Here is a 72089-nt window from a genome sequence, read left to right as displayed (position 1 = left end):
AAACTAAACGCCGTCTTGTCTGGGTTCATAACGTCATCCGGTGGCGCCGTATTCACTGAATCCAACAAGCCACCCATCGGCTGGTTTACTACAGCTGTATGGACCGAAAATAAACACTTTTACTGTGATTTAATTGCAATAAATGTACAAAAAGGACGCCGAAATAACAACACAATGATGGTTGTTTGTAAAAAGTCAGAATTCATGTTTTGTTAGTTCTCTCTGCAAGACGACAAGGACATCCCTTCATAAAAGCTTGTTTTCTGAACGGAGCTCGGATCGGTGACAGAGTGACAGGAAGAGAATCTCAACACTGATTGGCTGTCGCAACACAGGGTCACGCAAATTTTTCGCCGGAGTTGAAATATTTCAACTCTGGCGAATTAAGTGAATGAGGCCAATTTCGCCTCATTCGCGACGCAAGGCTCGCGTCTACTCGCGTATATTCGCGTCTGTGCAATTACTTTACATGTAAACTGAATGCGCAAAAAATTCGCTTCGCTTTTGGTGTGAACACGGCATAAGACTTATTTTTGCAACCTGAGGAGTCGCCCCGTGCTGGTCAGCATAGAGAATGCAATTTTTATGACACTTCTCCACTGAACTTAACTCAACAGAACCGGAGGTTGCCTCCTGCTTACAATACTTTCTTACCACAGCCTGCACCATGCTGGCTAGCAGTGGTGTACTAGCCATCTATAATACTGGGATTAAATGGCAGTGGACTGCCCCAAAAAAAAAAATCCATCCTCCAGCTCCCCCTACCGGTTCATCTGTGTTCCTCTCATTGTGGGTAAGTGCTGCATGCATGTGACAGTTAAACTTGTGTCAAAGTTTCCGCCATAGCTCACTCTGTCTCTACAGCTGTAAAATGGTGAATAAAACGCTTTTGAGCTTCACAACCCTAGAGAAATGACTCGTTCCACTTACAGAATTTTATCGTTTTGGTCGGATAATATTTGAAATGTCTCAAAGAGCTGAGCGAACCATTTCATCCCCATTCAAGTTAGCATAGAGCTACACTGAAAGTTAGCAGGCTAGCCCAGTGGAAGTCTCTGTTGCATATGCTCTATGGGGCAGAGAATTTTTTTTACTTTCTTATTCGGTTAATAACACGTTTCTGTGGAGTGATATCTTAAAACACATTTATTTTTGCTTTACCCAGACTTTAAACACAGGAGACCAATGTTCATTACCAGTTTCCCACCGTCAACGTTCTTTTTTTTCAACCCTTAACATGATCGTTACGTAACAATGTTTCTTATTAGTACCACCTCGGCGCCAAAGGTCCCCTATCCTTAACAAAGTGGTCATTTTAACCCAGTTAATCCTTGGGCATTAAGTTTCTCTCAAGACGCATTTGCTGTTGCAAATTTGTGGTATACAAACATCATTTTTAGGAGACAGGGTTGCATATGCAGCTCATCAGTGCCCTTAAGAACTCAAAGACTATTTTTTTTTTTTTTTTTTACTGCCTTTGATCGAGCTGACATTTTAAAGGGGTGTGGGAAGTGTGTATGGCTGGAGACGGAGGACTTGTGGTGGCTGGTGTTGTTGTTGTTTGGTTTGAGGTTGATGTTCGCTTCGACGCTCTGCACTCGACTAACTAGATGCAGACCTGCAGGCAGAGGAACAACCTCAGATATTCAGCTTCGAGCAGCTGTGGGCACCGAGCCACATACTGAGAATGTACCATACACACACACACACACACACACACACACACACACACACACACACACTGAAATATAAGTAAGGGTGCGCACAGTGAAACAGATGAAAATATGTGCACACACACACACACAGATTGAGAACACCCAACAAGTTCAGAGGCATCAGGCTGGAATGAGTTGCAACTGAGAATAGTGGCCAAACACATATTTCTGATATTATTCTTGCTTCTAAGAGTGTGTGACGTTATCAGAAAACAAACACGGCACCAAAGTTCATATGTCCGACGACCGCACATACATCACACACAAAGACCCAGACACACGCGTCAGTCTGACGTGGTGGGACTAAAAATACAAAAGACAAGGTATTCTTTTAATGTTCTTTTGAAGCTACATTCTTTATTTAATGGTGCCTTATTGCACATGTTGTCTCTGTTATGGCTTAACTTTTGGCAGACTGTGTGTTCTTATGAGTGTGTGTGTATGAATCTGGCCATTGTAACAGTTTAACAGCTGGCTCATTATCTGAGTTTATACACACACATATGAAATCCCCATCAGGCCTTGACCACATCAATTCATCCCGAAGTATTACCTCGATTCATTCAGTCCATTTCAAGGTTCACCCGCGAGAGTGCATGTTTCTGTCGCCGCCACCACCGTCTTCTCTTTTCCACGCGGCTTGTGAGTGTCTTCTCTCCCTGCAGGGTCACATCTAAAAATAAAGACAGGTTGTTCTAAAGTGGGCTATAAGAGGACAACTGACAGAGGGAGGACAGTTTATGTTGGAAGCATGAACACACTAATGATGCAGCTCATTATTTTCAGATTTTCACCAAAAAATACCACTATTTCATAAAAGGCAAAGAGAAGTTAAAAGTCATTTTCAGTCAAGTTTAGTCTGAAAACACACAACTATATCTGCAAAAAGAGAATAACGAGAATACGAAGTGTACCGAGTAGGAAGCGTTTATTCAGATAAATTCCAACATTAGTTGTTTAAATATAATGTGAAAGCAGTGGATTTGATCTAAGCAATGGCATTACAGTGCCATGAGGTGTTTAGCTTTTCTCCGACCGCTACAACATCTGGAAGACGAACAGAGACTGAGGTTCAAACCTGGCAGCGTGTTTAGAGGAGAGGATGTGAAGAAGCCCACTTTCCATCACCTCCATCTTGGCCTGTCCGAGAGCTGCAGCGAAGTGTGTGATGTAAAACAAATCTTGTCACTGGAACGTCTCCTGGGTTTCTGTTGCCAAATATTTGCCTGGCTTTAAAGCAATACTCGATTTATCACAGAATGTTTACAGGCTCCATGGTTCTGTGTTGCATGACTGTGATGCGAGATGAGTAGCACACAGGCTGACGTTAACACCCTGTGGATTTTTTTTCTCCACTATGCAGACAGTTCATGCAACCAGAGTGAATTAGGACGGAGACGTACTTAACAACACGTTTGCATGCGCATGACGCTGCCCCGTGAATACGATTGTAGTGTCTTCAGAAAGTGACGTGACATGGTCAAAAATAGGGATGCACCGATACAACTTCTTCAGACGAAGTTAAGTACTTACATGTGAGTACTTGCCGTTATCGAGTACCTTAACTAAGGTTCAGGATCAGGGCCACGCCTCAACCACTCTAATCACCTGATTTCTACTTATACCTGATCATCCCATCAAGCACTGTTCGTCTCCGTTTTCTCGAAGACAGACCGCGTTTCATGCGACAGCTCAGAACGTTAGATAGTAACAAAAAGTAACTCACCATGGATTCCGAACTGCAGATCAACCTGTCAGATTCAGGCGACGATCTATTCGGCAGCGATTCTCCATCAGTTACTCACCACATTTAAGAGTATGCTTTAGATCTTCCTTTTTGATGGCTCTTATAGTTAGGGCTGGTTCAGGTTCGCCTTGGTCCAGCCCCTAGATATGCTGCTATATGCCTAGACAGCCGGGGGACTACCTAGGATACACTGAGCTCCTCTCTCCTCTTATCTCCCTCCATCTTTATGTATTAATCTCCTATTTATGCACATTACTGATTTTGCTTCTTCCCCGGAGTCCTTGTGCTTTCTCGCCTCGCAGGTTCCCATGAATCAGGGTTATATCTGGACTGTCATCGTGCCACGTGCTGTGGCCCTGCTGACACCCACTGCTACTACCATTATTATTATTATTAGTCACATTACTATTACTATTCCCTGTACCATTACACATATTGGCTTTGCGTCCACCCTGAAGCCCTTTTTGCTTTCTCGCCTCGCAGATCTCCACGAATCGTTGTGGTACCTGGACTGTGGTCGTGCCTCCTACTGTGACCCGGCTGACACCCACTGCTACTTTGATTTCACATTACTAATGCTATTCCCTATATCATTATTTTAATTCTACTATAGTCATTGCTGCTTTTATAAGTAGTCTAAATTTTTTCCTTCGTTACTCTGCTTACTATTGTGATTATATGAATCATTTATGTCATATACATTGAATGTGTTGTAACGCTGTTATGTTCATTCTGTACACATGACATCTATTGCATTCTGTCCATCCTGGGAGAAGGATCCCTCCTCTGTCGCTCTCCCATAGGTTTCTTCCTTTTTTCTCCCTGTTAAAGGTTTTTTTTAGGGGAGTTTTTCCTGTGCCGATGTTGGGGTTCCGGGACAAAAGATCAGGTGACGCAACAGCAACTCCTCCTCCCGGGTCGCTTCCAGCATCGTCACATGGGCCACCCACCGTCATCGGTGACGCAACAAATGTTTATCCAACTTGTACTAACACTTATACCCTAGCCACAGCAGCGCCAGCCCCTAGGCCAGCTTCATCAATCAACCGCCCTTCCCCAGTTTCCCCAGCTTTATGTCAGCAAATCCTCTCCGGTAATTACATAGACCTAGCCCAGCTCCTTCAGCCATCCCTCATCAATAACGGCCAGCCTAGGGAAATACAGACTAGCCAAGGCGTAATTCATCTGTTCCATCCATCCAGATCGACTACCTCTCAATCATCCTCGACATGGCTTTACGTTTTGGGGGGACAGGCTTCTACAGCTACCATGTCCTCTTTGCTACCCAGGCAGCAGGGCGCTGACAACAGTTCAATCAGGGGACTTACTGGGGCACCCTCGACACAGAGCTTTACTGCCGCATTCTCGCAGCCCGTACATCTCTCTCCTGCGAGCTATGCAGGGCTCCCTCACAACCAGCCTCACCCTGCACTACCTTTGCTCCTCTCAGCTCACGCCCCTCCTCCTCATGCAGCAACCCTGCATTCAAGCGCTTATCTTTCGCAGCACCGCCTCCTTCCATCATCCCTAAGCCCATCGACATACGCCCCTCGGTCAACGTGCCCATCCCGAAGGGCGTTGGCAAACGAGGCCGGCCGATCCTGTATCAGGGAGGCCAGATGGTGTGCAATAACTTTAACCATCTCAGCTGCTCTCTCTCCAACTGCAGACTCCTGCACGTCTGCTCGTTCTGCAGCGGCACTCACACAAGAAACACCTGCCCCAATAATCCAACCACACCGGCAGACTGACTAGCACGGCATCTCGGCACACCAGTCAAGGTAAAGGCTCTAGCCTACGGGCTGCAAAACCATTCCGATAGGGAGTTTGTTGACTTTCTGCTAAACGGGTTCACCCACGGTTTCCACCCGGGCATAGAAATCATTCCAGACATCTGTCACAATCTTCAGTCTGCTCTTTGCGAACCCGACACCGTCGACACCTTAATAGCCAATGAGGTCAAAGATGGGTTCATGATAGGCCCATTCACCAACCCACCTTTCCCAGTAGTCCGCATCAGTCCAATCGGTATGGCCACTTGAAAATATTCCGGTAAAAAGAGATTGGTCATAGACCTGTCTTCCCCCCACGGCACAGACATCCCAAGCATCAATAGCATTATCCCAGCTCCAGACTTCTCCATGCAATACGCAACCATTGACCACGCCATCACCCTTATCCTTTCAGCAGGTCGCGGAGCATGGAGTTTCCTGGAAGGGAGCCTATTACTTCGCCGTACGCCTCACCTTCGCCTGCAGAAGCAGCCCTAAGATCTTCGACTCACTTTCAGAAGCCTTATGCTGGATCCTCATTAACAATCACAGGCTCCCTTACGTTCTCCATCTTCTCGACGACTTCCTTATCGTCCCCCCCCCCCCATTCTCACCTCCACCCTTATCACGACCTTTCCAGAACTTGGCATCCCACTTGCAAACCCTCAGGGCCCTGCACCTCCATAGAGTTCTTAGGTATCACCCTAGACGCTACCTCTTTCCAGGCATCTCTGCAACTCGAGAAGATACAGCGCATCACACTGCTCCTCTCAAACTATTTGCTAGCAGACAGATGCACAAAACAGCAACTGCTAGCCCTTCTCGTACACCATACGCATAATCCCCCAAGGAGAATCCTTCCTCTCCCACCTTCTCACGAAAGCAGCAGCCGTCCCTTCTTTCCACGACAGAGTCGCACTAGACAACCCCTGCAAAATGGAAATGCACCTCTGGCAACATTTCCTATCCTCCTGGAACGCTATTTCTCTTTTCTTTTTTACAACGATTTCATCACTAAACCCGAGGATATCCAGCTCTACACCGACGCAGCCCCTTCCATAGGCTTTGGCGGCTACTACAGCGGGAGATGGTTCGCTTCCAAATGGCCCCCAGTGTTCAATCATCTAGATGCACAGTCAGGTTCCCCTTCATCCGCACTTCACAAGCTGTATCCAATCATTATAGCAGCCATTCTTTGGGGGCACGAATGGTCAAGGAAGTCCATAATCATTCATTCAGACAACACTGCAGTAGTAGAAATTATAAACAAAGCCAGATCCCGCTCTCCAGCAATCATGCAATTGTAGCGTTGTTGCTGGTAGCAGATTTAATAAATAATAAGTAATTAATATCAGGTATTTAACTAGTTTAAATAACTCAATTAGAAATCCTTAAATTAGTATAAAAGAACGATGGTACTCGAACTTACCACCATTAGTTTACCTAATGGAATTTGACATAGCACTTAAGTTGGACGCCACCCTATTTTGGAAAAACTTCAAAATGTGATATTAATCAATTATATCTTAATCTCAGGGTTGCTACAGAGTTCTTCTCAAGGTGTACATTGACCTATTATTTCATATACACACAAATGAAATGATCAAGTTTTTTATAAATTAAATATTTATTAGACAAACTACATTACTAAACTACTAAACATAAAATAAACAGAATAAAGGAAAAGAATAACAAATAGAATGAAGAGTAAACAGAATTATGAACCACAACTAATGATAAGGATTGAATGTGACCAGGTAGAATCAGTGACTTATATCATTGACTGATTAATCAACTTCGTCGATTGACGTTTTACATTAACTTTAGTTCAAATGATTTAGGCACCGTTCAGCAGCTGAGTTCGAGACGCACCAGGGAAGATTGTGAGGCATCTTTATATTGGTTTTAGTTAAATCTAATTTAGATCTTTTGGTCTGAGATATTTATATATTAGATTATTTTATAACGTGACTTAAATAAATTTGGTCTAGTAACATCAAACTCGTTTATATCTTGGAATGGTATGGTTTGGAAGTAAAGCTGCATGGAATGGCGGCTGTTCTTCTGAAGGCCTCGGCATCTGGTTGGATGATTGTAGTTGGTTGAATCACACTCTTCATCTCCCGCTCAGTGGCAGTTGATTCGGCTTTCTCTGATGTCTTCGGAACCTGGTCGTCTTCTTCGTTGAGGTTCGGCTTGAACCGTTCTTCCTCGTCTTCATCTCTCTCAACGCGGGGTGCAGGATTCAAAGTCAATCAATCATATTTGTGGTATTTCAGAAACCAGGTGGAGGAAGGCTTCTTCAGGTAGTCGCTTCTTAGGCCGGCTGGAGGTCCTCTCAGCCTGTGGAGAGGTCTCTGCTCACAGGGCCTTCGAGCCTGCAGGTGGACAGAGCTGTGCTGAAGGGTTATCTCCTCCACCCTACCCCAACCTTTTGCCATCAGGCCCGAGAGAGGTAGGGTGGAGGAGACCACCCTTCAGCGTCAACGTCCAGAGTTGTGTTCTGTGGAAGAGCGGGCGAAGCGAGAGAAGTCCTCTGACATATCCTTGCTTTATCTTCTTGAGAAAGGGGGCAGTTCCATTGCACCCCTCCCAAACTATCTTGATTATTTCCTTTAAGCTCACTTTATCGAATTAACACTAGTTACTTAAAAAGTAATTTGAACTCTTTCATATTTGAACTCGGTGCCATCTCACCTGAATAATGATACCAAATAGTTTGATTTGAATCACTGAATAAAACCTGTACAATTAAAGACTGAATGAATTAAACAATTACACAACATAGATAGACATTGTTATCATGACACAGACAGAGCTATGTAGATATACATGTATGTGTACCTTTATGCATAATAAATGAATGAATAACATTAATCTCAACATTTCAGCTCATCAGTGTCCTGTGTGAGAGACAAGAAAGAGAAAGGGGGGGGAACATCTCTTCCCCCCTTTGTTGTCCTGTGCTGTGGTTGAGATAAGGTTATATGGCAGGAAACTAAGAGAATTGCAGGCAGAGTTAGCTACCATGAAGTTAACTATCTATAACTTTATAAACTCAGATGTTTTAATACAGATTATAAAATATAGGACTTTACTATGACTAGAACTAAAATATCAAGTAAAGGTTTCTTTAACTTGTTTATTACAATTGGATGCTGTTCTTTTTCCTCAGGAATGTGAATGCTCATAAAACCCAGAAAGTTGGAGTCATAAAACATGGGGTCACCCAAAGAGTTACCCCAAGTCTTATCTTCAGATAGTCCAGGCACAGGGGAGAAACCACTTAGTGCCCTTATAGGTCATGAGAGCAGTTGATGAAGGAAGTTGTTAGGTTTAGATCTTCTCATTGACACTTAGATTTATATTGTCTTGGTGGACCTCCGCTACACAATTCCTGCGCAGACTCACATTAATATCCGCCCAACACCAGTTTCTCCTCCGCGCAGCTCATGTCCCCGGGTGTCAAAACCTCATAGCCGACTCATTGTCTCGTTTCTCTTTCCAGAAATTCAGACTCTTGGCTCCAGACTCGGACATCCACCCAACTCCAATCCCACCGTTTCAGCCACCACCTTCAACTAGCTCCAGACCTGGCAAACCTTTCAAAAGCGTCACAAGAAGCCATCCTTAATAGCCTAGCCCCGCGCACACTCTCCACTTACTTAACCGGCTGGTACTGGTTCAAGGTGTACCTCAACACCTACAATCTGTCCTTCCCCTCATTTGACGTCTTGTCAATCTGTAACTTGATCACCCACGCCCACTCCACTCTAAAAATCCGCTCCTCCACCATCCAGAACCCATCCGCTAAACGCTTGCCACTAACATCCGACCTACTCAGCCTCTGCATCCTCTCACTTCGATCAGGCTACTCATCCCCCTCAGTCGACCTAACTTTGGAATCCATGTTCCTGCTTGCATTCTTCGGCTTCCTCCGGTGCTCAGAATTCGCTCCAACTTCATCCATCTACAAGCCATCCCTCCATCCAAGTCTGTCCGACATCACCATTCACACCCCAGACTCTCTCATATTCACACTCCGGAGAAGTAAAACCGATCAGCTAGGAATGTCATTTCCCATCTAAACTCTTTCCTCAGCCCATACGAGCCACTATCAAAATACATCCAGGCCAGGTACGCAGCACACGCCTCTCCTCAAGACCCACTCTTCTTCACCGAAAACGGGAAAATAGCCACCCGGTTCTGGTTCAACAAACATTTCTGTCGAATTCTTCACATCTCCGGCATATCTCCCGAACACTACTCAATACACTCCTTCCGCATAGGAGCAGCTTCCACGGCAGCCAGACTAGGCATCTCCGACCAGACAATTCGAGTCCTAGGGCGCTGGTCATCCCAGGCCTACCAATCCTACATCCGAAATAGCCTCAACGACCTTCGTCAACTCACGCTCACCTCAACTCTACCCAATCTTTTGGGGGTCCGTAGCTGGCTCGGCCTTACTTCAACCCGAGACGGAACCCCCATCCTGAGGCTCCCTCTCCCCCGCCGACTACATCAGATACCCGGACTCGCCTGATCACAGGACCTCTACCCTCATCTTCTTCTCCTCTACCATTACTCATTTACATTATTAAGTAATTCTTCTCATAATAAAATCACTTAACTATCATTATTGTGGCGTGGTCCTTGCTAGTGAACCAGTGGTTTGTGTACTGCAGTTACGTGCTTCAAGGTCGGTGATTTCGCAATTTCCATCTTGGAATACAATCGTCGCCATCTTGGCCTTTCTGCAACCGATGACTGTAAGTTACCCTATTTGCAATGAGTGACATAGAGACTAGATGATTGACATAGAGACGGCATATACGGCTCTGGTAGCAGCAGACAACTGTCAATCACAGTAAGCCCGCCCTAAAGCATCCTACGCTTCATGGTCTATTTTACTCTAAATGGGACCATAATTTAGTAAATGAACATCATCCGGTCTTGAAAAAGATTTGAAACTAGAGATTGAGACAATGAACTCATGTTTAGAATGTTTACTGAGGTAATAAATCAAGTGAGAAGTAGGGTCATTTTCTCATTGACTTCTTTACAATCAGACTTCTTTTTGCGACGGGAGGAGTCATCCCCTAATGTTCAGTAGAGAGAAGGCATGTTTAGAGACACTTCCGCATTGGCTTCACTGGGGGATGCCGCCTGGGACTAACCCCCTTCACTTGCATCATCAGCTGGTTGACACAGGAACATAGTGTATCCTCACGGGTCTTGAGGAGTTGAGGTATTTACTCACTGACAAATAAACTGTAGAGATGCTGCACTGCTACGTTCACAGCTGTATGTTACTGCTGACTTCATACTCACCGTCACACACCAGACACTTGCTAACTTACACTAGGCTTGCAATGCCGATATTGGTATCGGTGCAACCCAGTTAAAAAGTTAATATATTTCCGGTCCTGTTTAGTGACCAGGTATTGGTTTCTTAAAAAATGAAAAGAAAACACTAGGGGAGATGATGAGTGATGTCTTTTCTCATAATGTAGAAAAGGTCATGACTGCTTCATTAGCAAGAAAATCTGAACGTTAACACTGGCGTTAATGGCGAGTCTCATTATTCGCCGCCTGCACCGTCCGTTCTGGTCATGCAGTATCTCTTCTCTCTTTTTTTGTATTGCTGCTGCAGCTGCTAGAAATAGACACATGAAGCAAGCTTGTGGAAATGCCACGGGCAACAGCTTATGACAAAGCTCAGACTACGAGAGGCTATCAGCGAGCTTGCCAAAGAGTCATTAGAAAAACAGCAGAGTTCTCACTAAGCACGAGCAGACAGAAGCTGTAAAACTGTTTGTTTGTTTTTTTACCTTTCGACTGTCAAAACTGTTCCTGGAAAGCAAGTGAAAGCTAAAGTTCAGTTGATTTCTCTGGTGTCTGGTCAAATAAAAATGAACCTGAGGGAGAAATAATGTGTCCACAGGTAGTAGATGATGAGTGCATATGGGTTTGTGTGTGTTGTGAAAAGACTTATTGATGCCACATGTGTGAACAACGGCTGGCGGTTTTGTCACCCGGCGTGTGAAGCATCACATCGCAGCGACACATCTCTGTGACAGCTCCCAGCATAAACGCCGCAGCCGGACTTTGACAGTGATAGCTAGTGACAAGAAGAAGGAAGGGAAAAGGGAAGGACACTTGTAGATAGCGGCCGTATAGGTCTGACTTTGTGGCTTCACAAAGCGCTTTAGAGAGGCTCCGTCAGTGCAGTAAGAAGGGGAGCGCTCCATGAATCTTAAAAACGGCTCCCCTGCGTGGCGTGAAAATTCAATGTCGCTCTGCTTTTGAGCAAAGGCTGCAATTCAAAGGCAAAAGAAAAATAAATATGGATTGGTTTAACCTTTGCCCCGATTTTATATGCATGTGCTTCATTTTAGGTTGTGTTAATGGGCATGTGAGCACCTGCGACCCTTTCTTCTGATGTTGCAAACAGGAAAATCCATCCGTTTACAGTCCCGATAAAAGAGCTCACCTCTGAGGGCAAACTCCTATAAAACACACGCAGTTTGGTGGCAGTGAGAAACAAATCGCAGGCTCCAGGGAAGGTCTCTCTTTCCAGGTTATGGAGAAGGATAGTCGTTGTTCATCTTTACAGCTGTCAGTTAGCAGACGGAGCCAGATGCACGCGTCAGCCCTTTCTTTAATAGGGAACACAGCCATCGATTTACCTCCCACGCCCGTGCTCGCTATCTCCACTATCGCACTGAGGTTTGATCAGCAAAAGTTAGATAAGATTTGCCCCGGCTGTGCAAAAAAAAAGGAGGGGATGAACATTAAAAAAAAAAAATCAACAGAAACACTGTGTTTAGTGTGTGTGTGTGTGTGTGTGTGTGTGTGTGTGTGTGTGTGTGTGTGTGTGTGTGTGCTCGCTAACTTTCACCTCGTTGCTTTTCTGCTTTTGCAGCCGTTCGGAGTGCAGCAGCAAATTGAGCAGCTGTATTGTATCCTGTGAACAAAAGAGGCCCATTTGTATAAATTTGGCTTGTAGAGGCTTTTGGCTCTCAGATGCACCCGTAGCATAGCAGATTTGATTACACGGGTATCTGTTGCTCTGCCTCAGCGGATAAAACAGGCTTCCCGTCTACAGACGGAGTCAATGTGCCCTTCACTTCTCACACTTCAGACAAAACCTTTAGGTGTTAGCAATCAGGTCAATAGCAAAAAAGATATTTATGTTGCACAGGTTAATTATTCTTTTCTTTTAATACTTTCCTGTATTAAATTCCTGGCTAAAAACCTGCTAAACTAATCAATTTCAGCCTCAGCTGCACTTTGCGTTTAGTGCTAATTAGCTAACATTAGCATGCTAACATGCTAAACAAGGATGGCAAACCGGGTGAACGTCATACTTGCTAAACATGTTAGGGCTGCACTGTGAGCATTAGCAGCATTGTCATTGGGAGCATGTTAAGTTATGTACGTTAAGCTCAGGGCACCGCTGTGCAGCTTCTAGCATAGCAGTGTTTTTATTGATTGATTGCTTTAAATTCAATGGCAAAATAAAGTTAATTTGTTTGTTTACCAGGGTTGGCTGTCAAAACTATACGGAAGTTTCCCACCTGTCTCCCTCTTTGTTTTCTTAGTAAATAAAAAAACTCAGTGGATTGCACAGTATTATATGTAAAACATATGATCATAACCCTTCTCTAGTTGATATGAAAAATGTGTTTTTCATGGACTCATTTTTGTCTCCAACCATCCGTCAATATCCCTTTGTCTACAGCTCTCTCCTTCAGGTCCAGTTTTCAATCTGTGGTTGAAATGTAATGCCTGTCAGGAGAGAACTCTCACTGGCCAAGCACTGGGCCCCATCACACACACACACACACACACACACACACACACTGGCACATGTCCATCTACCAGCACAATCTACCACACAGGCGAGACTAAGCACACTCACACACCCAGGGTTAACATCCCACCTGCAACCTCTTCAATCTAAACCTCCCGTCGTTCTCCCATTTCTCTCCCAAACCATGAGGGTCCCCAAACCCCCCTTCCAAAACCAAAAAGCTCTTGTTGTTTGAGCTCCAACCACCATGTCCCACTTCATTTTCTCATTTTCACACACATATGCTTAAAGTGCATATTTTTGGATGCTGATAGCTGCAGACATATGGTGTTTGATGTAAAGGAAATGATTTGTAATGGTAATCTATACAACTGATGTCATTTATTTATGCATGTGTTCAGGTCAGAAGTTGTACGGAGGCTTCTGTGTGTGTGTGTGTGTGTGTGTGTGTGTGTGTGTGTGTGTGTGTGTGTGTGTGTGTGTGTGTGTGTGTGTGAGATTACCTTGGCTCGATGAGACTCAGCTCCATTATCTCCACCTGTTGATCGTCACCCTTATTGCACTGCAAAAACAAGAAATCCTCCCTCCCGTTTACACTGGCAGCTCTCATGAGTTCACAGCTACCACACACACTGAGCTCATTTTTATGTGTATGAGTGTACGTGTATGCGTGTGTATGTAGGTGTGTGTCTGTGTATGTGTGTAATAGAGAGTTGTAACAGGGGCTGCCCCTAAAAAGTCCATGATTCAAGTCATTGGTTAAGAGGACCCCAGGTCGACTCGCTTCTTTAGCTGTGTCACAGTGTGTACACAGAGTTGAACTGTCATCATTATTATTTTTCTCATTATTCGATATGTTTGTTTAAATATTATTATTTATACAGCTTGTAATAATATTGATTTTGGTTGCATTAACACTAAATAGGAACTATGTTAACGTACTATTTAGTCGTAGCAATCTCCTCCAAGAAGACGTGAGCAGCAGGAGTTTTCAGACTCCGCTTTAAGATATTAATTCAAGTTTAAAATGATATTCCGTTGTTCAAGTGGACTCATTCCTTCTCGGTGGTGTGCAGCCAGCAAGGTATTTTTATTTATGTTTTATGTTTTGTCATGCATGTTTGCGTGTCTACAGTTTGGCGATTTGGCACCATCTTGGATAACGTCCGTTGTCATGTTGGTTTTTTTCGCTACCAATGAACAGAAGTTACCATATTTGGAATGCGGTAGAAGGACCTGGAGACGCCGTATATGGCTGCCGCATCTCCAAGACCAATAAATCCATCAGTAACAGAAGAACCATGGTCTCGTCTATTTCCTGGAGGGAGTGATACAGAGCTAAGAGGAAGCAATTGCATCGCTGGTTGTAAACTTTACAAATGACTGAGTCTGGGGAGCACAGTAATGTCTAAGCTCCGATGCTGAGTGTCACAGAAGTCGGCCGTACTACATTTGAAGCAGACAATAGTACAACCTCCTCTATTGTCGCCCAGCGAGATTGACCCCAGCTGAAAACTCTGTGGTGCTGAACCATGACTAGAGTTGTCAGTTACCGATACCAGTATCAGAAATGCCTATACAGCCTTAAACGCTGGATCGGGTATCAGAGACTTTGCGAGTCTATGCATTTGTCCGATATCACGTTCTTCATTTATCAGCTAATTTATACATAGAACATAGGAACAACAACAACCAATCTGTACATCCGGCTCATTCAGTTAAAATTAGTGCTATACACTTTTGTCTTTAAATGCGAATAACAAATCTATGTTGAAATCGGCAAGAGGAGAGCTAGTTTAACGTTACCTGTCAGCAGCCGGAGGGGCAGTAAGTCCTGCTTGGCTAAATAACGGAGCTAACAGCTAATGTTAACAGAGGTTCCATTGACTTGAAGTATAATGCATTTAAGCTCCAATAAGGAACCATGAAAAGGTACGTGTTAGCATTATTATAATGTGTTCAAATGTAACGTAAAATTTTGGTTTTGGCGCAAAACTTGAATCAATAATGTAATTTCAAGGAGATGTTTCACTTCGTAACACTAGCTACAAGCAGCTTATTATACATCATTAAACCTACTAATGACACATTTTTTTAATCAAATCAGAAATTTAAATAATAATTTAATTCTATGCATACATACATGCATGCAAAACCAAATATAGAAGACAATAGCAAAGTAAAAAGATAACATTTCGAATTTTTGACGGTTTACTCTGGTTTCAGGCTTCGTGGTTGAATTTATTGTTTATCACACTGGTATCGGATGCGTACTCGGTATTGGCCTATGTGCAAGTTTGGGTATCAGAATCGCTCTGCAGGCAGCTGGACTGACACTAAATGGGCAATGTACTGAACAAAATCTAATAAATGTTGAATGTTTATAAAAACGAAAAATATAAATAGTTAATAAAACTTATAAAACACAAGAACATGACGAATAGACAAATTTGATGCTTCAAAAACGCAGTCCACAAACCAATAGGTGACTTCACGATGTCTACGTCCACTTCTTATATACAGTCACTGTTGGCAACGGAAGCATGTTCATGTTGGCTGCGATTGTTGTTCTTTAGGGGCACCACTCCAATATATGACAAACATAACTTTAGTGAGGGGATCCAAACCATTGAACACACATACAGTAAATCTGCAATATATCTTCAGTGTGTTTGTGTGTGTGCGCACTGGATTTGCTGTCCAAAGCTGGGGAAGAGCTTGTTGATGAGATGAGTTTTGGAGACAGTTTTCAAATTCCCGGTCTAAAATGACATCTTATTTATGGCCACTTAACTAGGCTGAAATGATTGGAAAGCATTAGGGTGGATGTGTGCGCTCGTGTATGCTTGTGTGTGTGTAACTGTGCACATGCACCGTATCCATGCGTGTGCTGTGTACGTGTGGCTGGCCCTGATTGCTTTTGGTAGCATTATTAACCTCTCCGGTCAGGAGCAGTAAATTAAATGTCAAACATCATATCAGTTAGGAGGAAGACTTTTTCCCTGTCTGTCTCTCTCACACACACACACACATTCAGTATCCACTTAACAGCCGATATAAACATTCTTCATGTGGAGGACATATAACCAGCGATACACTCACACGACACTCTGAATAGCAATGAAATGACAATTCGTGCATAATCCTGGCCTCCAGTTTGGTAGATTGATATGTAAATGAAGGCAAATGGATCTCATCCCAGAAACCTGACCTCACCAGTCTGGTCTGCGCTGGGCCGTCAATCAGCGGCCCCATCAGCAGCAGCATGGCGGCTATGGCAGCAACGCATTCCTTAATAGTCATATCAGTGCCATCACACCCCGCATATGCATCCCTTGCCGATTAGGCCTGAAACCTGCATCTATCATTATTGTGCTCTGATACTGCCATTATAGTGTCTTTTTCTCCTTTTGCGGCTTCCCCCTCAATCCTCTTGCCTGGGGAAAGAATGTAAAATTGCTTTCCATTCAAAAAGAGAAAGGAAACAGGATTTTTCTCACAGGGTGTGGAGCTGGAAGATGGTACCTTCAATAACCAGCACCAATTGCTGTGTTCTGGTAAATACTTTACACAAGTAAAAATTATTTCCATCAAGTATTTTACTGTTGGTTTCGCGTGTTTAAGCACATAAACAATACTGCAGACTATTTCTTGGAAGTCCTTAGATTTGTTTTCCACCTTCAAGCCAGTATCTATCTGGAGACTGAAACTTGCCAAAAAGAAAAATTACTTGTCTTTATCTGTCATGATAGCCTCGTCAGTCTGAACATGATTGTCTGTCATGATAGCCTGGCTATCATGACAGACAATCATGTTCAGACTGACGAGAATCAGTGGAAAATTACACTACCTATTGTCACTGATTTTGAGGAAATCTTTGATTTGTTCTTCTCACATTACATTTTTTTTATCATACATTCGACTGAAGATCTATGACAATTGTCTGGTAAAATGTCGGTCTGCTATCAGCATTACTGACAGGTAATCACAGAAAAGTGCAGCCTCCTCATTTATTTCAGTGAGTGCTCTTCATTGGCACAGTGGGATCACAATGCAGAGGCCTCAAGCAAAAAAATGCAGGGCCATCTGCCAAAAGTGTGAGAACAAGTCTCCTTACTGTATGTACCAAGTTTTCTGTAGCTAATTCCAATTTGCATATACATAAATGTACAGTGCTCATTGAGGTTCTGAAATTCTGAATACATCTAAAAGAAATAAGCAGATTTAAACATATTAAATGTCACTCGCTGGCAGTCAAAAACCCTCCACCAGCTTCTCTCTTGTGTTCCCTCTCTCTGTTTTTATAGCAAATAGAAAAACCCGCTGTCAGCATTACAGGAAGTCAAAGATCAGGAAGAAAGATAGAAAACTCTGTGCACTTTGTTGGCACAGCAGGTTCCCGACAGTGAGAGCTTCGGCAAAATAGACATGGTAATTTGGCTAAAATGCTGAAAATGGCTCAACTTTCAAGCGATGTCGCAACGCAAAGCAATGCATTTCCAGGACTGTGACATCTTTCCTCATAGAATTATAAAACACTTTTCTGTGTTTCTAATGAGCTTCAGAGGCCATGGTTTAATTATTTTAACTTAACTCTCTCCATTTTAAAGACCCTTTTACAACCCACATCATTATTCTGTCCCACAGCTGGCTGGAGGCAAAACAAAGAAAAGACTGGAGGAAAAAACAAGCTGCATAACTATGAGTGAGAGGGAAAGAAATATTGCTAATAGGCTGAACTATTAGAGTGATGAAGAGATTGCCCGCTGTTGTTGTCATCCTCTGCAACCAGTGCAGCACCCAAGCGTGGCGGAACCAGCAAGTCAGTCAGCGGACCACTGGCTACTTAGTCAGCCTGCTAATCCCGCAATGTTTCCAAGCATCACCGGTCACAGAAATTGATCCGAACAAAGTTGTCATGTATCTTGCAATAGCAAGGAGCTAACCCACCACTCATTTAGTGGTGGATTAGTTAGTTAGCTACATTGCTTATTCCACCATGCTTAAATGTTGCACTGGCCGCAGAGAACGAGCCCAACTGACTTACTCAGGCTCACTACTTGCCGCTAGGAGACTTGCCGGGAGGACAGCAAGAGGGACCTCAAGACACTAGCTAGCCAACTTGGCAACTCTGGAGACGGACAAGCTGGCTAGCTAACTAGCGAGCCATCCTCTCGGAAGCTACCGTCTACTCTCCCCATGGGCGAAGCAGTCTGCCAGTGGCGTAGCAGTTGGCTTATTAGTCCTGTTGGTTAATGGTTAACTTTCTCTGTCCCGGAGAGTAGGTGACTGTCAATGCATAAACAACCCAACAAAACTTGCCAGCAAGCTAACTAACGTGGTCGGAGAACTATTTTGCCGTCCACGATAATGAAACATCACGTTAACCTTTCGGGACATTTTTGCTCCTTTGATAGGTTGACAAAGTAGATAAAAGGAGAAGAAAAACAATTCAAAAGACAAGGATGACTGCCATGATGCACCTATAAGAACAAGCACCTCAGTCTGTCGGCCCACAAGTCTGCCCTTGCACTATGATCCTTGAGATACTTTTAGTGAACCGACGGCTTGGAATCAAGCCACGAAAAGCGTGAAATGGGCTTTTATCATAATCACGGTCTATGGTCTTTTGGTAGCCACTGCAGAAAATTCCCACCCTGCAGCCTGTGCGGTGATGCCGCTTGAACCTCCACACGGGTCCTTTTGAGTATCCAGTAACAGCGCAGTAGAAGTGCAGCAATCATGTAACAATCATGTGGAGCGACTCCTATTCACATACATAATCACATCCGAGCTGCCAGGCTCCTATCAGCGCACCGTGGAGTCGAGTGTGGACTCGCAGAGTTCACGCCGAGATGTAAAGAGGACTGTCACAGACTCTAAGAGGAACTATAAGAACAGGTTCTGTTTCATCTGGATTCATCTCAGCTGGTAGATTACTGGCAGGTGTTTACACAAGGCTTCAATGCAGAAACTCTACACGCCCTCCCATCCCTCCTCTGTGTATGTGTGTGTGGGTGTGTGTGGCTGTATTTCTCAATGTGAAATCAGATTAAATTCAGAGAGTGGAGTGGGGGGTGAACTGCAAGTCTTCTGCCACGCTCGCTTTACTCTGAGGTATGTGAGAGTGAAGGTGTGTATGAGTGGGTTTTACCTCTCTTGTGGGGATATAAAGCTGATTACACAGTCACATTGGGGGACTTGCATTTTTTGGGGACAAAATAGAGACAATAACGTTAATAATTACAATCAAGGGTGAAGACTTGGTTTAAGGTTTGAGTAACGTTTAGACGGGTAGCAGTTATGGTTAGGGTTAGGGTCCCAAAAATGTATGTAAGTCAATGTAATGTCCCATAAAAGTCAAAAAAGTGAAAACAAAACTGTGTGTGTGTGTGTGTGTGTGTGTGTGTGTGTGTGTGTGTGTGTGTGTGTGTGTGTGTGTTGGGGGTGGGGGCTGGAATTGCGGCTCTTTGCTCTCAGGTATTTAACCCGGAGCCTTTTGTGCACAAGTTTCGGTATATGTGTGCATTTGCGTCTATAAAGTAAAAGCCCACCTGCTGATGGCCCTGATAAGAAGCCTCCGGGGCGATGTCTCCTATTACATCCATAACATCCACAGGTTGGACACAAAGTTACCAGAACACGACCACAACATGATCAGAACACTGAACAACTCTAATTACATGTTTGTATCAAGTTGTCGGGTGATTTACGTGCAGAAATTCCTTCTATTCCGAGGGACTTTGAGGCTTGTTGGCTAATAGGAAAATCATTTTATGGGGCTGAAGTGTCTCAAATGAAACATTTTTGTGTTCCTATGTGGATTGAACGGAGCGAATACAGCCTTTGAATACCAATTTGAAATACAACAGTAGTGACAGCAAAGATAGCAATATCAGAGTAGAGGGTTTGGTTATTTGCCCAGTTCTCCACAGAGAGGATCAGCTCACCAGTCCAGGCAACACGTTTTTTTAAAATACATGGAAGAGTTGCGCAACAATTCGTAGCCTAATTAAATGGAAAAACACGCTCATGTCCTCTGGCCATTTTCTTGCTTTCCATCAACCGTTGCAAAGTGGAAACACAAAATGTAACTGTAAACACAAATTACCAGGAGAAAAAAAGACAAATAGGACAATACGATGTGATCTCATATTACAAGTATGTCTTTTCTTGTCTGGAATGTTTATGCAGACCACAAGCAACCAAATATGAAATGTTTCCAGTCGACTGCTTAAAGTGTCAGTTAACCCAAATCACAATGTGATTTACAGCTATGCTAATTGGGTTTTCCTTATTGGCAAAACAATTATTAAAACTTTTGAGTTCTGACATGACCAGACATCATGTTGTATAAACCATAGACTGTATATGTATCTGCTAACACGCATGGGCCTACATGTACATGTTCACAGTATTATTCAGTATATTTCCAAAGCAGGTGGGTAATGTTACCGCTTCACTGGTTCACAGTGATAGATGACTGTCCCGAGCATATGTGTATCACTTTACATACAACTTCTTTAAATATTGTATCAGTTGTAAACAGGACACTGAAAATGAATTAATCAAAGTGTCCTTTTTCCACAGGAAGCGATTTGAAATCTCTTATATCCTCTGATAATTTGCTCTTCTAGATTCTGCTTTCTAACATGCAGGGGGAAGATCAGCATAAACTCTGCACTGACCTTTGTGTGTGTGTGTGAGTCACCCAATCCCTCTCAGGTGAGTGTGTGTTCACAGGCTCTTTTGTCACAACTTTAACAGGACACGTCAATCAATAGAGAGGAAATTACCACTTGGAGAATGAGAGGAATCTGTGTTCTCTGGCCAAGCGAGAGGAGCAGAGAAAGAGGGTGAGGCGGACAGACGGACAAAGATAGACCTGACCTCTCATTCATATTTCCAGCTCTGTCATTGTGATCAGTTGACATTTTTATTTTCAGATGTTAAACCCGTCTTTGTAGAAAGCCGAAACTGTGATATTCTGAAAACATTTCCCAGACATCCAGCGTGTATTTCAGGATAATGTTACAGGAAATTTCCCCTCACACAGAAAGTGAGGTTATGACACACAGGAGAACATTGCCAGTGCAACACAACCGTTCTCTAGACACGCACAAATCCATTTTTCCAGCTGGCAAATGACAAGTGAATTATGTAATAAATTTAGTGGAAGTAGGGTAATAATTATCGTAGTTATAGAGTTATGTTGATTTAAGGAAACAGGAAACAAGATTAACTTAAAAAATGCTTGCACCTCTTCCCAAATGGTAATAATAAGTTTCATGGATATGATATTATGTGTGCAGATATGTTTTTATCTCCAAATGAAAGTAACAGTGTATAGCTTCAGGCAGGAACATTAAGTTACCCCATCAGTTGATCAACGGCTCACATTACTGTTAGCAGAACAGAGGATAGTTTGAAATTAAACGGGAAAAAAAGGGAAAAAAAGGATTTAACCTAGAAGCAACCTGGTGTCCTGGAAATGATGTTTCTATAAGCTACTGCTTTGCAACAGAAAAGCCTGTAAGTATATCCATAAAGACGACTGCAAAGCTTTGTGTGCGAATGATCTCTGTTAGGACCACTTAAGAGTTTTAAAACTTGAAGGTGACAACGTTTTTGCAGACTGGTCCCCACTTCTTCAAATAGTCCCTTTGTGCTGTTTTTGGGGTGAACGCTGCATTTATTAATATTAATATGTGAACAAAGAGTAATCACCTCACACTGCAGTACCCCTTAGCTCTACTGAGCACTTTAGAATCTTTCAGCTCACTTTTTTCGTTGTATGGCCTGCAACTCTTTTTTGTTTGGTCTCGCTCCTCTCTCTTCATAGTAGCATCAGGCAGTGAGTACTAGACTTATATTCATCAGGTGGATGATTACATCTGCTGGATGAGGCTGGATAGACGACTTTTTGCTAAGGCTCTGTCAGTATTCTGTTTGCAGTTTGTTCTTCTGCCCCCTAGTGACCCAAAAAAAACCATAATAATGCTGCTTTAAGGTTAGAATCCGGTGATGATAGAGCTAAAAAATGCATTTTGTAAATGATCATCCTCACAAGTAAAGAAATACAAATATATATATATATGAATGTGTGTGTGATTGCATGTGTGTGTGTGCGTGTGTGTGTAAAGGGTTGTCCTCCCTTTGGGCTGATCTACCCACTTAGATCAAAGGGAACTTCCAAGACAAACTCTGGAGTGTCCACTGTTCCGGACACCGCCTGGAAAATCCCACTCACTGGAAAACAGTCACCATGGGAACCATCAGCCATTGTGTGTGTGTGTGTGTGTGTGTGTGTGTGTGTGTGTGTGTGTGTGTGTGTGTGTGTGTGTGTGTGTGTGTGTGTGTGTGTGTGCTTGTAAGCCATGTAAGTTGGGTGTCCTGAGGCTCATTGAGACCTTTTATGTGGGTCACACTTAGAAAGCTACTCTGTTACAGTCATACACTTTGAACAAGCACACACACACACACACACACACACACACACACACACACACACACACACACACACACACACACACACACACACACACACACACACACACACACATCCTGCTTGTTGGGCAGTGGTTAACCAGGCAAACCCCGTGGTCGAGATGACAGGCCTGCTATGTTGCTGTGGTGACTCTTGAACCTGGCCGGAGGTCATCATTCAAAAGGAGGTCAGCATTCAAAAGGAGGTCAGCATTCAAAAGGTCACTCGGCGCCGCGCTGTGTAGGTGGGGACACTACTGGTCCCTGAGCTGAGCGGAGGGACACAAAGAGCTTTAGAGGATGGATAAGCCAAAGCTCTCCTTCGATTCTGCCCATTTTGGCATTTAGTGACCACATTTGCAAGAGAGTGACCAAAGCAGAGAAACGAAAAGAAAGAAGAGCTCCTTTTCTCACATGGAATCTGATTAGTAATGTGCTGCGTACATATACAAGAAATTTGGCTTGGTGAATGGTGAATAACAATAAACGCAGTGCAATAGTATAAGACATCATTTTAAAATATGAAAATTTACAATAAAATATGGTAAGCAAACAAACGAGTCTGCTAAAAGAGTCTGTTAAAAAAAGATTGTTATTAAAGTGTCAAGTTTAAATTAACAGAAAAAGTTGTGAAAGGGTGTGTAACTGTAAAAGAATGTCTTGGGGATGTAAGTGTCTGAGTCATTGGGGTTCCCCAGCTTATTGATTAGCCCAACTGCAGATGGGAGTAAACTGTTTTTGTGGCATGAGGTCTTGGTCCTGATGGACTGCAGCCTCCTGCCAGAGGGAAGGGACTCATAATTAGCATATTCATTCTTGAGTTAAAGCCAAAAAGGCATAAAAACATTCACAGATGAGTCAATTATGTGTAAAAACAACACTCTTTCCATTCTACCCCACGACATAAAACTAAAAGATGGTGTTGTGATACGTTTGAATCACTCGCAACGCCGAATTTAGAATTAATTAATAAAGTTGCAGTTTGCTTCCATGTCCATCCAAAATGTCAGGACCTCATCATTTTATCCCATTATATGTGTGTGAATTTGTCATAATTATCAATATCAATTCTTGAGTTATCGCCAAAATATTTTTTGTTAGGTTACAATGACCTTGACCTTCCAAAATCTATTCGGATCATCCTTGAGTCCTAAAGGACTAAACTAAATGCCATATACTAAGATTTTTACTAAGAGCACAACTTAAAACTCAGTGGATGTTTTTGTGATACATTTAATCACTTAAGTCCAAAAAAGCATGACTAAAATAAATTAAGATTAAAATACTATCTAATACAATATTCCAGACATGTCTCTTCTCTTCTTTAGTGCAGCAGCAGAAACAAAAAAAGGGAAGCGCTACACTTTCTACATCTGTATGGCATTTAATATGCTGCATTGTGCATTTCCTCCCCCAAAGGTGAGATCGCAGACTTGCTTCAGCAGCCACTTCCATGCCAGATGATGGCGTTTGATAGTTGTGCGAGAGTGAAACTAATGAATTAGTGAACAGAGGGTGTGTAGACTGCATGCAGATCTACAGGGAGCTTCCTCAGCCAAGGGGAACGGACGAGACGGAGAGCCCACCTTGAATTTCAACACGCATTCACCCTTGGCAAATCAATAACCCCTCTGCCAGCACTTTGAATACTGCATATACTGTGTGCATGCGTGGCATATAGACTGCCACGCATGCACACACGCACACATAAACAGTGGGCGGTTCCAATGAGGAATCCTCGTTGAAAGCGCTCACGGTTGCACATGTGATTTTCGACCGTATGGCAATGGGGAATGTCAACACAAAAAATGGAATTACCTTTTTTCACCTTTCACATTTTCAGTCTCAGAACCTCTCCTGCTTTCTATTTTAAGTCCAAAGCATGCAGATAATATTCAGATGATCTCCAGATGGGGCTTTAGTAGAACCATGTGTTTGAATCAGCCACTCAAAGCTCTATCGATTCCACCATCAGAACATATTGAGGTTCTCCAGTTATCGCTTCCCTTTTGGGGGTGGGGGGGGGGGGCCTCTGGAGGGCATTTGATCTCTGTGTTGTGAGGAACAGAAGGGATGTTGAGCGATAGGAAAGAATGGAAATAATCTTCTGGGTCCCTTATAGCTTTACATCTTATTCTTCAGTTTTGGCTCCTATTTTGCAGAATAATTTTGTCAAGTAATGGATGAAAGACACAGTTAACTGTCCAACAACTCAAAATACCATGAAAATGGGGTAAACGCTGCATTAGCTGATTTTGTTAGGGGGCAGTGGAAACAAGAATACACAACAATGACATATCATGACGTTTAATGTCCATATGTTGAACATTATCAGTCATTTGACTCATGTTTCTGAACACCTGTTGAGTGTGAATCAGTTATTCCCTCTCCTTTTAGCTGTATTTCTGATCTCCAACAACTCCAAAGGGAAACATCTGGTTATTTAGCTGCTAAATAGAACGATGTTCACCAGTTAGCTTTGTCTGTCTGCTGTTTGGTGATGGACAAAAGCAAATGCTCAGCTTAGAGCTTTAATCACTATAAAAGGTGCCTTATAGCCAAAAAGCAAGTGAACCGAATCAGTAAAGGTGGCTGGAAAATCCCCCCAAAAATGAGGAGAGAGACCCCTTTCACATACAAGTAGTGCAGGTAAATCATCGTAACATAAATATATCGAAAAAAGGAAAGAAAGTAGAGCAAATTCACAGCAAAGTAATGAAGATGGAAATGATGAATACTTAAAAGTCTGTCCTTGTGTAATGTATTCAGTGGGTAACATTCAGGGGATCAACTGCAGCTTAGGCCCAAATGACCACAGAATACCACATCACCTCCCTGGGGGAGTCGGCCAATCGTAGCCCTCGATTGCCTCTGACTCACTGTCAGTCTGTCAGTCGGTTCATCCGTCCATCCGACTGACAGGCCGCAGACACATCCGACTGACAGGCCGCAGACACTTCTGTGTCTCTCCCTCCGTTGTCGGCCTGATGTTGCATTCATGTCATGGCTGCATGAGCAGACAGAGAAGGAGACGGGAAAGTCACTCTGATCGGTAAAGCCTGCACACACACAAGTTCACGGGCAAACACACACACAACCGAGTCACTCTGACGTTTGTAGGTTATGCTGGTGGGGAGTTGGTGGAAAGTAAAGGCTCTCTACAAGATAAAGCCTTTGACCAACATTGTCATACTTATTGGGTTCAATAAGTATGAATTTTACCTGATCCTGATATCTCTTGCAAGACAAAAGATTGCTAGAGTACCATATATTGTAGTAACTATGGCAAATTTGGACTCATATTGCAATCATTTGGCTTCAAGACCTGGGTTATGCTGCACGAGTTGTTTAGTAGTCATTTATGCCTTTTTTTACTGTAAACAACAAGAGCTGTGTACCTTAGTCATGTGTGGACTACCGAACGGGCCTGCTGGGTCACGGCCCAGGGCCCTAAGGGCTCAGGGGGCCCCTAAGCCAGAGCTTCCGCATCAAGTCGCTGTCATTAACTTTGCATTTCTTGCCGCATAGTCGAAGGGCTTAGTCATTCCTGTCAACAACAAATCCCTGAATGCCTAGTGAAAAAAACGAAGGAACAGCCCAGACATTCACCTTGAAGAAACCACCGTGATCCATTTTAAGTGAGTGTTTATCCCCTCAGTTTATCTATATATAGGACTGCAAGAGCGGTGTATTTTGTTAATGTGCTGCCGTCCGTGCCCAGGGGCCCATTATCTGCTAATCCGCCTAGGACCTCAGTTGTTTGGTGGATGGAGTGGGTTGTTCGCCTGTTACACAATTCATGGAGCTTTGGCTGGCGACGAGAACAGAGTTGTGCTCTTCCTCCTATCTTGAAAAATGATTAATTATCGTTAGTCAACTGAGGTGTCCGAGGTTAAGAATGAACTGCACGCATCTTTTTGCTGAGACACGCTGTGTGATATTATTAAAAGCTCCAGAACGGCCACTTATGAATCCTGGTGTGATGCCGTGTTCACGTCATGTCGTTCGGACCATAATTCTGGTTGGGCTGAAATATTCACGTCAGACTCTGGGCAATAATGCAATTGGGTTATATATAACCTAATCCCATTTACTAATAGATATTCCAAGTGTATGCCATGTGAACAGGAGGATTATTCCTTCCAGGCAATATGACACAATGGATTTTGATATCTCACCTCACTGGTATGAGGCGAAATACGCGTCATGTGGTGCTGAACGGGAACGTAAGACTACACTTTTTAGTTGGTCGTCCGTCTCTTTTCGGGATCCCAGCCGGTTGGGGAGTTACGAGGCGATGACAGGATGGACTGAGGAATAGTAAATCTTGTCAGCGCACACACACACACGCATTCACACGCAGGGGAGTCAAAAGGTTACGCCGCCATCCCGCTGGGCTGCCGAGCCCCACAGGATGTCTCGCCAACTGTGGTACGAACACATGCAGCAGTTGTCACACACACACACACACACACATACACATACTGTGCACACACAGATACTTGGATGAAGTGCCAGAATAATCTCATCAGAGGTCCCCTCCTTTTTCCTCACTTCCTCCAGTCAGACTTATATAAAAAAAAATGCTCGCTCTTTAAATTCACACTTTCACACGGAGACATCCCGTCCTAGCTTCCTGCAGGCCTTTCCTTTGGATGTCACGGTGGCAAAGCGGGTATGTGTGAGACGACATGCCCAACGTCAGCCGCTCTAACACACACTCCATCAGTCACCACACTCACTGACAGACATTCCCAGCATTATACCGCCGCATGTGTTCTCTGGTGCACTTTAAGCACACACAGCACCACACACACACACACACACTCACATGTCTCCATAGTCCTATTGCAGTGTGCATGCACGCATTAACACACACACACACTGGAGAAAAATATTTTTTCATATGACCATATAAAGCAGTGCGCCACGGTTGCGTTAGATCCATTTCTTGATTCAATTATGTCTGTGTGGGAGGGTAAGGAGGGAAGCACTGCTGTGTGGTCTATTAGTGTCAACCAAAAACACACCGCACACTTAGAGCCAATCCCAAGCAGCATGATTTGTGCGCCCGCACCCTCACAATCAATTAGTCGGAACATCTGTGAGTGGATGAGCTTGTATTCATGTGTGGATATGTGTGTGTGTGTAAATCAGAACTGATTTAAAGTGAGAAACTCTACTTTCCTCGGTTTCCCTCCCTGTGGCATCTCATTGTTGGCCCATTCTGAAGTGGATTTTCTTTTGCCAGGTCTGGTGTTCCCACACACACACATATATAAGCGTAGATTTCAGAGTCTGTGTGAGCTTCATTAGAGCAGGAGAGAGAATGGGCAAAGCGCTACTGGCATGTGGGTTAGATTAGCCAGGCCTGCCGAGCCTTATAAACCTTGTTCTAATACTGAGACGGAGAGACGGGGGGGGGGGGTAGGGTCCTTTCTAATATATTTAGCAGAAAGGAACATAATTGAGAGACAGGAGCAAGGGTAAGTTTACTCTAAAGACACCGGAGACAGTGGAAGTACAGCAGTGGAAAATCACCTCTTTATTTTAAAAAGAGAATGACACCTCAGAGACAGAGAATGAACACGTATAATGTATAGACACACATGCGTTATATAGATAAGAGTCAGCTCACTCTCACAAATGCACAGATTAGCACATAATTACACATGCAAAATAAGGTATTCAGCTATGGCCTCTCTGCGGTATCACCTTTTTTTGTTCGTATGTGCGAGGGCAGAGGTGAGCCAGGCGGTTTAGCATAGCACTGTGGGCATCTTGACAGTACCATCTGGGTCTCGGGTGATACTGAAGGCTACAACCATTCACTCACCTTTCTGATCAACAGCTAAGATGGTGAACATCAACAATGTTAAGCCCTTGAAACATCAGCATTCATTGTCCAAGTATGTCAACATTAGCATTCAGCTCAAACCCCTGCTGTACCTATAAGTACAGCCTCACAGAGCTGCTGTAGTCGTGTTGCAATACATTTGATCTAACCCTTGTTTCCCACCTATTTATGATTTGTAATCACTATTATTGAATGTGTTGTGTTTTATCCAATACTGCTTTCACAGTTTCAAAATTCATCTTCTAGTAAAGACCTCAAAAGCCTTTATCAACTATTATTGGAAGTGTTTAGCTCACTTCATAGCTTTGCACCTACATGCATAATGAGTGGAGAAGGAATATGTTTTTTTACAGGTGGTTGAAGGTTCAAGGAAGGTGCTGTTTTTGTGTCTCCATCTTTCTCCAGAATGAAACATGATCTTATTTTTTCTCAGAGATAATCTGGGTCCTTTCGAAGTACAGTCTCTTTGATTCTGCCAGTGACAGAGGAGAATTCAGTACCCGCCCGAGACAGTGATTTATTTACACTGGTTGTGAATAACATCACCAGCTGAAGCACCTGAAAACACATAAAATCATAAAAACAAATATTGGTGTGAATGCTGGAAGCATATTATTATGGCTGCATTTTTGGGCACTGAATTCCTTCCACAATGTAAAAACTTCATTCAAACATTTTCAGCTCAAACTTTTCTCATTCATAACATTCATGTACTCCACAAAAAAAATCTCCCAATTCAAAATGAATGGATGAACTGATCAGGATCGAAACATTTTCCTGCATTTTGAACTCTTATCTACTCATTCAGCTAGAAAACTATTCAAATGTTAAATGCTTCACATCTTCCATACCATATATTCCAGGTGGAACTCAACTTTTAAATCTCATTGAAACTTTTCAAAATATAAAACATTCTCTATAGCTTGGTAAAAATGCCCTTCTCAGATTTTTACATAAGTGTGTATTGAACAGAATGTTCAGAGCTAGAGTGGATAACTTCATAGCTAGAGTGGAGAGGAGCTTGAACATTTTGTGAAAAAATCTTGACTGTCTGTGTTCATTTAAGTTTCAATGATAGCTAATCTAGGTTTAATTTATTAAGTATTCATTGTGTTCTTTCATGGGGATTTTCCAAGGAAGTCGGGCTTTAACACGACCAAGATATTAAAAATAGATATCCAATAACATGATGTCACAGTGTTGAGTCAGTGTGATAATTTACCAATGTCAGCAAACATTCATTAGAGTGACAATACGGTTGCTTTTATACTGTGTAAATCCCAAGGCCCTTCTCATTTCCCAGTGTGTACACTTTTGATTCCCTTTTCCTCGCCTCCTCTCCTTGCATCTTAGTCCCGCCCACGTGATGATACGAGCTGAAGATGCGATTAAGAGACGCGAGGAGAGTGGAGACGAGGCAACAGGCATTTAACAAAATTAGAAATATGTAATCACTACAAATATTCATATGAAAAGTACTATACAAATACAGAGTGACATGTATTATATTTATGATTTGGTGATATATATATTATACACACACAAGCACACTCCTGCCTCTCAATATTGTTTTAGTTCATGTTGTCAGCACTAAACTACTAAATGCAAGGGAGTTTGATGTAACTTTAATGTAGCATGTACTTTGTCCGTCCCTGTGGACAAAAGCAGTATTGTTTTCCGAACACCAGATTCCCTTTAGAGAACCTCTAATTTTAGTGCTGCAGATTCTGACAGTCTTCCCCGCTCAGACCTGGTTCTGCTTCTCCCGTGCCTCCTTTCCCTCCAGCAGGCCCAACAATCCGGCCTGGGTCTCCAGCAGCGTGGTCTCGGTGTTGGCTCCTAGAGCGGACCAGAGGAACAGAGAGGAGAAGCTCTGCTCCTGGCCGAAGGAGCTGCTGCTGCTGCTGCTGCCATGCGCTGAGCTCTCCTCTTCCCACCAGAGCTCTGACTGCAGGTTGAAGACTGCAGCGAAACCGGATCTGGGGTCTGTCTGTGGGGGGCTAGTCTCTACCGGAGGCCCTGCTGGAGTCTCAACTGAAGGTTTTTTTTGTCGAACCAGCATGATTTTGTCTGATTTTGCACGGAATCTGACCAGATGGCACAGATGACAAGCATTAAGAATAACTATTTAGATATAACCAATCTTCTCACTGATGGCGTCGTTAACTTATCTAGGTCATATAGAGGCATCAGTATTAATTTGAGACTGTTTCAAAACCAGTTAAACGTTCCTCTTAGTAACTTTAAATGACAAATAAAACCACTTGTAACAGCACTTGAACTGCTTATTTTGACTTCTATGTATACTCAGAACTATATGGCTGTATTCACTGTTATGTTTTGTCACCATACTAGTATGACACCAAACACTCTCTGCTTGATTTTCTACTCATGAAAGGTCTTTCTTATTTTAGATATGGCCTTCAAATATTACGGCTCCAACGTGGCTGTTCTGTGTTTGTCGCGATTCACTGTTCTTTATCCTTTAAGTGCAGTACGTCAAAGAAAGTCATAAAAAGTAATAGTATAATATATTGGAAATAAGTCACAGTATACAATACAAATGAAGTCATAAAAGTCACAATATAAATGTAAAAAAAAAGTAATAATAAAGTCAAAGTATAGTATATTGAAAAAAGTCACAAAAGCTATATATTATACTGGATCGAAAAAAGTAATGCTCCTTATAACGTATGAGGTCAACTGAGAATCCCCATTGACAGTCTCTTATTACCCATGTAGTGTAGAATGCGGTCCTAACACTACTGTTATAGTAGAAAGAAATAGTTTCTCACTTCAATGCATTTAAGTTTTGTGGGAAATGTAATTTTTAGGACACAGGGTTTCTTTAAAGTCAAGTGCTTTATTGCGTGCACAATTAATGCTAAACCTCCGTACTGCTGATGTGCTGCTTGAGCCCCTAGAGCCTTGTTTTACCCTTTAGCTCCCCTAAAAACAACCCGTCTCCCGTCTCCCTGTCAATTACCTAAAGACTTGCCCAGACGCACCAAAGACAGACAGCTCAGACGGACAGGAAGAGTGAGAGGGGGTCAGTTAGAACCAGCTGGCCGGAGCAGAAGCAATGAAAGACTTCTTTAAATCGACGGCCGCTCGGCGTCTCCCTGCACAGCAGTGCAGATCTCCACGTCTCTACGTGCGCGTCCACACACACCCTCCTGCTCAGATTAAACTCCACTTTTCTCAAATCACTAGCATTCCCATCCTAGTTTATTTTTACCTTCTCCATCTATTCTTCCTCGCTTATCGCTCCAATGCGGAGCAAAGCTTCTAAAATGTAAGATAAATCTGTTATATGAAGGTATTTGCAGAGTTTTATAAAGGAATGTAAAGTATGTATCGATCACAAATCAATATTACCCTGACACACGGCGACCACCATCTCTCATTTAAAGCCAAGGAATTCTAAACAGATGTCTTTATGCATTTGCTTGCACAACAGCAAGCGGAGCCGTGTGTTTGGACACGGGAAAGCTGAAGTGAGGGTTCACGCTGGATTCTGTAGGGACGAGAATGCTGCACCTCTGTGGTAATCACACTGGCCACGGTCCATCCATAACACTGATCTCTAACCATACACACACACACACACACACACACACACACACACACACACACACACACACACACACACACACACACACACACACACACACACACACACACACACACACACACAGATGCATAATATAGGCCTTCTGCACATGCGTAGACACTCGAGCACACACGCTCTAAAAAAAACGCCCAGGTAATCATTTCCATATTTATTTTCTTTGCATTCATATTCCTCTCCCCCTGATATGTTTTCATAAAAACAATGCCAAGCATTTTCAAAAGCGGGTTAAATAAGTGATTCTTTGGAAATCCCATTTTAAAGGGCCCCGCTCAAAGTGTGGCACAGTCTGCGGCGTGCCAGGGATTACACAGGAGGTCGCCGCCAGGAAACTCAACGAGACGCCGGACTTTCCCGATTCGTAGGGACCGCGGTTTCACCTCCAGCAAACGGGCTGATAATGATTCATTCGATGTACAAATGCATAACCATATTGGATCCAAGTACAAATAGCATGTACTCAATCCATCAACTGTCACAAATCACCACCTTAAAAAAGAGCCAGGCCCCGGCTGTTGGCCTATAGCTTTTAGACATTAAGCCTTAGTGGAGTCTTTTTCTAATTTATCAAGCCCCATCTAATTAAACGTAATCCCCACTGGCTTGTGTGCACCACAGGGCAGTTAAGTCAAATCTACCTGAGACTTTGGGGGTCTCATACATAAGTGTGCCTGGTTTCTACCCCTTCACTTACAACACAGTAAACTCAGCAAGATGTCTTGAATTTAGGTTGACATGAATCCAGGAACAAAAAAACTATGGGAACTATGCGTCACAGACGGTCCGAGGGCAGACCGCGCCGGCGCGCCGAGCCATTTTAATTGTTAGTGAGAACAATAAAAACCCCACTAATACCAGCTAAATCCTGTTTATATTAAATAAGTGAGGTGTTTTTTTAAAGGCATGAGCTGGTTCTAATCTTATTTCAGAAACAAACTTTGGTCTATGGAATGCACCTGTAAATGTAATAGACAGAGCGCCATTTTTCACGGAAAACAGGGAAACTGAAGAGACGATGGGGTGGATGTGAGTTAATTGTGATGAGTGTAATGAGCTCTCTTGATTTTCTTCTTCCCATGGCTACATCTAATACCTGGTTGTTGGTCAACGTGGTCTATATCTGGCTGTTGTGTTTGGACTTTGTAGCGACGGCGAACCTGAGGTGAATCAAAATGTGTAGCTACTGTTTCCCCCCCTCTTCTGCACTACATAACGAGATCCAGGTGTCCAGGCTCTCTCAGACACACACACACACACACGCACGCACACACACACACACACACACACGCACACACACACACACACACACACACACACACACACACACACACACACACACACACACACACACACCTCAGAAACAACCTTACTGCAGTTAGAACTGCATGGTGTGTGCAGTAATGAGATATGTTGGTAGCTGAGGTGTTAAAAGTTCCTGTGGGCCGCTGCACGGGCAGCAGCGGGACCACCGCCTCGGTGCTAAGCCGCCGCTCATTTTCTGATCACTCAAAGCGCACGCAGTCACACTGGGGAAGGACTGCATTGCTATACTCCATACTTAAACACACAGCATTGTAGTGACCCTGCACGTAATCATCTCTCTCCCCCGGGGCACGCTGGGCTGTGTGCTGTTGGTCACGCTCTGGCCCAGAAGCGGAGTCCACCAGGGCGCCGCTCCTGCCTTTCATCGCCATCTCCACGGCAACCACGCTGTAAGTCACCGTGACAATGAATTCCACCTGGGCTTGTGACACTTGCCTCCTCCAAACTCAGCATTCAATCACTACTTCACATCTGCTTCTACAGCCCTCCATAGCTCTTTATAGCTCTACGTCATATGTAGTCCGGTTGGCCTTGGCCAGTCACACTCTCTCCATGAACCTTTGTTCTGTTAATTGATCTCATACCTTTGAGGGATGCATAGCCGGATTGACCTGTCAGGAGGCCCTGGGGCAGAAATTATTAGTATTATTAATTTATTTGGTAATATGTGCCATTTAAAATTCCCTCAACTGAAAGAATACACATGTTAAAAATATGTTTCTTCTTCAAGAAAAGACCCCCAGATAATGCAAGACCAACATTAGAGTCCATTATTCAAGAGGATAATGTGATTTTGTTGGTGCATAATCCCACTTAATCTGCTATTAATTACATTTTTTACAGACAAATTGGTCTGGACCTAAGGGTCCAGGAAATGGCTGCCCTGACGACGTGCAAATAGAAAAACTATATTTGTAATGTTTAGGAGAATAGGATGAATGATAGTGAAGACCGTATCATCCATTTGCTTCTCGTTTGACCCTGGGTTTATCCCATAGACTGTATGGTGTATGCCAACATTCTAACGAACCAATTGATGCATTCTGAAAAATGTGAAGTTCACTGCTGCCCTCAAGTGGTGATACTGAGGAGGAGCAGGCAGTGCATTCAGACTGTCAGCATCTGTTTAGAGATTACATAGATTTAGGTATACACATGCGATAACAGTCAAGTTTGGCTTGATTCATATTTTATTCGTGTTGGTTTTACCAGTGTACCAGATGGTTTAGCAAAACTACTTATCATTGGCTGTCTAAATCTATATATCAAACCTTTGTTCAGTACTGCCCAGGGATATATATGAGGTCTGGTAAACCTGATGAATTATTTGTAGTCTAATCTGTATTTTACCATTGTGACACTTTACAAGTATGCAATTAACGGAGCATCCGCAAAGCTTGTCTTTTTTTTAATCCACCTAACTTTGGTTTGGGTTTATAGAATGACAGTCTGCACCCATCAGATAGACAAAACAGACATGCGTTCATCAGTTCTCAGATTGACTATTGTAACTCTCTGCTCGCAGGTCTACCAGCCAAAACCATCCAGAGGTTACAATATGTACAAAACAGTGCCGCCCGGGGTTCTCACCATGACACGGAAAACACAACATATCACCCCAGTCCTCCACTCCCTCCACTGGCTTCCAATAAAACAACGCATCATTTTCAAAGTACCGGTCCAACCTACCTCCTGGACCTCCTCACCCCTCAATCCACATCCAAGAAACTTAGGTCAGGCAACTCCAACATCCTTGCGGTTCCCCGGACAAAGCTGGCAACCATGGGAGATCGTGCCTTCTCTTCGCTGGGGCCACGCCTATGGAATAAGCTCCCGGAGAAGATCAGGGCCTTAGACTCCCAAATCTTAAAACTCACCTGTTCCTCTCTGCCTTGGCTTTGGTCTTGGCTTTGTGTAGTTTAGATTGTGTTACTTGGGTAGTTGTTCAGTTTTAATATACAGTACCAGTCAAAAGTTTGGACACACCTTCTCATTCAACTAGTTTGAAGAATATAAAATATAAAACATATTCTGGTTTGTTGAGCATTTGTTTGTTTACTACATAATTCCATATGTGTTCCTTCATAGTTTGGATGTCTTCAATATTAATCTACAATGTAGAAGAAAATAAAATACAAATAAATAAATAAAAACCATTGAATGAGAAGGTGTGTCCAAACTTTTGACTGGCACTGTATATTCATTTATTTTATTTTTTTAGCGTTGTATTATTATATTTGTTTGTTGTGATTGTTTTACCCTGTACAGCACCTTGAGATTTCATTGTATTTTAAAGTGTGCTATATAAATAAAATCCATTATTATTATTATTATTATTATTATTATTATTTATGTTGAGGCAGTTCACTGAACAATAACAAGTCAATGAAAAATCACATTTAAACAGCAAAAGAAAGTGGGGGTCTGTTTTATGGACACAACGCCCTCTAGCGGTGAGCAGCGGGAACGACAGCCGGGCGCTGCAGCTGTAACCCGTCCACTGCCGCTTCCTGCCGCTCAGACTGAGAGAGAGAGAGAGAGAGAGAGAGAGAGAGAGAGAGCGAGAGAGAGGGGGAAGGACGCAGCAGAATGGCGACCGTGCAGTGCTGCAAATGCACGGCCGAAAGGAAGGGTTTTCGGCGGGAACTTGATTCTTGGCGACACAAATTGATACATTGCGTCGGTATGACCTGTTTGCAATTTCGTCTTTTGTTGAAGGGAAAAACAAACGTAGGAGCTCCAGAGAGATCCGGCCCGGCGGCGGAGGGATCGCTACCCCCGCCTGCTTTAGGTAGCTAGCTGCGGCTAGCTAGCAGCTAGCTAGCAGCAGGCTGGCTCCGTAGGTGTCCGCCGCTAGCCGCCGCGTTAAGCTGGCAGGCTAGCGGCTACCAGCTGGCTAGCCTCCTTCTCTTTGTCCCTCTGAGCTAGCTTCACACCCGCCGGTGCTAAGCTCTGTCCGGGTGTGTGTGCCGGGACCGGGAGGCTGTCGTCCACGCAGCAGCACGCCGTGTCCTGCAGTGTGCAGATAAGCAGCAGCTACGACGTGTGCTAAATGTGTTTATTGACATTTATGTGGGCTATGCTAATGCGCGGCTAGCATGCTATGCTAACGCCGCTGCTGTTCTGGGGGAGGGGAGGCTGCGGCGGTAATGCGTTGATGTGTCCGTGTGGGCTCCGGTACCGGGGTCTGCGGACCGGTTCAGATGTTGGACGCTGTGTTTTTTTTTAGGTGGCAGACGCCGGTAGCCAGGCTAGCTCGGCTAGGCTAAGACATCTGCTGCTTTGTGACGTTCAAGCACAGTGACAGTGAACTGGGAATGCGCAAAACCAAATGTTAATGCCGTCCAGCAGCCACAGGACTGGTTGGTTGTGTTGCTGAATGAGTGTGTGCCTCTGTGTGGACGTCCAGGCTGCTGCTCGTCTGTGGGAGCCTGTGTTGTTGTTGGTCCAGTGTGACACACGGTTCTGATGGATGCTTTCTCTCTGTTTTGTCTTGCAGGCTTTGAAAGCATCCTCGAGGGAATCTATGGCCCACTGCTGCTGAGGGACCTCAATTTATTTGATGGTGGGTTTCGTGTGTGCATTAAAAAAAACAACAACTATTCATCACTTTGTGTAATCATACTTGAAATGACAAAAACCAACAATGCGTTAGTCTGTCTCTCAATACCGTCTGACTCAACCAAGCAAGCACTCAGCAATTATCCTTTTACGTTTTCAAAAAACGCTTTTAGTTCCATAGTTTAGTTTAGTATGTATGGCAGTAGGACCGTGTCTGGTGGTCGAGCCAGTGTAAACATGAATTTAGCATTACATGTATATAATGTTACTATGTTTGTCTTTAAAGTTGGACTCACAACTACACAATGGTAATATATTCCTGTATGCAGCGATTATTTTATCTTTAGAATTATGGATAGATACCCCCACAATCGCACCTCTGCCCCCACTTAGATTATTATATTATAAAACAGCCATTTTTACATAAATGTTGCCCTCCCTTAAAGTCCATCTGGTAATAACACAAAGGGTTTACCTCCGAAATAGGCCCCTGTGCTTGTGCCTCTGTGTGACCACTCCTCACCGGCTAAATCCCATAATCACATACTAACTTCACTTAACCCACTTCCTGAAAAGGCCACCCCATTGTAAAAATGATCACGCTCAACCCTGTACAGTGCCCTGATAGCCAGTTAAACAACAACAAAGGACATTTTTATAAATCTGTTGCAGTATTTAAAAAAAACCGTACAAGAGGTGCCACTAACCTTGTTACTCATTTCAGAACGCAGGATGGTCTCAAACTCTAACCCAAAGCAAGAAAAAACAACAACACTAGTGGTACATGGCACACTGGTCCTTAGGTCCTCCCACTTAAAGATAATAAATGAAGCCCAAAATGTAGCCCTGGGCATCATTGCCCATTGTTTGTCACAGTAATACCTTTTATATCTATAACAAAATAAGATTTTTGTCAACTCTTTTTTTTTTTTTTAAGACACTCAGTTAAAATGTCTTAATTTAGGTTCACATAATGTATATTAATTGTAACTGATATGAAATGTTAAATAAATTGCAAAGCCCATCAAGTCCGCTTTAAATTGCGGTATATCGGATCACTGCAACTTTATCCGTTGCATCCGACGGGGACCTTCACCACTCGTCACTTGCAGAAGCTCTACTATCCCATGAGCCTGCAGCTCGCCATCATAGGCTACGCTAGTGCTTGTAACCGGAAGCCAAAAGTTGTATGATGTCTCGATACCTGGCAGCCATGATGTATTGCCTGAGGGAATCTCTGAACGTTTGATCGGCATTTATGCATATTTTCCGATTGCTGTATTTTAGTCATTTTAAATAAATATCACGCAGAGCTTCCCAGTGTTCCTGTCACTTAATTAGTTGATTGCAGCGAGGTATGGGCACTATAAATAATATCATATGTTTGCATTTTCTAGAAGTTCAATTGAGAAACCGTTCACAGATAAAATAACCCCTCCAACCAACCCAATAGTGTAAAGAAGCCATCCTGCTCTTTGAATTGCAACATTGCTGCACACAATCGTCAGCTACAGCCGGCTATATTAAGAATAGTATAATTCATATAGTGAAGGAACCAATAAATCCTACACACTTTGGTTCTCTCAGTCATGCATTTATAATCCGCACACCTGCTTATAGGATTTTCTCAAGTGCGAGAGCAACCGTGGTAAGTGACCTGCTGTAAACCGTTCAGCAAAATCTTGGCTGAAGAATATTTATTGTCTTATTAGGGTTGGACAATATGAGCATTTAAATTGTTCTCTTCGCACAAAATTGATGTGACGAAGCAGTTTGGGAACCAATACAGCCCTGGTCAAATCCTCTGTTGTGACCACAGTACGGAGCAGTTTGATCCTTTATGTACCCTAATATATTGATGTTATTGTGTCTTTTAGACTGTGAACCTGAAGAGGTGGACGACTGGTCCCCGGAAACAAGTTGCTCTCAATGTTCATTCTGCAACCTTCCCCTGGAAAAACTCAGCAGTGTAAGGATTGTTCGGGTCAAGATAATCCACAAATGGTGTTGACAGTTGTAATAATTGTATTGTTTGATATAAAATATAGAGTGTCATAGGATATGTCAGTGATGTGACTTTTCCCCTTTTTTCCTTGTAGGATCAAGTACCTGCAGCCACTTCGCCCCTCTCCTCCCCCTCTGATTACTCTCCCTGTCAGGCTCCAACCATCTCTGAGAGCAGCCAATCAGCGCACAGGTTCCTCCAAGCTGTGTTTCACAAAAAAGGTGAGTCAGGCGTCTGTTCGCCTTGTGGAGCATTGAACAAATGGTCAAATCCCATTATCGCTATACAAATAGTATTGGTTTTATGAGCTGAGATATCCTTCTCTGACCTTGCTGCTGCCACACTTCACATTCACATACCATGGGGGTGAATTCAATTCCATTAATTTAACATTACGTTACATTTATCTTTTTACACAGTGTCTTTGTTCCTCTGAATAATCCAGACTTTGGTCAACAGTTTATCAACAGACTATTTCCTCCTGGGAACTGATAATATTCTAGCACAACAGTTTCCCTTAAATATAGCCGTGGGTTTAGTGTAAAAAAAAGAGAAAAAGAACTGCTGTCAATGAGCCGCAGCCTGCAAAGGATCGCTGCAGACAACGTGCTCGACTCAGTCTGCTGAGCCCTCAACCCCTGTTAGCTTGTTTATTCAAAGTTCATTAATATTGAACGTGTTGCGTGTCCAAATGGCAGGAACTTCAACACTGCACGTCCTTGGGTCCCAAGCAATACACCCGCTAAGTGTGAAGGAAATTGGATGAACGATTCTCGAGATATGCGAAGGATACGCCCACATACAGACAGATCTTTGAGCTTTTTTTGATTATAGGGTATTGTGATAAATAATGGAAAACCCAGACTTGACAGAATGTGGAAAATTCAGCAAAGCTCCCTCCTAACAAATGAAGAGTAAACCATCACAGTATCTCAAAAAATATACAAAATCTAGTATTGCCATAAACAGCCTGGACCATTAAATACATAATTCCCCATAGTATCCTTATACATTGTGCAGGTTCAAATGATACATTTTTTTATGAAAACAATATTTGGCATCAGTAGTTAATAATAATTATTATAATATTTTATCATTGACTGCAGTTCACTCTGGATGCTGGATATAGTCTGCCAAAGTTACATTAATACTGGATAACGTTACAGCCGAATCTTTCATCACTTCCCTGGAGACGGCGAGCCTTGAGCGGTAGCCAACAGGAGCAGAGCCTTCCTGCCATTGCAATTCAAAGTGTGTATGTTTTTAATATACAGACGTTTAACTTTATCCCGGGCACCTACCACCGATTAAATCCATGCTCTACTTTGCAACCGGGGTGGTTTTGTCAAAGAAAGCAACTCATTTTCCTGTGTTGAAATGAATACCTCAGCTAAGAGTATTTACTGATGCTGCACCCAAGTTGTGCTACTTGCACAACTTGGGTGTGTTTTTCTCACGTAAGTAAATTTCCCCGCTGTAAGACCTGCTACTAATTTATAACAATAATAACATTATAGCCAGCAAAATACCTCCGCTAATTAAATCCATGCTCCACTTTATAACAGTAAGGGTCAAAGTAAGCAACTAATACCCATGTTTGGAATTTGTCTTGGGCGAGTGTATTTCAGCACTGTTTCTGACCGTGAGTAACCCCAGTCTGGGTATGTTTCTCGGGGTGGATTTAGTGATTTGAGGGCCCAAGATCTTCACCTTTCTCTAACTGTGTATTGGCAGTGGTAGACAAAGTTCCCAAAATGATTTTTAAGTAAAACTAGTACTAGTATAACTATTATAGCCGCACAGAAAAAGTCCTTTATTCAAATGTAGTACAAAAATTTTGCCTCTGAAGTATACCAACATAACAGAGTTCCAACACATTCAATGCATATGACATAAATGATTCATATAATCACAGTAGTAAGCAGAGTAACAAAGGAGAAAATTAAGACTACTTATAATAAAAGCAGCAATGACATTGGTAGAATTAAAATAATAGTAAAGTAAATGTAAAAGAAAAACAGGCACTGCACTAGTTTTTACTGAATAGAGCACTTCAATTCGATGCAATGGGATAGACGCCATGCTGTAGAAAATACGAGTGTGATTGGCTGGTCACCGATTGATCGGTGCATCCTTCTTCTTTTTAAAAATTTTTTTAAATGAAATGATTCATGTAATCACAGTAGTAAGCAGAATAACGAAGGAAAAAAAGTTAAGACTACCTATAAAAGCAGCAATGACTATAGTGGATTTAAAATAATGATATAGGGAATATTGGTTCGGTTCCTTATCGGTGAGAATGTGTGCAGGCCGGGTCATGGCTTCAAAATCGTGTGTGTGTTGTGTATGTTGTGTGTGTGTCAAAGTACGACTCCGCCCCTCGTGCAAAGATGAGGACAAAGGAAAGGGGTTTACAGCGCAGTTCTTTTCTGCGGAGATCTCACTCCGTAAATTCTAAAGTACCGATAGCAGAACCGTAAACTTCGAACCTTATCGATACCTCGCCTATTTAGTTCTTTCTTATCAGTTTCGGTTTAGAACTGGGTATCGGGTGGCATCCCTAGTAACGTTCTAGCTGTGGAAGTAGCAGTGCAGTGTGTGTGCAGTTTATATGTAGGTGAATAAATGCTTCAACTCCTAAAGATCCAAGCCAAGTTCTCATGTCGTGCTCGTCAGCCAGTTGATGATTAAAGTGAAGCCCCAAAGTTAGCAACAACTCGAGCTCAGGCTCTCTTAAAAAACTCCCTTTTCTTGTCTTATAAGAATAACAGAAATCACGCTTGTTCATTCAGTCTTTTCCTTATTTCTATTGCCTCTCTGTCTTCTTCATTAGATGTGTCCCTGGGCTGTGATACCAACATCCCTCCGGTTGTTCAGGAGCTAATGAAAAAGATGATACATCAGTTTGCCTTGGAGTACGCATCCAAGTGCCTACTCCACACCAGTACAAATGGTGTTACAACAAGGACCTCATCACCTTTGCCACAACCATCAGACTCCCCTCTGGACCTCACAGTGAGCCGCACTGGGGAGGATAAAGAGAGTGAAAGTGACCCGGGTAGGGATAGCATCTAACCCATTTTGAATTTAAAGCCAAACTGGGAATGTTAACATCTTAAGTTTTTAGGTCTTGACACGCTGAAGGTGCCAAACCCTAACCTTTTAAAATGAATTCTTATTGTAACAGATGGTGTGCTCGACCTCTCCAACAGAACCTCAGCCTGCTCAGCAACTTCATCATCTATTCACAAAGCCTCAGGGTAAGATTTTTATTTTATTGTTGGGTTTCCTCTGGCTATGAATTTTAGTGGTTTATGACCTTGTGGCAAAATGCATGAGGAAGCTTCAGGTTAAAACTGGGGGTTCTACTTAAATACAATAATACTTTTACACGACCTAGGCATTTTTGTCCAAACCCATTATCACTAAGCCTACATCCTCACAAAAACGAGCTCTGTACAAACCAGCATTTTAATACAATTTTTTTTAAATGTCACCGTCTATACTAACTTTATACTAAAATGTGATGCATATCACATTTTAGTATAAAGTTAATTTGCGTACACTGGGCATGCCCGTGCCCGTGTTAACAGGAAGTAGATTGTCTACCCTGTGGTTGGTTGCTTAGTTAAAGAAAATACAACGTGGAATGATTGTACATAATATAATATAAGGTATTGTTTTATACTTCCTCCTCTATATTTCCCACACATGCACTTAAACAGACAACTTGACTATGTTATGGGTCAAGAAATTTTGTCAACACACATTTCACTCATTTCACACTAGTAGCTCTGCCGGGTGACTGGAAGTTCCCGTCAGAGCAGCAATTATGCTTTTGTTCGTTTACAGATTCTTTGTGAACTTCACAATAGTTGTACAGGACAAAATAAGCAAAGATAAGAAAAGGTCCATCGCCCTCCTCAAATCCGCAAACTCCGCCTTCGAACTTGCGCTCTGTAGGGCTGATAACGCAGCTGGGCGCCCTGCTAGCAAATCCCCCAAACAGCTTTATATCCTGCGCATGTAGGCAGTATTGGCATTTTAAAATGTAGAATTGAACTACACAAAAGCTTCTAGCATAGACAACGTCAGCTGTGATATGTTATCCATGTTGAAAGTTACCACTGGTAGTCGCTCGGTAATCAAGGCTGATGTCGTTTTTCTTCTGGGAGAGGGTCACGTGATAGGTGCATGACGAATCAGGGAAGGACACGCTGTGACCCAATCAAGAAGTGATGTGGGTGTCTGCGTCATCGTTTTTAAAGGACTCCATTTTCGCCCGTCCAGAATTAAACGCAATTGCGCTGTTTTTCTAACTTAAATGACTCCAGTTGCGTTTTAAAACATCTCTGTTTAAGGGGTTCCAAAATGCTGGAATAGTGTGGACGCTAGGCTTAAATTTAACCAGAGTTATCGATTTAAAACGAAAACATAATGTTGTGGATGTAGCCTAAAACATTACTTTACATGTGAGGAAATCCCCATTTTTAACTGGGTCCAGCACTATTGTTTACTGCATTTATCTTTTCAGTGTATAGCATGACTTGGATTGGAGGGTTAGAATCAACAATGTGTTGTGTTTCTGTGGTTTGTTTGGCAGTGCATTGGATCAGTTCCTCTCTAGTCATTATGAAGAGCTAGCTTGTGTTCTGTGTTTTGGTTCTATGGGGTTGACTCTTTTATCTCTTGAGCGGTAACGTCACAGCAATGGCACCGTGTTATAACATTTGCCAACAGCTCAGCATTGTACAATGAGGAGAAAATTGCATTACCTCATAATGATTTCGCCTCGTTTTTTACTGATTTTTTTATGATGAGTTTGATAATTCAACCTTCAAGCATGTAGGACTCTCACTGAAGGATATCACAAAACTACAAGGGTTGCGCGCGTGTGGGTGTGAGCGCCAAAGCAACCCCAGCCATTCACAGACTGTCCCACCTGGACGTGAAGAGGCTTTGCCACACACAAAGAATGTGTGCGAGAACAGACAGGCATGAAACATAACAGTCGCAGTGATGTTACCAACACAAGGCATAAAGGAGTGGACCCCTCGCTCTGCACCCCCCCTGTCCCCTATGCCAAAATCAAACTCCCTCCATCACCTCCATCCTGACCCTGCTGTTTGGTCCTCCCATCCCTAGGAGGCAGTGCAGGCAGTACATTGAGAGGAGCTTGGAGCTGTCTGAGGGGTTGCTGTCCAAGGCCTTGAAGGATATTCGTTCAGGGAAGCTTCAGGATCAGCGGGCTGCATTGCTTTATGGGATACCCCTTCATACCCTGAGGCAAGGTCTGGATGGCTGGGCTGAGGGAAGGCTGGAGATACTACATCAACTTGCACCAGGAAGCAGAGATTTCAGGGATGAAGTGACATCATACAATGTGATGTCGTCAATGTTGGGCGGCGAAGCCCGTCTTGTTCTGCAGAAGGTGGCTGCGTGGGCGGAGCGGGCAGAAATCGGGGGAGCTGGGGAAGACAACGGAGACTTGAGTTTCCCTTCGTCCTCTCTTACCTTTTACCAGCCGAGCGGTCTGCAGAAAACCCTCCCCCACTCGTTTCCCCAGCTCAGGGATTCTCTCCAGCCCCCAGAAAGCCCCACTCCCAGTCTGGAGTCACCCACATCCCTGCGTATTCCTCAGGTCCGCTCCTTGTCTGACCATAACAGGTCCATCCTGGCTGAGAATGGCAGCGTGGCTGAAAACCTAAATCAACGTACCTCCTCAATGGAGGGTTTCGCCAGTTCATCGACAGCTACGGCGAGACCTTCGTCCCTCTTTAAACTCAGACCTCCTGTCTTACCACACGGCTGTCCGGGCAAAGCCAACCAGTCACCTCATCGCCTGGGACTGCGCGGGTCCTCACTGGATGATTCAGAAGATGGTGTCAGGGATAAAGACAAGCAACCGAGAAAGAAACGTGGGAGATATCGCCAGTACGATCACGACCTGTTGGAGGAGGCTATCACCATGGTGATGGGAGGTCGCATGAGCGTATCCAAGGCCCAGGGGGTTTATGGGGTGCCCCATAGCACACTGGAATACAAAGTCAAAGAGCGTACTGGAACACTGAAGAACCCGCCCAAGAAGAAATCTGCCAACTTTTGCTCGTCCAATTCCAACTTGTCTGCTTCTGGTACCGTGACCGGTTCCACTAACTCAGGGACTCTTGCCTCAGCTGTTGACGCAAAAATGTTCTAGACCACAAAACGCCTCTAGAACTCCTCAACACTTGAACTCATCACCTTTGACAAGATACATGTTTTCTGGAGACACTTGTTAAACACAACACATGCCTTTACAAAATATATATGGATATTGATATTCAGGTTTTTTAACTATGTGTCTGTAACATGATAGTCATACTTTCAGCCATGTTTCTCGAGCTTAGTCCTGGGCTTTGATCAAAGCAGCTACGAGGTTCAGCATTTGTCATGAGGCAGCGGTGCTCATTGCAGGATTTGTTCACACGGGCTACCTCGTAGCTTCAGTTTTTATCATAAAAGCTATAAGATATTAAAGGATATGGCTTGCGTTATATTATCTGCTTACAGTTAGCAACAAATCCCACTGAAAGGTTAAAACTAGAATTGAATCTTTTATCCTAGAAACCTGTGTTGTCTGTGTAGCCAAAGCATGATATCTTTTAATTCTCAGTGCTGATGTGTTTTTTGATGAAAAAGTGGCTGATGTGCACATTATTGGCACAAAAAGCGGAAAAAAACACACGTGTACACTGTATCAGTCTGTGGCTACAATGACTGTTATATTACGGATAAATCAGTTATTGGTTTTGGTCTTGTTAGGGGATTTTATCAGGATAACATAACACGAGCATTATCCTTAAATACCTTCAGGAAGTTCTCTGCTTTGTTTTCATGTCTATGATTTTTTTTTTTCTTCAAGGAGAAAAACTGACATTGATTGTTGCCCACCAGACTGCCCAGGATCAAGTATGAGAAACACAATTGTGGACCCTGTTGAGCTAAGAAACAAAGTGTGACTCTCATGTTTGCTAGCTGTTAGATTATTAGGTTATTCAGGTTTCAATTCTTAAAGCTCCCTCTTAATGGAGCGTTGATGATTGTCATTTGCAGCTTTCTATCTCTCTCTGGGTATTTTACCTAGGCCATTGAAGTGACTTAGAGCCATTATAACAGATTACAAACTCGTTGCTATTGTTAGACACCTCTACAAACAGGAAGATTGTACAGTATAAACCGCTGTGGTGGCTACATCCTCGTTTTGAGTTTTTCTATTGAAGAGATTAGCTTGATAAAGCCATTTTTGTGTCTGCGTAGTTCTCCTCTCTGTTTGTGCTAAGCTAGTCTGAACATTGTATCGAGTGTAGTTGGAATGCAACTGTGCAGCATGTTTTTTCTAATGTGCACTGATAAGCTTGGGAAAATGTGTTGTTGTTGTATACCGTTTGTAAAAAGATGTTCTTTTATTATCACAGATATTTACTGATTCTGCTACGGTAGCTGTATTACTCTAAACCTCATACATGACTGCTGCTTAAAACTTTACTTTACCCAAGCGTTTCCCCTGGCATAGTAAGCCGAAGGTTAAATGTAATTGATGGTTGTATGTGTAGGCTACCGGAGGTTACAGTAGCTTTTGTTGGGACAACGACTTGATTCGGCGCAAGACTTGCAGGCGTCTTTGTATGCATCTGGGGAAATGCTAAATGTTGCGTCTACACTCATATCTGCTACTGAGAGAGGTCTATTTCCATTAACAGTGCTACTACCAAAGCAGCAGTTCAGGGTTACCCACAGAAAGCTGCTTCAATTTGTTTTGCTGTGACGTCAGTCTGCCGGTGTGTGTTTCTCTCACTCTCTTTCTCTCTCTAACCTCGTTGCCACATATATACCTCTGAACTTTATCTGCCTATAGCCGCGTGTCAGGTTTCACATTAAGGCCAATGTGTTATATTACTGAATGTGCTGGGGTTTAGCTTAGGAAATCTTGTAAGCCGTTTGTCTCTCATAGAAAAACACACGGGTGTAAATGTATTGCCGTCAACAACACTTACATTTCCGTCAAGTAAATTATTATACGGTCAGACAGCCGTTTTGTTGTGGAAGATTATTTTTTGGTTGAAATCCTGCCCTGTGGCATTTACAGGTGATCTGCCATGGTTTGAACTTGCACCAGATTATTGGTGCAAGTATTTGTCCTTGTTGGTTATCTTTATATGTGTTATTTGTAATTTTTTAAGGCTAATTGTAACCGTGTTTTTTGGTCAGGTTTTTTTGGCATTTCAACCTTTGTAATTTTGGCAACTATACAAATACTGATGTCTCCGCTCCTGAATGTCTCTGCTCTTAACAGTACACAGTGCCTGTGTCTGGGGCTACAGCATAGTGCAGCATGATGTGTCTACTCTGGGAATGATCTGCTATTTATATCAAAGAGCCAGTTTGTGAACAAGCCTAAACACCTCTTGAGAAATAGAAAAAGTATTTCATTGTATAAGTTTTATTGCAGTATATTCTGGGAACACACTGGGGTTTGTTTTCAGACTTCAAGCTTAAGGTATTTTTTGTTTAGTTTTTTGGACTGAAGTGCTGGCAAATCTTTGAAACTTCTTAACAGAAATCTGCTATTTATGCATCAATCAATTATTGCACTATGATTTATAATAAGCATTTTTATTGGAGAAATGTTTTGTGTTGTTGCTGCCATACTTATTTATTGACTGTGCTTCAGAACTGTGATTTTACTTAATTGTTGTAGCTATTGATTTGTAATGGGGCACTTTGATGCAATGTGAAGTGTGTATTGCTGCATGAACGCTTTTAAATGTTAGCCCTTATAATTTATTTAGTCCTTAAATGACACCCTTGACTATTGTGGTTGTTTAGTGCTTATGTTGCGATTAAGTTATTTAAGTGATTTAAAAAAAATTATGAAAACATTTGGTAACAGTAACACTACAGAATGTATCACTCTTATACTGCATCCAGTCCAGTTGAGCCCTGACCAGGGCTGGACTTATGAAGCACTTAAATTGTTGGTTGTACTATCCATATTACATTTAAGTCAATTACTTGTTTTTCTGGTGAAACTAATCACTCACAGAACCTGATTTTACTGTAAGTTGATTTGACCATTAGAGGATTTTTTTTGAGTTGTTAAATTTGTTGGTGAAAGTGCTTTTGAAAATGTTGGTTAAAGCGTTCTACAATCGTTCCTTCTGCTTTCAGCAGAATGTTATCGTTTGCCTTCAGCAACTCATCAATAAAACTGTTCTCTAATCAGTTGCCAGCTGTCACAATTTTACTAGCATAATGGTTTGTTACAGGGTCTTTCAGGTTAATATATAAAAAGTGTCTTTTTAGTTCTGCCGCTAAAGTCCGAAAATGTTTGTCTCATTAAACAGGCCAGAGGATTACAGAATATTCACATACGGATGAAGTGCAAATCATGTACCAGACCATGATGGAAATAACACATTATAAAGTGTCTTATAGTGTTGCTTAAAACATAATTAGACCTGGTAGTTGGTCTGTGTGAGTATGTGTTTGTTGTTTGTCATTTTAAACTGGGCTCTGCTATGAGTAAAACCCCATTCTTTTTATTTTTGCCTCTAGCTCCGTGCTGCCATCATTTATGGAAGAATTGGTTGATCTGGGACAGCGAGGGACTAAGGGTCATCAGAGCTCTGCATTGGGTGCTGTTCTCAGCTCGCTCTGCTCAGAGCACCGTTCCTTACTCTACCAGATCCTGAAGCTGGCGCGCCAGGAAAAAATGCTGTTGCTCCTTAATCACAGAGCTGTAGGTCAAACTGTATCTCACTGCTGTCACTGGGGCGTAAACCCACAGGATATTGTTAGCCCTAATACAGTCCCATTTAGTGAATGTAAAGCCCGTAACAGCAGCCCGTACTACCCTTTAATTGATTGTGATAATCAAGGTCACGGCAGCACAATGTGTCATCCAGGAGACTCCAAGTCCAACTGTAGCATCCATGACTACCCTTTAACAGACTGTAAAAGTGACACTCCTCTGTGCTCAAGCTACTGCTGTGTGCAGAGGTGCAGTTTGGAAACCTACACTGTTATGTGCCCCAAGAGGCTGCATTGCATTGCCTGCAAAAGCCTTGCTGTAGGTCGTATAAAGAACATAACGTGTTCATTTGCATCCTCTCCTTCATTATCCAAATCCCCTTCACTGCGCACTCCCTCCTCCAGTTTATTCCCCTCCACATCGATCTGCTGTAACCAACACAACCCCCACTGTTGTCACTGTCAGTCAAACTGCCTGACGCAGTTCAGGAACACAATAGAAAGAGGGGTTGGAGATGGGGATCCTCCTTGTCCTGTCCTGAAGAGAGAGCAGAGCCCTTCTCCTCCTCCTCTGTCCCCTATCCCCTTGGACATCAATAAGAAAACTGATGAAAAGCCACCCTCCCTCCTTCACCATAGACAAGAGGAGGAAGCTGACCTAATGGTTAAAGATGGTCTTGTGAATGCAAGCCAACTTAAAGCAGATGTGGATACATCTGCAGAAGGGGAGCAAGGCTATAGAAACTCAAGAAGTAGTCAGGCTGAGCAGAACCCAGGTGGGACTTCACTGCAAGACGTTGTGAATCGCTTCAATGAGAAACTGGAGACAATCGGACCTATAGAGAAGGATCCACCCCTGGTTGCAACAGCTGTTAATGTCTCTGAAAAGGAGAAGCAACAGTGTCCCTCAACCAGTCAGAACCTTCAGTGTGAGGCTGATGCTCATCTGACTGAAATCATCACCACCGTGCTTCATACAGGCAGTGCTAGTGACTACAATCTCAGTGAGCTGTTCAATCGCCACGATGTCAAAGAGCCCAAGTCACCTAACACCCGCTCCCGACGTCGCCAAGAAGTCCTTGCTGCTATAGCAACACCTGCTGATGATGCTTCAACCAGAAGGCATACCTTACAAATTAAACGAGAGCTTGCCATGTTGGACCAGAGCTACAGTAGGAGAAAGGTTCCAGCAAAGAGGGCACGAAAGGATGGAAATGTTACTGTAACTACATCACCCACTTTATCAGATTTAAACCGAGTTAAAGAGGAGTCTAAAAGCGTAATGGAGGTAGATTTAGAGAGTCATAGAGTTAGGGAGGAACCACTGAACATTCTCACTGCAGAAAGTGAAAGGGATGAAGTAAAAGAGGAGATACACACAGTTATAGTAACGGAAGAAGTTAAGATCATTAAAGCAAAGGAAATATCTGTTGAGGAAACAGATCTTACCCTCTCAGACACTCAAATACCAACCCCTGAGCTGCAGAGAAAGTATGGCATACAAGATTCAAAGGGTGACAATGCACAAACACAGGTGATGTCAGTGAGTGCAACCTCAGAAAATCAGTGTAGCGGGCCCAATAAAGAAGTTGGTATAGGTAGTGGTCCTAATGGTGATGAAAACAATGAAAAAGCCCCACCTGGTCAAAGCTCTGACAGTGACAATAGACCAGGTAAAGGTAAAGATTGCCATAGTCCTATTAGAGATGGGGAGAAATGTCAACCACACCACTCAGAGGACACAAGGAGATCCAAGAGAAATATAGTGCCCCCACAGCGGTTCTCCTCTTATGTCACAGACACCTGGAAGAAGTACTATGTTGCAAGTTTCCCTGAAAGCATCTCTAACCAGGGAACACAAACGGACAAGGTATTGACATCCAACTCCCTTGGGGCTTTATCCAAAGATCCAGATGCTGAGGACACCCAGTTTGAATCAAGAAATGAATCCCATCTGTCCTCACCTGAGGAAACATTGAATCTTACCTTTGAATCAACACATGGAGAACAATCTGGGCCATCCTACACAGAGTCAAAAGGTCTTTCTACAAACCAGGTCTTTCCACAAACTGCGGCTGCCAAAGACAAGAGTCCTAAAAAAAAGAGCTTGGACAATAGGACAGATGGCAGCGACTGTGCTGCCAAGCCTTTTGGAAGGCTACGGTCATCTCCAAAAAGTCGACAGGGCTCAATGGCACCTTCAAGAACTCCCCAAAACCCATCAAATACGGACGTCCCCATGATGTCTGCTACCTGTGTCGAGAACCCTCCCAACTCCCATGTCCAGTACACTAGTCCGATAAAACTCATGTTTTTTTCACAAGTAAAGGATAAGGAAGGGGTTAGATACAGTCTCAAATCAGCATCTTCAGGTTCTAGTGCACAGGAACCCTTTGACCCATGTATAGAGTCTTCATGGTCAGGGACACTTAAGAAACAAAAAGTCGAGAGAACTGAGCCTGTCACTTCACAAGTAAAATCTATTTCTTCACCACTAAAGTCTGCTACCTCACCTACAAGATCTGCTTCTTCAACGCCTAAGTCAGCTTCTTCATCATCAAAGTCAGCCTCCTCACCAGCCAAGGCTGCGTCTTCATCACCCAAGTCAGCGCTTACTACAGCTAAGTCTGCTTCTTCGCCCAAGTCAGCTTCTTCAAGTCCTAAGTCAGCTTCTTCACCCAAGGCAGCTTCTTCATCATCAAAGTCCGCTTCTTCACCAGCCAAGTCCGCTTCTACATCACCCAAGTCAGCTTCTTCACCAGCCAAGTCCGCTTCTTCATCACCCAAGTCAGCTTCTTCACCAGCCAAGTCAGCTTCTTCACCAGCCAAGTCAGCTTCTTCACCAGCCAAGTCAGCTTCTTCGTCCAAGTCAGCTTCTTCACCAGCCAAGTCAGCTTCCTCATCACCTAAAATAGGTTCCAGAAGATCAGGCGATGGTACTCCGACTAAGCGTGTAGCTGGAGCTGAGAGCCAGAGATCTCCAGGTGACTCGATATCGTTCCATGAAACCACCCCAAAAAGGCGTCCGGGGCGGCCCAAGAAGCTGGGACCTCAGCTTGAACAAAAGGCAAAGAGGCCAATTGGTCGACCACGCAAGGAGAAGTCTGTGAATTCCTTAATGGGGGAAAAAATGGTCGATGGAAAATCTGTTATAGCATCTGAAGTTGAGGAAAATGTAAACAAGAACCTTAAAATAACAGTAGTGTATGGCCGTTCAAGGCGAAACAAACGAATGGTATCTGAGGGCTTTGACCAGCTGCAAACAGAATTCCATGATGCTTGGCAAGCAGTGGGCCTTAAAGGTGACTTGGGCATTTTAATGCACAACTCTAAGACCAGCTCAGGTAATATCAAAGCAGCCTCAACAGAATTGCCCAAGGAATTACATTTTGTCGGCCCTGTAAAAGAGTCTGCCCCTCAATCTAGCAGTAACATCAAATGTCAGAAGAGGGATGATTCTGCACCCTCAAGGAAACCAGGTAGACCTGCAAAAGTTAAAATCTCTGGGATCTCAGTCACAGTAACCACAGTGTCACCTCGGCAGCGTAAAATTCAGATAAACAAGGAAACTCTGCAGTCTCCTGAAATTCATAGGAAAGTACTTCTACCAGAATTCAAATCTGCCAAAGATCCCTGGACAATCAGTCGTAAGTCAACAAGCAAAATCCATCAAACCGAAAAAGGGATAGAAACAGAGGATGGTAAAGGCAAACCGCAAAATCAGACCGTAGCAGTGCGTCACTCAATGAGAGTGAGAAAGCCCTCAATCCACTTTCTGCACGCTGTTGCCACCTCTAGATCATACAGCCACAGTAATGCTCTGCTACGGCGCTCCAAACAACTTCTGCTAAACAAGGCAAGCAATGAAAGGAGACAGGGGGAGCAACAGAGTAGTGTGGAGACTTCAAGGGAGAAAAGACGGCTCTGTGGCCAAGAAAGGAACAACAACTCTCAGGACCTGAGCAGAGTGGCAGGGGTGTCAGTAGACTCAATCTTTACCCCAAAAGAGACACTTAGGTGGTGGGCAGCATCGGCCGAGGAACCGACTATGAACCAGGAGCTTGCCAGGCGAATACGACTCATCTCTGACACTTGGGTCTCAAACACTGTGGAGAACCAAGATAAAGAAACTGCCTTTAAATCAAATCTAGGCAATAAAGTAAACAGTTCATTAACCAGGAATTCAAAATATTCCTCTGTTCGAATGCTGTTTGACTGTCCTCCTAACAAATCAAGGTCCTGTAGCATGCAGCAGCTCTGCTCCTGGTTCATGCAGACCACAGAGACGCAGTCTCTGGCTATTGTCAAGAAAGCCAGCTCCCGTAATCCTTACGAACTTATGCACTTCCCTCGTTCTGCCAATCAAAACAGCGTCGGCCATAGCCCTCAGGCAGAGCGACTCCGCAAACACATCAAGAAATTTGCTAAAACTGTGCCAAAAAGTCCTCTGCAACACCAACGGGCTCAAACGAGGTTGAGGAAGAGAAACGACGCCCCTCTACCAATACATAAGATCAGGCGACAACTTTTCACTCCCAGGTTTGCAACGGGCAGGCTCCGTCGAGGAGCCCAATGGTGGAGACGAGTATTTGGCAAATACCGGACCACTCTATGTAGAGCAAGGATGCGGTTCCTAACCCGGAAAGAAAGGGAGAGCTGGCGTAAGAGGCAGAGGAACAAGAAAAACATAAAAGCAGCTACCAGTTGTTCAAATGGTCATGTAGTGACTGGACCACAACCAAAACGTAAATCATTACGCAGATCAGCAAAAGATCAGTTATCTGACTGTTTGGAGAACAGTTCTGCAACAAGTTCTGTTGACCAAACTCGGGAGCCTGTGGATGTAACGAAAGAGCAGAACCTCTGCTCTAAAGCCTGGAGTCCCGAGACACTGAAGGAATGCCGGGTGTTTCTGAGAAAGATCAACTCTCCAGACAACGAATCGACTGAGGAAGAGTGGGACTCCTGCACCGTGACACTGGACGACGGGTCACCTTCTGCATACCTTTTTGCAGGAAGGGAGAGGGAACTGGTAGGAGTTGTTAAAGCTGTGAAACGTGAGAGAAAAAGGAGCACCGCCTCGAGAGAGCTAGCAAGTTCTGAACCTAGATCAGTCCATGTGCAGGATGAGATGCCAGCGGGGAGGCAGAGAGGCAAATACAAAAGTCCTGGGCTTGTGTCTACTGAATCACCGCAACCACCACCGGCGAAGATGTTGAGACAATCGCGAGTGAGGGGCCTAACCGGGCCGAGGTGGTGCGACTTTGTGTTTGGTAACTACCTCGCTTCTTTTATTGAATACCAATATTATTGAATATTATATCATAATATAATAATTCATTTCAAATCCTCAAATGCTCTTTCTTTTTTGACAGAAACCTAAAGGAAGCATGAAGCCTCCTCCTACCTGGGAAAGGGACTGTGGTTTAACGTGGTGCCTTTGGACATTGAGCTGACCATGTGGACTGACCAGCCCGCTATGGTTCAGTCTTACACTCAGCAATTATGTAGCAGTCTAACTTAACAAATGCTTGATGTTGCACTATTTTTATCAGTGGATATGTATGTACAGAAATGTCAGATTTTTTTTTTTTTTTTATTATTATTATTGTAAACCTGCCTTTGTCTTTCTGAACGCGTTTAGTAGATCAAATCATTACATCAAGAGAGTTTTATTGGGATAATTGCTTTTACAGTGAGCTCTGTCAGAGTGGCTGTATTGGAAGGAAAGGCAAAGCTTTGATTGCATAAAGACAGTGCCATCTCTCCCCCCCACCCCCACCCCCCAAAAAATAAATCTCCTTATTGAGGCCATCGGACAGAGACCTTTTATTGTAAATCTTAACCTTAAACCATTCAAATGTACAGCCCTTAAATCCCCCAAAATTAATTTATTTCATTTTTTAATGTCATTTTTAGTCGCCTTTACTTTGGCTCTGTTTAAATCCCCAATTGGTCATTTAAATTTAGTTTAGATTTGACAGAATGATATTGAAATTGAGTTGACACCCTCTCAATCCGAGCCTTGCTTGCAATATTTTTCAGTCACTGTTGTATTGTGAGCCAGTAGCCAAAAACGTGGTGTGAATGAAGGACTCCTTTGTATTAGCCCAGCCCAACGTTTACCCTCGTCACTATTTGTGCATGGGCCTAAACTTTAAACTGTTGTATTGAACTTCAGTAATTGGCAATCCACCTGTACTAAAACCAAATAGTTTGTTATCCAAACTTTATCTTCAAGTCTTGCCACCAAACCGACGATAACTCCAACGGACATGTTCTGAGCGACTACATATTCAGCCCCACAAAATGTAGATGTACACGTGAAGCGATGAAGAAAAGGCATTATGCAGTCGTAGAGATTAGAACCAGATTTGTTGGTTTGTGGGAATCTGTCTTGTTTTAATTCAGTTATCTTTGTGATCTTTGTGTATCTTTTCGTTTTCACCCAAAGCAGATACTGTATGTTGGTGTCGGATCTACTTCTTGCACTATCCCGTCTGAGATTATTAACCCCACTACACAGATTTCTTCCCCATATTTTGCACATCCCGTGTCCCACTACCAAACCCTACTGTAAAACTAGAGATCTATTTGGTGCAATAGAAACCCAGATGATTTATCCATATGTAGTAATTATTTTATTGCTGACAGACGAATGGATGTACACAAGAACCGATGGCCTGGGATGTTACTTACGATTTTTTTCAATAGCCATGTAATGTGATCTTAAAGGATATTGCTTTTTTTTTTTCCCACCTGCTTTATTCTCCTCATCGAAGCAGAAAAATAACAGATTCCTAATTTTCATAATAGCATTACATTTTTTTTATTTTTTTTATCATAAACGTACTAGCATTATTTACTGTTTAAATGCAGGTGGGAAACGTGTTGCTGTTTAAGGTTTCCCTCGAATTTCTGTTTCAGCGAGAGACGCCTACCTCCACTGGGGTTCAGCTAGGCCTACTGCTCTTTCAGATATCAACCATGTGATGGGCGAGGCCAGAGAGATGATCGGTTAACACTAATCTTGGATCGGTATTATGTTAGATGTAAAATGGCTCCAAGATGTCTCGCTGTAGGTCAAAACTTAAACCTGTAGTGTGTATTGTCTGACTACCCTTGTATGTATGTCACTATGGTTGCCATTTCAACAGGAGGGATGTGGGGCGGCCCAGTCTTGTGATCAGCGCTCTGTTGAAGACCCTGGTGCTAAACATCTGTTGTATATTTTCTTTATCATGTGTTTTTATATACTGTCCATTACAGATGCAACAAAGAGGCGTCTGTGATTGGAACAATAAAGTCTTTTGAAAATAACCGTGATGTGTATGATTAACAGTTAACAACCCATACATTTTACATGGTAGAGTATATACTACTCAACAACTTTACACTTCTATGTAGACTTCTTTCTGGTTGCAGAAAGAAGTCTATGAGAAAATGACCCTACTGCTCACATGATTTATTCCCTCAGTAAACATTATAAACATGAGTTTATGGTCTCAATCTCTAGTTTCAAGTCTTCAACACAGCATGATGTTCATTTAGAGTCAAACAGACCATAAAGCAGGGGATGGCTTTAGGGCGGGGTTAGTGTGAGACCAGAGATCCTCCTCAGTATAATAAGAACCTCAGCAATGCTGTATGAAGGATGATAGAATGTAGCCCAATATGACATCATAGGGATTATCAAGAGGGTAAACTTATTACTGGCAAATAAATGTCATTTTGCTCCAAATGACTTGGTGGTAAGCATGTTTTCAATCTGTTTTTTGTATCAATAGTGTTATGGGATACTGTCTCAAATTGAACAAATATAACAATGCACTGGGATTTTGGTAATAAAAAATACTTAAATGATATCTCTACCTTTTAAATTTTGTAAGCAGTGTAGCAAGATTTTACATTGCTCTTTTCTCGCCGAGTTGAAACAATCTGAGAGGAAACACATCTTTGGTTGACCACACAGAGCAACGAGGTTGGAAACAAGCTTTTATTGACACACATAACTGACAGAACTAGAAACTGGGACACAAACAGAACTAAAGAAGGAAATATGACAACATATAAAAGAGTTTACCCCTTTGTAAGGGCTCCAAGGTAGAGAAGGCTCAGTTTGACTATAAAAGAGTAAGTTATTAGCTTCAAGTTACAAAAGTATTTGTGAATTATATTAGACTGAAGCACTTGAACACCAGTTAAAAATAAAACAATTTGCATCAGCTGTAACCCGTCTTCTACGACACGTTGGCCTCCTGGTTGATGAGGGTGTTGAGGTCCAGCTTGGTTTTCTCCAGAGCTGCAGTCTTGGCCCTCCGTGAAGGACGCACAACAGGAACTGACTCTGGGACATTTTCTCCATCGCTGCGCCCCCCCCCACAAAAAAAGCAGATGAATATGAGAGCATGGAAATGATGTATCGTGGATATAATCTTTCTAAAAGGGATGTTGTCGTGCTTGCTCATGTGCTGACGGGAGTGGACTGAAAACGCTCACCTCTCCTCCGAGGACTCGGCCCTCCTGCTCGGCTTTCTCCCCCCTTTGGCTGCGGAGGCTTTCCTCTGACCTGTGCACACAAACGCTCAGGTTACCTCACAGTGCTGAGTAGCCAAGAAGAGCTCTAACAATAAAGTGGCACTATGAGTATTCGGAACCTGCTTTACCTCTCTTGGCTCTCTTGGCAGATTTTGATGGATCGTCTGTGGCAGCCTCTGTGGACAGAATTGAGATGGAAAATTCATATTTTTGCAGTTCCTCCCTGCACTAGATTTGTTCTTGTATTGACGGACAGCGAATGGGATGTAGAAGCATTTTTAATCCACTTAGCAGCACTCTGGTTATAAGACATAATCCTTTTACAGGAAGAGTTGTCACAAACGTGTGCGGCGTTAATCTAGTCAGAAGGCAACGTTTGTTTGGGGTGCTCAGCGTGACGTCGGGCTTGTCGCGGTGCCTTCATGCGTACCATCTGCGTTGACGTCCAGCGGCTGTAGAGCGCTGGCGCTGAGGAGCTCGGCCTGTTCTCTTGAATCCACCAGCTGATAAACCATTTTCTCCAGAGCGCGGAGACAGACGCGATCCTTCACCACCTGAGGAAAAGAGACGGGGGGGGGGGAGGAATGAAACATCGGGCCTTTCAAGAGGCAGACATATGAAAGTGTACCCGAAATGATTATTAAAATGATTAATTATTAATTACGGCCCAATACCAATCTCACAGACTTTGAGGCGCGTTCCTGCACAGTCCCTGACCGCTAAGGTCGGCCCGCCTGTCTAATGGTTGAGGGTTTGAAGGCTCTCTCGCAGACAATGTGAATTCTTTATGAACACTTTCAATAGTCAGCATCTCTTCAGACTATGTCCAAGGGAATTACCCACAAGTCATAGCAATGTGACATTAAAACACACATGGGTTTTCAGCCTGGCATATTCAATTTACACTGAAAGATTAAAGATTTTTTTTTTTATTCAAGCTGTTTTGACAAAAATAGTTGAGTGGATCATAGATAACAATCACCTGAACTCCAAAGGCAAGCCTGATTATTAAGTATAAATACCCACTATTGTAAATAACATGTTATGACATTGTCATGGTAACGCAATATGTGGCAGCACAGTGCTGTCCCATCTGGATTTACATCATTTAAGCCCTTGCAGCCTCTCAGACTCAACCATTTCAGAAAGTGACATTAGCTAAGTCCCTGATGGTTCAGGGTTTAGGCTTTAGGGGGGCATTAGGATTGGGGTTCAGGGTTTAGGCTTTAGGGGGGCATTAGGATTGGGCCTATGTCATTCTTTTGGTCCGGACTGAAATATCTTAACAATGGTTCAGTGGGTTACCATGGCATTTTGACATAAATGAGCACATTCATAAGATACCAACCTGACTGTGATGATCCCCGACTTTTCATTTAGCAACACGGTGAAGTTGACGTTTGTGGGTTTGAATAAAATATCTCAACGTTTATTGGATGGCTTGCCGTGAAAGTTGCTTCTCACATTGTTGTTCCCCTCTGGAAGAATTGTTTAGCAAATCCCATAACTCTTCATCTAGCGCCATCATCAGATCAAAATGTCGATGTGTGCAATACTTTAGGCTTACAATAAAACACTTGCAAAGCTAATCACAGTCCCACCAGCCTCAGTTGTTCTTGGTGTTTGGTGCTAACTAGCATGCTAACAGGCTAAATGAATGGCTAACATCAACATGGTAGCCTCACAGAGCTGCCAGGGTGCCGGTGGTCTCGGTACCTGAACAAGCTGCTGCAGCAGCGTTTGCAGGTCCTTCCTGACGGTCTCGTCTCTGCTGAGCTCCAGGCTGCTCAGAGTCTTGGCGTAGAGACGCACCTCAGGGGCGGTGGGGTCCTTCAACATCTCCCCACACATACGCACAGCCAAGTAGTCGTGGACACACACCTCCTGCAGACACATGCACTCAATTATCGCTATTTGTTGTCGCCTCATTAAGCGGTTTGAGTGCTTACTCAAAACCATTAATTAAAGCTCTGCATGATCCAACACGAACTGGAGCATTCAGAAGAACAAATTACAAACTTCATTTATGCAAAAAAATAAATGAATATGCATTTGTTGGAAGAAAGCAATGTTATGGAAAGCTCAGAAGACTTCTATTCGATTGGTCACTGAGGGTTGTGTGAGTTCACCATGTTCCGGGGATGTTTCTTACCTCTGTGTTGGTCGAGGGTTTAATGAGTGCGCTTGGACGGGTCAGCTCCACAAGCAGCTCCACCACATTGTTAATATCCACCTCAGCTAGTGGAGAGGTGGCCGGGGCATTCATCAGAGTCCGAACGGTCGGCAGGAAGCCCTCCTCCACGACCTCCTGGTGAGCCCTAATGCACACAGAGACACAGTACTACGACTTTTACTACTGTATTCTACATACTATGATATACAATGACATACTATGACAAACTATATGCTATGGCTTTTGTTACTATACACTACTACATACTATACTATGACTTTTTGAAGACATTCTATACTATGACGATTTTATGACATTTTCTATGACTTTTTTTTTTACTTTTCTATGACATACTATACCAAGACTTTTTATGACATACTATAACGTTTTTATGACTTTTTTTATAACATTCTATATTATGACTTTTACAACTTACTATAGTATGATTTTTTTTTCTTACTTTTTCTTATTTTATGACTTTCTTTTAATTTATTTTAGGATTTACTAAACTGATATTTCTCTGACTTTTTTGTGACATACTATTCTGTGACATTTTGTATGATACACTGACTCCATATTAGTTTATATTGCGTAAAAACAGCACTCTGTTCAAGTTCTCCTTGTCAACTGACAAAGTACTGCACAATTTGTGAGTAGAAAAATAAATAAATAATCAATTTGAATGTTTCAGGTTAAAAGCTATGCATAATATCCTACTATTAAAGGATGTAAAACACAGGGGTAATAAATGGTGTCATCATGGTCGGCTTGTGCATGTGTGCATGTGTGACCTGCTCTCGCGGGCGTAGAGCTGGAAGAAGACGCCGAGGCAGTGCCGTAGGCGGGTGTCGTCCTCTGTGACGGGATTGTACCACAGCAGCACCAGGCGGGAGAGCATCTTGGCACTTGAGATCCGGCCGGTGTACATTAGTTTGGCCAGGCCCTCCGCAGTCTCTGTGCGCAGGTCCGACACCTGGAAATGTCGAACAAACACAGATAATCCAATAAAACCGTCTTCGGCTACTTTACATCCAGGATAACTAGATGCATAATTCTGTTTATTGATTAAATATTTCAACCCCCCAACCTCACCTCACTGTCCAGTAACTCTGACAGCATCACGAGTATGCTCTGTGCCGTGTCCTCTGGTGCGTCTCCCTTCTCCTCGGTTGCTGGAGCGTCCTCCTCCTGTCTGTCCGGTGATTGGGATTGCGGGGCTGTCTGAGTGGCAGCTGTTTCGGAGAGCAGCTGGAAGCCAAACAGCAGCAGCAGGTCGATGATGGCCCGCAGAGCACTGATACGGATCTTCACCTCATCCAGCTGGGCGATCTGAAACACGGCACACACAAATCTACAATGTTTGCACTGCCAATGTCTGCGCTTTGGGTTGAGTGAACCAAAATAACCAAATAAAAATAAAATCGCCTTTGTGTTAGTATGTTGTCTTACAAGTTTGTATTAATCATTACTATCCGCACAAGCAGATACCACCAGGGGTTTTATATATATCTTTATTTTTATTTATTTTCGGTGGGGGGGGATTAACTCACCTAGAGGCTGGCTAGTTAGCTAGTTAGCTTGCTTGTTCCTTGCTGATTTAAGATGCTAGTTATAGAACATAAATAGCACCACCTGAACTGCTGGGCTTGGTCTACCTTACTTGAAAATGTACTTGTAACATGGACTTTATCGTTTTAACTTATTGTTCATTTAAGCCATTACCCTTTCAATTAGCTTATGCTAATAGCTAGCAATAATGCTAATTGCGAGCATGCTGACTATTGTTATGTTGTGATTATACACACACACACAACACTACTAAATAACCATATACATTGGTTTTCATTTGGTTTTGGGGTCTAGCTCCTCTTTAACATGAAGCATTGTTTATAAATGTATTTGAACTGTTGGTGGATGAAACACACGTGTTTGACATTACCTGCAGAAGCAGGACCATGTGGGTTTTGGCGAGCTCCTTGCTGTGCAGAGTGCATGTTCCCAGACAAACCACGGCCATGTTACGGACAGCAGGGTGAGCGTTCGCGATGCTGGGCAGGACCTGAGGGACGGAGACAATAAAGACATCAGCTAACGTTTACCAACTCTACTTCAGATGACAAAAACAAAGGATGAGCAAATAACCACGGATGATTCAAAAGTTTCATCATGGGGGTAAAAGAGACTTTGGACGTCATCAAAATGAAATTACTCTAATTGTAACAAAAGTTTAAAAGCTTAGCATCATGAGGTTAATAAGTAACACAGCATTGTATCATTAAAAAGTATGCAGTTGATTTAGTCATAATCTGACTCAGTCCCTGTGTTTAATACACAGATTAATTATCCACATGGTTTGGTGTATATCAAGAACAGTCATTTCCATAACTTGACTGTGATAATGTATGCTGTCCAATCAGAGAGATGATCACAGATATGTGAATGAATAAGGAAAGAAAACTATGGCTTGTGTTCTGTACATCTACAGTCACGTTGAAGTGAAAACATTGATGATGTGTGCTGGGCGGGTTTATACCAGTGAGGACATTAAGGCGCTTGTGGTTGGACCGATTCGTGTCTTGATGCTCATCTGCTTCAGTAGTTCTGCGCACATTATCAGACATCTCAGGAGAGTCTCCGGGTCATTCTGAAATAAAAGAAAAAATAAAACCAAAAAGGTGTTAACTCCGTTTCCTGTTTTTATTCCAGGAGGAAGATCTCTTAAACTAGACAGCGTAAATATTAAATGACATGTTACGTACCTTCTCGGCGCGGATCTCCTTGTCGGCCGGCTGGCTGCTCTCTGCGATTTCCTGGAGGATCTGGTTCCGGCGGTTCTCGAACCCTGTGATAGAGTCCTTCAGCTCTGCGGCACGGCTGAAGTCCTGGGCGGCGATGCAGTCCTCCAGGGTTTGCTTGGCCTCCAAGATGCTCACCTTCACCTCCGCTAGCTGCAGGGGAGGGGTTGGGGACATGAACAGAGTAAGGGAGTCGTTCCTCAGCTGACATACACTCCCGAGGGTTCTAGACTGAAAAGACGGGCGACTGCATCTTCATTTACAGGACAAACAACAACAACACCTGGGGCTCTGGGCCAGCTGACAGACCTCTGGAGCCCACTCTGCCTTTACCGACTGAAACACAGAGATGGACAGAGAGAACGCAGTTGCACTGGAGGGATGGAAGTTATTATACACCTGGGCAAGGACTGTCTTCCTCTGCTGCTGTTTGGCCTCCAAGATAATACATACTTTGAGGGGGAGAGGAGAGATGTGTTGTGAGCAATCCCTCCTTGCCTATTTGTGTTACTAGGTAACCACCGACTTCCACTGAGGTTAAGCCTTAGAGACCCACATAGACACACATTGTCTTTTATAGATGGGGATCTTCAGGGGCAGAAAGCAGGTCACCAGTATAAGCCAAATAGAAAATCAACTGGAAGCTCAGAACCGTAAGATTCATTTGAGATACACCAGAATAAAATAAAATCAAAAAATGGAATAATTAGTTATTTAATTGAAAGAAATAGCCGGCGTGTACGAGGGTTGAGAATAGAGATAAAGACAGAAGTATGTGAAGGCCACTCTCATGCTCACTTTAGTCTCATAATTGTATACATCCATCCATCCATCCATCCATCCATCCATCCATCTTGATGTGTGAGGTCAACGGTCCCTTTTGAAAAGTCGGCAGGCCAGTAATCTATCGCCAAAATGTAGCCCTCTTCCTGACAAGCTAGCAGGACAGGGTCCAGATTGATATGATACCAGTATCTTCACTCTAGCTTTAAGACTGAGCCTGCCAAAGCCTCGTTAAGACATCATTTCTGCCTGCCTGATATATTGAGTTATTTGGCTTTGTAATAGCTTTAACTTTATTACGGAATAGAGACTAGCAATGAGGCCAAATATGTGGCGTTTTCACCCATCCTAAATACAGCGAGGTATTTTGAAGAGATTATTGGATCCAAGTGTGTCCGGGTGCTTTCAGTGGGCAGAGTGTTGCTCACCTGGACCTGCTGCCGACGGCTCATGTTCTTGTCCAGCGTCTGACTGGCCTCCATGATGGGCTCCCTCACATCCGAGATGATTTCAGCCACCTGCGTGACACAAAGGACGCTCTTTTTTTTTAGAGATCTAACTTCACTGAAAGGAAAATCGGTTTCGTTTTTTGGGACATCCCAAACGAAAATACCTTTGGTAGTGTAGGACAGTTTCATTCATCAGCACAACACTGGATTTACAGCAGTGACAGAGTTGAGATTTAAGTGTAAAACTCACAGTCTGAATGCGTCTGTGGTCGTCAGCAACGAGGGAGAGAAGTTTCTCGGTGAGAAGGGAGACCAGGGAGGAGGGAGTCTGTGGAAGAGCCAACATCTCCTGCAGGACGGCCAACACGCGCTTCCTACAATGAACATGCAACATGATAAGTCTGACTACAAACACCTCATCATACTTGGCAAACTCGACATAATACAAGAGTTTGATAAGCAGAACCAAATACGGCTGGAGCTATTCCGAATTATGGACACCGAGATGGTGGATTGCAATTCATTGTCTGAAGCTCATGTATTTAAAGAAATAATAGCGGCAAGAATAAAATGAAGGAAACAATGTAGCATTATATTTTTGTTCTTATGAAGTGAAATGTGATTATTTTTCCCGAATCAGAAGGACACGTATATTAATAATTTCCTCAAAACGTCTTATGGTCCCGCCGAGCCTCTCTCAAGTCTGACTCCTCTGAGTAGCTGAATAAACCAATAACTGAATAGGGTAAAAGTTTAAAAAAATATATATATATATATATATATATACATATATTAGATATCACAATACAACTTCACCAGTTAATTAAGGCAATCATTGTTTGTGTTAAAGTTTTCTGAAATTGTAAATTTAGATGTGCAATCGAGGCATTATCTTATATAGTATTTGCTCATTTTCAAACATTTCCAGACCGCAAATCTGAACATTGGATAAAGCCAGGTTCAAAATTCTTGTTTCATTGTGTTGCTGTACCTGGACCGTGGTCGTGCATCCTGCTACGGCCCTGCTGACACCGACTGCTACCACCATTGTTATTACTAGTCACATTACTATTACTATTACCTGTACCATTAAGCATTTTAGCTTTACTTCCACCCTGAAGCCCTTTTTGCTTTCTCGTTCTGCAGGTTTCCATGAATCGTTGTGGTACCTGGACCGTAGTCGTGCCTCCTGCTGTGAGCCGACTGACACCCACTGCTACTTCCATTATTATTATTAATCACATTACTATCCCTATTTTCATAATTATAATTCTACTGTAATAATTGCTGCTGTTATTATAAGTAGTCTTATTATATGAATCATTTATGTCATATACATTGAATGTGTTGTATCTCTGTTATGCTGTTCATTCTGTACACATGACATCTATTGCATTCTGTCCATCCTGGGAGAAGGATCCCTCCTCTGTCGTTCTCCCAGAGGTTTCTTCCTTTTTTCTCCCTGTTAAAGGGTTTTTTTTTAGAGGAGTTTTTCCTGTGAATGTGAAGGTTCAGGGACAGAGGATGTCTCATGTGCACAGATTGTAAAGCCCTCTGAGGCAAATTTGTAATTTGTGATTCTGGGCTATACAAAATAAACTGAATTGAATTGAATTGACAATTTTTACCATGTTTTTTTTCTTAATAAAATGCTGTATAAATTAAGGGTATAAATGATATATGAACTGTGTAAAATGTTCAGAATATAGATGGGAATGAAAATGGGACGTTTGGTGTATGTTAGTGCTACTGAAGTGATGGAGGAGATTTCTGGGTCTGAGGAAAAATCTCATTTTGCGAAAACGGTCTTTAAAAATATGCATAGTAAAAATCTCGATAACGATATACATCACAATATAGTTTTCTTTTTTGGCAATACAATAAATAAATAGTCTATATGAAAAACCACATGGTTTTGTATACTTTTGTGTGAATTATGTGAAAAATTAAAGGGATTTTCTCATTTATTAAGAACTTTACTTGCGAAATGATCATGTTTGATTTTGCATGTGCTTGTTATCAATTTTGACAACATAATTGCGAATCGCGACATTTCGATGTCATTTCATCACGGTATGATTAAAGATAATGAATGATCATATTGAATTATCGCCCAGCCCTAACTTGAAACTTCCCCAATTGATTCCTGACTGTAAGAAAAAATGAAATCTCAGTTTTCTGAAAATGTTTGTTTAAATATGCAAATAAGGCGTTATCTGATGGAACCTTTTGCTGAATTAAGAATAAATTTACACACGCAAATAGACAAAGTAGTTAAATATTCAAATGTGTATTTTGGATGTTTTATTTTAACTAATCTGAAATAACATGCTATAGAAGTCAAATGGCCCCAAAATGAAGCAGTGCGTGAAAAAGCATGTTTTTTGGGTCGCTGGTCCTCATCTCACCTGCCGCCCTCCTCGTTGGTGTCCAGACATCCGATGAGACGGATGAGCTGCTGGGAGATGAACTCCTTGGTCATGACGAGCTCCAGCTGGTTGAAGTCGGCCCTCTGCTCCTCTGACAGCAAAGGTACTGCCTTCAGATATCTGCGACGGACAACGGTCACTCAATTTAGAGAGGCCACTTAGTTGCAGCAAATTGAATTAAATGAGCATTTCACACTGTAGCATCACATTCATTAGGCCAGGTGGTGAAACAGCAGAATACTCCTAGGGTGATGCGCAGAAAAAAATATAATTGAGTCCTGGGATTTAGTATAAATGAGTGAGTGTGGAAGGCATTTTGTGATTTATGCTCATATTTGGAAGTCAATGTGAGATTACAAACTGCAGTATGTCGTTTCTCAAATCACAATGGCCAGTCCCCAGATGAATGGGGTCCAGCCATCAAAAGCAAAAACTACATCTTAAAGAATAAAACAGCAATAGCAATCAAACTGCAAAAACTGTCACTGTGTATCAGTTAGCCTTCAGCCTACATATTGAAGTAGTCGAAGCACGCGACGTGACACATCACATGATGGCGTGTTAACATGTTAACAGCTGAGCATCGGCACACTTTTTGTCCTTGCCTTTCTGGGGTTTGGCTGCTTTTATATCGGCATCACACTTTTAAATAACTAGCACGACGAATTGAGCAGAAGCAGTGAGTTAGCCACACAGTAACATACATGATGAGCTCCTCTGAAAACACAGGACCTGCATTCAGATACCTGGGCAAAGAGCATTATGGCACCTGCGTTAGGTACTCAGTTTTGAGCAACGCAAAGTTACAATATTAACTATTGCATACTTTATTAAAAGGTAAGGTTAACAATTCTTAACGTACATCCTAAACCAACAGTCAGGTGCCCATTTGAACAACATGAACAGGTTTTGCATCTAATCATTTCTCGTGTTCATGCACGAAGTCCACAGCCGTCATTCTGTGAAAAATATATTCAAAACTTTAACCGACGTTAATATGTGGAGAATTCTCCCCACGGTGTTTCCATCCTGAGCTGCACTGAGGAACGGTTTACAAAGAGAGGGACTTTGGTACAACAAAAAATGCTAACTTATAAGAGGCTGTAAAAGATAACTATATATTCACTCTGGAGAAAGTTTTGAAAGGGGTTTTTGCCAGGCAGCGACCTCTGGGTCTGAAAAGTGAAGCCAATGTGGAAGTGCCTTAAAGTGCATTCTTTCTAATGGCCAGAAGGGGGTGACTATCCTCAAAAAGAGGCCAGATTGTATAGTTTTTACCTCAGTAAACATTGAAAAGATGAGTTTAGGGTCTTAGTTGCCAGTTTCAAGTCTTATTAACCCTCCTAAGAACAATTAGAAACACCTGTTTCAGTGATCATATGGGCATCTGATTATTGTTTCACGAAAGACTTGAACAAATGTGAAACAATCCTTTTAACTACCAGAATAAATCAGTCTGTAGAGGCTGGTGCTAATGATCTCCAGCAGTGGTAAATTATACATAAGTTAGGAATCTAGTAATGTAATCCAGTGAACCGTCTCTTCTCTCACCCGTAGAGGTAGTCGGCATAAGTGGCAGCGTCCGGCAACACTTGCTCCAGCATTTCATCACCTTCGTCTCCTTTAGCCTTGATAAACTCACACAGAGCTCTCCAGTAAAGCACATTCTCGCAGGAAAGAGAGTCCACCGGGACCAGCTTCCTGTTGACAACACAGACATTTTATGAATGAGGCAATGACAAGCGTGAGACAGAGAGAGGGTGTTTTAAGTGTACCTGTTGTCAAGCTGCACTCTCTTCTGCAGCAGTTCTTCAGTAGGCGTGCCTCTGAAGATGGCTTTCAGCGTGTCCAGAGCTGTCTGGGCACAGTTCTCTACATCCAGCCGGTGGAGCAGCTCAATGACATTACCCTCCACCCGGAGCATCCAGGCCGGCAGCAGACGAGAACAAACTACCTCCCTCACCGTTTCTGCAACACACACAACCAATCAGATATGTTCAATGGCCACAATGTAATAAAGAGCTGAGCCAAACACTTGATGGACAGAAAATGTATTTGAACCCACTTGGAGTAACTTTAAACAATTAATTAGGCAATAATTCAACAGATTACCTGATAACATACAAAAACATTTTTTTTTGCTTACTGAAAGTGCAAGTACTTGATTGGCAAACGGGTCTGTAAAAATGTAATGTGACACAAATAGAGAAATCAATAATACCTGAGGTGTCATGGAGACCCTGCTGCAGTAGACCAACTCTCTGTGCGATGGTCAAAGCTTTGATGTGAACTTTTTCGGCCAGAACCTAAAAAAGGAAAAACAAAAGAGAGAACGTTTCACCCCAATTCATGAAGTTGAAGCCACTTTATCATGTTGTCATCTGCTGATGAACCCGGATCATCCGACTGTGTTTGCGGCTACCTGGTAGGCTAGCTTGCGGACGTTCTCTTTGATGTCCCTGGTGCGTTTGAGTACTTTTGGGAGGGTGCAAGGGGACATCGCAATGCAGGAAAGGACAGCGCGTCGCACCTCAGCATTAGTATCGTTTTCTAGAATCAACATGTATGCTGGACAGTGGAAAGAAATGGAGCGTTAAACAGTGAGAGGGCCAAAGAACGTACATATTAAATCACAAAAAAACAAAGGATACTTCAAGGATGATGTACTGAAGGCAGTGCATTTTACAGTTGAACAGTGATGATATGTTCTGCATTTGCTCAAGTAAAGATAAAGAGATAAAGAGGTTTTTAATGTCATTGTAGTGATACAACGAAATTTCGTTTGGTAGCCCTCAGCCAGCCAGCAGCAGCGAACAACAAACACTGTACAACAAACAACAATATACAACACAATAACAACAATATACAGATAAAAATACACAAAAGGAATGAAAACTTTACTATGTACAGCAGGTGAGTATTTAAAATGTGTGTGTTTTGTCCAATCAAAAATAAAGTAGGACACAAACCATTGATGGTTGGACAGTCGGGATCCTTTGGCTGCTGTAGACGTGTCATGGCCAAAGCGGCCTGAATCCTCACATTGGGGAACTTGTCGGTGACGCGCACCAGCATGGCTTGGTGGATGCGATCAAAGAGGTCATCGTCTATCTGGGCGTTCTCAGCCATACTGCCGAGCAGCTTGTTGATCAGCTGGCACACACGGAAACGCACAGCATGGCTACTGGCTGCATGGGACTGAGGGGAAAGGAAAGGCCAAAGAGTTTGGGAGGATAAGGGCAGAAAGGGGAGCGAGATATGGAATGGGGGAGAAGGTGGCAAAAAGAGACATGTATCAAAGGAAAAAGGACATGTTGGACAGAGAGATGGTCCAACAGGAAAAGAAAGGAGACAGAGTGGACAGGAAGAAATCTGATTAAAAGGCAGCAAACACATCAATCACATCAGGGCTCCTTTGTAGAGCACACAACGTTGATCTTTTGTAATCATTTAGCACACATGTGAGTGTAATAATGTTTATACCTCCAACAGAAAGTTGAAAAGGAAACTCAAAAATGGATGATCATCCTCATCATCTTCTTCCTCCTCCTCTTCATCCTCCGGCCGGTCCTCCTCCTCCTCCGTTTTAGGTGGAGATTGGAAACTTGTGGCAAACCTCGCAACAAACTCCATGACATTTTCCACCGTGGGCTCACGCTTGTACACAATCATGGCGTACTTCAGGTAGTGGACGAACTCCTCGTGGAAAAGTGTCTTGTCCTCAAGCTGGTTGAGGAGATGGAGGATGTCATCAGTAACAGAAGACAAGGGATGCAAACCAGGAGAAACAATAGTTTAGGTTTTTGTTTTTTTTGATTGTGAATAATGGCAATATTTGAAACATAAGTCATGATTTTTGGATATACTCATTCACAACAGAAGAGATCAGCAATAGGTTATCTCACGGGTTAGCTTAATGTCCCCAGGGTCAAACAAAACAGTTTCTATCCATCACATGTGGATTTAAACTTTTCTGTTTGCCACTTACATTTATTATGTCACATTTGGGGCTATTATTTCAAATCTCTCCTTTCATTTGAACTGCACTCTATTTTTTATTGCCTTGTTTTCTTTTTCTTGTCTTGTGTTTCTTGTATCTGCAAGTAAAGCAGTTTCAATTGTGCTGTTGTTTAAAGATGCTTTCCAAAAACTTGGAACATGGATTACAGACATGGATTTAAACTAAGAGCTTAACTGTTAAACAAAACCCTGCAGAAAGCATTGATAGATTCACTTATGATGGATTCATATATGATAGATTATTCACGTATGATAGATTCACATATTACATTACATTACAGTCATTTAGCAGACGCTTTTATCCAAAGCGACTTACAGGAAGTATATATGATAGATTCACATATGATGGATTCACATGTGATAGATTCATATATGATAGATTATTCATATGATAGATTCACACATATGATAGATTCACATGTGATAGATTCACATATGATAGATTCATATATGATAGATTCACACATGTGATATTCACATGTGATAGATTCACACATATGATAGATTCACACATATGATAGATTCACATATGATAGATTCACATATGATAGATTCACACATGTGATAGATTCACACATATGATAGATTCACATGTGATATATTCACATATGATATATTCACACATATGATAGATTCACACATATGATATATTAATGTGATATATTCACACATGTGATAGATTCACACATGTGATAGATTCATATGATAGATTCACATGATCACACATATGATATATTAATGTGATATATTCACACGTGACCACACAGCACTCACCTTGTCGTAGCGGCTGTTCAGGCTCGCGACCAGCTTCGCCTTGTTGTTGTGGCCCTTCTGCGCGCGCTGAAACGCCTCTTTAATGTCCATTTCATTGTCTGCGGTCATCTTTGCTTCACAGAAATCTAAATTAAAACGAGAGAATCAGGTTAACACTAAGCATCAACTTTCACCACAGGAACTACCAAAGAGCTTGTGAGCTCGTGAGACGCCAGAGACAAACGAGCAGTTTACACTTCGCTTCACCCCAGCTCATCCAGCTCTCACTGCGGGAAGAGCAGGAGCACTACGTCCCCTGGAAGCTACGCTAACCCGCAGTCACTACACTAACGCACTGCTGTGTTCTACTGAATACTTATACGTATTAGGAGCTTTCGAAATGTACCTTTTCTTCGGTTTTCCGCTCGCAACGCTGCCGCCTGTTTTCAAATTCAACTCTCGCGTGTCCTCGCGAGAACTGAGACGTTGTTACTAAATGATGACGTTTAGGGTGACGCCTATTTGAGCCCTGCGTTTAGCCTGGCAGGGGTTACTATACTCCTCTGGCTGACTACTGAACTATTCAAAAGTAGGAGGGCTGACACAAAACCAATTCATTGGATACTATTACTATTCTGATAATTCATTAACTGTTTTAGTATTTATTTTTTTTATTTAGCAAAAAGTGGAAAACATTCCAGAGAAATAGCTTCTCAAATGTTAAGATTTAAGATAAGATAAGATAAGATAATCCTTTATTAGTCCCGCAGCGGGGAAATTTGCAGGCTTACAGCAGCGTAGAGTAAAGTGCACACAAGAGACGTAGTAGAAGAAGACAAGATAAAAAAAAAAAATGAAAATAAAAAAAACAAGTATTATAAATAAGCAATTAAAAAAAAAAAACAGTAGAAAAACAACAATAACTGAAATATTATATTTACAGACAGAAAAAAACTATTTTAACTATTTTAACTTTTTTAACTATTATTGCACAGTGTAATGTGTAATGTATTGCACAGGTTTTTATTGTCATGTTGCTGGGAGCAGACCACATTTGCTACCATTCTCTGTTTTAATTGGGAGCTTGGTCTTCTTAGAGTTTTGGACACTTTGTTCCAATTTCTTTGTATTTTCTGCCATCTTACAGTTCCAAAATTCACCAAAAATATCATCATATGAACAATTAGTTTTCAACACTCACATTACTGTGTCTGGTTGGATTTTTGGTAATTTGTCAATTTAAAAACGTACAAAGAACCAAATAATCATGTGGCTTTAATTCAGTTGGACGAAATAAATAAATCACCGAACTGCTAATATTTCATATCCCACATTTGAGCCAGATAGATATATAGTGTGCAACCACCAGGGTCACAGCAGACAGCTCACCCCTGGAGAGGGCAGGAACAAGCGTCTCCACGGGTGGATGGGAGCACCTCCTATG

General features: G+C 42.7%; 2 protein-coding genes and 1 pseudogene across 4 annotated transcripts; 2 read left to right on the top strand and 1 right to left on the bottom strand.

Annotated features, from left to right (window-relative positions):
* The first annotated feature begins 3442 nt into the window (after positions 1–3442).
* On the top strand, positions 3443–9777 carry LOC129095741 (uncharacterized; annotated as a pseudogene).
* A 26122-nt stretch (positions 9778–35899) lies between these two features.
* On the top strand, positions 35900–56025 carry lcorl (ligand dependent nuclear receptor corepressor-like). The gene is made up of 8 exons (XM_054605185.1): positions 35900–36030; positions 36847–36912; positions 38786–38877; positions 39008–39134; positions 41747–41971; positions 42101–42173; positions 48511–53978; positions 54081–56025. The coding sequence occupies exons 1-8, from the start codon at positions 35937–35939 to the stop codon at positions 54086–54088; spliced, it is 6153 nt and encodes a 2050-aa protein (XP_054461160.1). The 5' UTR covers positions 35900–35936; the 3' UTR covers positions 54089–56025.
* A 667-nt stretch (positions 56026–56692) lies between these two features.
* On the bottom strand, positions 56693–71159 carry ncapg (non-SMC condensin I complex, subunit G). Of its 3 annotated transcripts, none has more exons than XM_054605189.1 (22): positions 71052–71159; positions 70667–70791; positions 69356–69598; positions 68842–69070; positions 68295–68440; positions 68094–68178; positions 67648–67840; positions 67424–67573; positions 65852–65992; positions 63694–63817; positions 63423–63512; positions 62176–62364; positions 61950–62060; positions 61356–61475; positions 60509–60745; positions 60208–60389; positions 59396–59561; positions 58960–59127; positions 57674–57797; positions 57372–57419; positions 57205–57274; positions 56693–57072 (listed from the first exon to the last, which is right to left on the bottom strand). In XM_054605189.1, exons 2-22 carry the CDS (start codon positions 70772–70774, stop codon positions 56946–56948), a joined length of 3051 nt encoding a protein of 1016 aa, XP_054461164.1. In that variant the 5' UTR covers positions 70775–70791; positions 71052–71159; the 3' UTR covers positions 56693–56945. The 3 variants fall into 3 exon arrangements, with proteins under 3 accessions (XP_054461164.1, XP_054461162.1, XP_054461163.1); XM_054605187.1 differs by lacking the exon at positions 71052–71159 and adding an exon at positions 70901–71030; XM_054605188.1 differs by lacking the exon at positions 71052–71159 and adding an exon at positions 70913–71030.
* Between the last annotated feature and the right edge of the window lie 930 nt (positions 71160–72089).

This window comes from Anoplopoma fimbria, chromosome 9 (assembly GCF_027596085.1).
Source record: "Anoplopoma fimbria isolate UVic2021 breed Golden Eagle Sablefish chromosome 9, Afim_UVic_2022, whole genome shotgun sequence".
NCBI lineage: Eukaryota > Metazoa > Chordata > Actinopteri > Perciformes > Anoplopomatidae > Anoplopoma > Anoplopoma fimbria.
The sequence above is the reverse complement of the archived record's forward strand: the minus strand, read 5'-3'. Positions and strand labels throughout refer to the sequence as shown.

What these genes read in the sequence shown, in the direction of transcription:
- lcorl (XM_054605185.1), top strand. Translation starts at nt 35,937, where the DNA reads ATGGCGACCGTGCAGTGCTGCAAATGCACGGCCGAAAGGAAGGGTTTT. An exon ending in GGACCTCAATTTATTTGATG is followed by an intron (nt 36,913 to 38,785) that starts GTGGGTTTCGTG and finishes TGTGTCTTTTAG; the next exon opens with ACTGTGAACCTGAAGAGGTG. An exon ending in TCTATTCACAAAGCCTCAGG is followed by an intron (nt 42,174 to 48,510) that starts GTAAGATTTTTA and finishes TTTTGCCTCTAG; the next exon opens with CTCCGTGCTGCCATCATTTA.
- ncapg (XM_054605187.1), bottom strand. Translation starts at nt 70,922, where the DNA reads ATGAGCTGGGGTGAAGCGAAGT. An exon ending in CAGAGTTACTGGACAGTGAG is followed by an intron (nt 60,390 to 60,508) that starts GTGAGGTTGGGG and finishes CGACATTTCCAG; the next exon opens with GTGTCGGACCTGCGCACAGA. An exon ending in GCCGAGTCCTCGGAGGAGAG is followed by an intron (nt 57,073 to 57,204) that starts GTGAGCGTTTTC and finishes GGGGGGGCGCAG; the next exon opens with CGATGGAGAAAATGTCCCAG.